We start from the raw sequence: 72,089 nt of genomic DNA, 5'->3' as shown, positions 1-72,089 counted from the left end.
TGTATGCATTTACATTATAATGAATTTTAGAGAAGAGCATTTAGCATAAATCACATACATTGTTATTTTGGTCTAAAAAATAAATCATTCTCATTTCATAGCATCTAATATTAGTTTTTGTTCACATTTGCATATCATTTTGAGAACAATCATCTTTCATCTTGAATCTCCATAAGGCATCCATAGAGCAAAAGCTGCTGAGAGCTACACTAATTTGGAACTTGGAGAGGAGAGGAACAAGGGAGGAGGGACTACGAGCATGGTAGAAGACATTAGATGTCTTCTTGCATTTATATTCATAGTTAAATGATTTACTTTGTTTTTAGTGTCTCTCTTGGTATGTCTGCTTAGACTAGTTTTTGGTGATTAACACTAACTCTTCTTTGTTTCTTGTGTTTCTTATGTGTTATACGACCACAGGTTTTAGTCTAAACATTAACCCCTTTTTGCAGAGATCAATAATAATATGGAAAATTGAATTATTTTTCTAGATGAAGTCACTCCCCTTCTACGAGTAAATGTGAATATTGACCAAGATATTTTTTATTTAATTGTTATTACCATAGTGAGTGATTTTTACTTATTATATAATTTATTCCATCAATCACTTCAGATTTAATTTTTTAGTGTGTGTAGTTTACAAGTAGGAGTCAAGGTATATTAGTTTTAGTAATTACTAGTAATCACACTTTGGTGTGCAATGGGTACATTGGAGTGGCGTGGAAGGTCAATTAGGAAAATTGTTGGTCTATTAGTTGTAAACATTTGTGCAGTACATGATATTTGACAAATGATGTTGTTTATACAATTAAGGTCTCAATGGAGAAGTGATAGCTTCAAATCAACCATGCATCCTTTCAAACATGAAAAAAAAACCTTTGAATGAAGAAGACAAATCCATGTACTATGTTAGATAGGGGTGTCCATGAGGCAAGGAATCATATTGAGAGTCTACATCTCCAAATTTTTCTTAATGACCAATGACACTATAATATGATGTAAAATTTTGTGCTACTAGTGTTTGTTAATGGTATTCTACCTAATGTTTTCCCACTCTATATCGAGCAATGTCTCTAAATCTACCCTAAAACTTGTTCGTGTCAAAATATTAAAATTTTTGTTAAGGATAAAATCATAATTATTTTTTCTCAAAAAACATAATGGTACATCATGGTTTTTATAAGGAGGTTGATCAAAGACCATCCATGACTTTTTGCAAAAAGACATTATATCATTATAATTGTTCCAACTGACATAGAATAATATTGAAATTTTAACAATTGGTGTATTGGTTTTGGGATTAGTAAAAGGAACACATATTTGACTTTTTGTTACCTCTTTTTGTTTCACTTCATTGCAGGATATATTTCTCTCATAAAATTTATGACATGAATCTCTATGAGTATTTCATTGATGAATTTGAGTCATCAGTGAGCCAATTTTCATCATAATTTATTTCAATGATGAGGTAAGTGATCGATGGTGGTGATTTGCTATGAATGTCTTCTTTGTAAATAATTTTGTAATTTATTTTTTTAATTTTAAATGCCATAATATTTTTTTTCGCTTTGTCTTAGGTTTTTCAAAAATGTTAAAGGAGATTTGGGTGATGTGGGGTTATCGTTAGGTTTTGGTCAATTTTCATTGGTTAGTCACAATGTATTGGTTATTGATTTCTTCTCCTTTTTTGACTTTATGGAACAAAAATATTAAAAAGTATTCTTACATGCATGCAACTTATATAATATGTGCATATTATAAAATATGAGCACATTATATAACACAATATTTATCGAGCTAGAATGTGAGCGTTACATTTATTTCAACATAATGTGGTAGTGCTCCTTTTACAAAAAACTAAAGAATGTTATATATTAAAATATCTAATTATAAATTTATAAAATATTTTATATTGGTCTTTACATAATAAATGTTCTAGATAATCTTCTTCTTATGTTATGAGAGTGAGGGTAACTTTTCTTGTCTATGTCATTATATACTAGTTTTCCACATGTGTTTTTCATAAATTGCTTTTCTTGATGACTCAAGTAACAAAATAGGTTGCTAAATTATATAATGTCAATCCATATGAGTCCCTTTTGACATGTGTTTACATTTTTGTTTCAAGTGTTTTTTCCCTTTTTAGTTCATTTTACACTAGTGCCTCACGTGCAACTTTCTTGTGTGTGTGTGTGCGTGCGCGCGTGTGTGTTTAATAGTTATCTTGGCAAGATTTCTAGATTTGACGATGTAAAAAATTATCATCAACATTTTGGATCATACTCTATGATCCAATATACTAGTAAGATAGCTAGTGACGAGTAATGAAAGGATGTTAGTAGACCAAGATAAACAAATAAATTAGGGGAAAGACAAAACAAAACTAAAGAAATATTATCTTAGTCTCTACCATTCTTCCATTCTCTTTTGTAACTATATCATCTCAATGACACATTACGAGGATAACTTGAAAAACTTTGATAATAAAAAATTTACATAGTCAAAATCAAAAATCTTGTCAAACTAAATTTTGGATGTTAATTTAATTGTTACAAGTTATCCTGGTTCACTACCATCCTTAAATTTGTTTTGGCTAGCTATCTCATTCTAATGATGGATCATGGAGTAAGATTTAAAACATTGATAGTAAAAAAAATAAAAATCACAGTCAAACCCAAAAATCTTGTCAAGCTGACTTTTGGTTGTTAATTGAATTGTTATAAGTTATCTTGGTTTGCAATCATAATTTCATTCTTCTACATATCTCATTCAGATGATGGATCATGGAGTGTGATTCAAAACATTGATAATAAAAAAATACATAATCAAATCCAAAATCTTACCAAAATAACTTTTTGAATTTATTAATCTTTCTTACTTTTATTAGATTTGTTGTAGACAACATGTTCAATTGTGTCTAAACTAGCAATTGCACCTTGGTGTGCAATGGTTACGCCGAAGAGATTTTGGAAGGACAATTAGGAATTTTTTTGTTTTATTATTTACATACAATTGCACAACACATGAGATTAGTGGAGAAGTGATAACTTAAAATCAATTGTTTTTCCATTACACAGAGAGAGAGAGAGAGAGAGAGAGAGAGAGAGAGAGAGAGAGAGAGAGAGAGAGAGAGAGAGAGAGAGAGAGAGAGAGAGAGAGAGAGAGAGAGAGAGAGAGAGAGAGAGAGAGAGAGAGAGAGAGAGAGATGGGGATAGATAGAGATGAAAGAGATAAATATATAGAGGGGGAGAGATGGAGGTGGATGAATAGAGCGAGGGAGATATGTCCATAAAGAGATAAAGATAGAGAGGAAGAGATAGAGAGATATGAAGGAAGAGGGAGAGATGGAGAGAGATATAGATGGTGAGATAGAGTGATAAAGAGATAGAGATATAAGGAGATATAAATATAGGAGGAGGGGGAGATCAATAACGATAGAGAGATAGAGAGAGATACAAACAAAGAGAGATAGATATTGACAAACAAAGATGAAGAGAGGGAGAAATATCTCAATATACATGAAGTGGTAGAGGGAGAGGGAGAGAGGGAGAGACATAGTGATATAGGGAGGTAGAAAAAAATATGGATAGAGAGAGGAGTGAGAGAAAGGTACATAGAAATAGAGAGATAGAGATGTAGATTAGGAGAGATGGAGTTAATATGAGAGAGAGGAGGGGGAGAGGAGAAGATATCTCAATATATATAGTGGATTAGGGAGAGAGATATGGATAGAGAGAGCAACAAGAGGTAGGAGAGAAATAGAGAGAGATACACCTAGAGTAGGAGAGATGGAGTGAATAATGAGATATAAATAGAGAGAAGAAATAAGGAGTGTGTATATGTGAATGAGAGAGAGGAGAGAATATAGAGAATTAGAGAGATATAAAACATGGAGTGATGAGGAGAGAGGGAGGAAAAAATGAGAGACACATGTAACACAAGAAACATAGAAGGGATGAGAGAAATAAATATAGAGAGAGGGAGAGATGGAAGGAGAGAAGAAGAGGGAGAGGGAGAAATAAAGATTGAAAGAAGGAGATAATGGTAGAGGGGGAGATAGAGAAATAGATAGGAAATGATACATAAAGAGAGGTAGAGAGAGAAATATATAAAGAAAGATTAGGAGAGATAGAAGAAGAGATAGGGTGAATAAGGGAGAGATAGATAGTGATAATAAGATAAGATAAAGAGGGAGAGGGAGATATGGGAAGAAATAGATAAAGGGGTCAGGAGTGAGAGATAAGTGAGGTGATAGATACAAGTAATAGAGAGAGATAGAAAGGAAGGGAGAAACATGGTGTGTGTGTGTGTGTGTGCGTGTGTGTGTGTGTGTGGTGTGTGTGTGGAGAGAGAGAGAGAGAGAGAGAGAGGAGAGAGAGAGGAGAGAGAGAGAGAGAGAGAGAGGAGAGAGAGAGAGAGAGAGAGAGAGAGAGAGAGAGAGAGAGAGAGAGAGAGAGAGAGGAATAGATAAGGATAGAAAGAGGGAGAGATGAAGAGATAGATATATTAGGAATGATAGAGGGGAAGAGAGAGTGATGCGGGAAGAGGTAAGAAGATAGAGATAAGGAGAGAAATATAGAGGGAGATAGAGGTAAGACTGTTAGATTTGTACATATTGATTTAATTTACAATATATAGTATATTATGTTATATTTATAATATTTGAAAGAGGTGAAATGGTTACGCCGATAGTAATATATGGTTTGAGTAATATATTGAAAGGCACACAAAAGTTGGAAGAAATAAACACTCTTTTTTAGGAGTATTTATTTAGAATACCATTGAGTTGATCTTGAAATGTGGAAAAAAGTTGAACATTCAAACAAATGCAACTTATAATTTAAATCGACAAGCTATGCAAAATGCTTTTGTAATACAAATTATTTTTACGATGTATGAAGACAAATAACTTAGGATATTGATTGTACATTGAGTAAATTTGTTGTTGGTTGTTGAGACATATTATATACAATTGTTACAATTCAGAAAATATATAGAATTTTGTTAATTACTTCAAGGATATGTAAGTTTATTCATCCATTGGTTTGTCCCCCAAAATCTTATTTTTCTTTTTCAGAGCAAGGTGTCAAACAAATGTTGGATTGTAGTATAAGTACAACAGAATATGATCTTTGTGTAATAGTCTTGCAAATAGTAGATTGACCTTAATATTTATAATTTTATTTGTGAATTATGAGTCACTTTACAAGTCTGGTGTCATATTTGTAGATTGTATGTCTTTATCTATAAGATAAGTATAGTACTTGCAAATGACAAGACAAGATGTATACATAAATAAAATATCCATACCAACTACCAATTGATAATAATATTAGGTCACAAAACTTATGAGGAGGATCCCCATCATCACCAACCTCTCCTGGTAAGTGAGATGAGAACGAGAATGCAAGACAACTATTATTATTGCTATTGGTTGTTAATGTTTAACAGTGCCATGTAATGCCCAATGTGTCAAGGGTTCAAAAATGTTTTAAATTTTTTTTTTTACTTTTTATTATTGGTTTTATTTTGCACTTTGCACTTTTATTGGAAGCACCAAATTTAATTATTCTATGCTTGAGTATTTTGAAAACTGCTTAAAAATCTCTCCCAAATGGTTATGTTTTTTATTGTCTTCTATTAAAATATTTCTTTCTAATGTGATTTACTTTCAAAATATGACATATTACAATATATCTCATGTGTATAGTTGAACAACTAACCCAAAACAAAGAATTACAAGTGACATTTCAAGGTTCTATTCAAAATTGTGTGATTTTATTTGTCTTGGCTCCAAACCTCTAGATGTTCCACTTACATTGTAGCAAAGATCAATAATACAATGGGCCATCATGAAATCAAAATGACCCAGAAACTATACCTATAATACTATGTTGCAAGGTACTCATAAGTTAATACCATTGTCAATAGTATGGGCAATCACTACACACAAATCACAATGTTTAACACTACAAAAAGCAACAACCGATATTAGTAAAATTGAAAGACAAGGACTAATATTTACAACTATGTCCAAGGTAAAATTACTATGTGGACTTCGCATTCAACCAACAATCTCCTTTGAGGGCTATTCTAAAAGGCAGAACAATCCATACACAATTATACAGAAAGGAGAGGAAGCTCAACTATAGCTACTATCACTATAGAAATTAAAGGTACATATTTCTCAATCCAATCCTTTTGCAACACTAACTTTAACTCTTCACAATACATGTGAATCTCACTTTCCATATTTTTATTTTGTAGGAGTCCACTCCAATGCATGACAAACTCATCTACAACAAGTCAACATCAAGGAAAGATAAATATATTTACTTCAACCAATTTCCATTACATAATGCAAATTATATATATTTACCTCAGTCAACTTATTCTCTCAAAATTTTATTTTGTAGAAATCACCTTTAATTCATTTTAATTCATGATGATGCCATCTTCAAAAGGCCAACATCATTTTGCAAGAATCAATGCCAAATCATTAGAAGATCACCTTCAAAAGGTCAACATCAACAACAAAGAAGATATATCAATGATTAAAATTAATCTTAATACTAACCATAACCCTAACCCTGATCCTAACCTAAGCTTTATCTTAGAATGGAAACCTTATTTTTTTCAACTCTTAATCTTGACCTTAAGCTAACCTTAACCCTAACCCTACCTATAATTAATAAATGGTACATATTATTAATCTTGGTATATATTATTTAATATTCACATTAGATTGAGGATTGTAATTCAATTCATGAAAAATTGTGTTGTACATATTGTAATAAATTTTTTATACAAATTTTCTCATCATTTTTTATGGCAAATAATTTTTAAATTATTTAAATTTTCAATATTTTTTCAAATTGAAACAATTCTTTTTTAAATTTATATAATATTATTGGATATAACTTATATGTGCATAATTTTTTAAAATGACAACAAATAATATATCAATAGAAAGGTTTCCTTACAATATAATCGAAACTATTTGTAATGGTTATCTTTTTTACTTAATTTCATCAAGGTTGGGTTTTTTAAATTGGGATAATGGCGAAGTTTGTGTTAGATGGGTAAAAAACAAATCTATTTAAAAAAATAATTTAATTTGAATTTATAATCAACTGTGGTCACCCATTTGTTATTTTTTTTTTAATTTAAAACTAGTGCCATTTCAATGTTAACCTAATTGATTTCATTTCAATAATTTATGAATAGCGTCATTTTAATTTTATTTATATTTATTTCATAAATAAGCTCACATAATTTGTTTTAAGTATGAAAACTATGAAGTTAGGTTAAATCAATAACAAAATAAGATTAATGATGTAATATAAAATTATTAATTTTTCCAATTTCAAAATTATTCAAAGAAATTTTGAAATAAAAAATATGTTTGTCCAAAAATTAAAAAAAATATATAAAGAAAAAAGTCATAAATTAAGATTACTTTTGTTTAAAGTTGCTTAAAAAGCTATAAATAATGTTCAAATCCAAAGATTTAAAAGTCACTCAAGAATAATAAAAATTAATCGTTAAGTAAAGCGAGACAAGAATAATAAAATCTCTTTGTGAATGAAAGGGATAGCAAAAAAGAGTAAGGGAGAGAAAGAAAGGGAATGAAAAAGAGAGAGTAAATTTAAAATTTAGTTATTATATAAATAAAAATAAAAAATAAAAAATATAATTTTTTTACAATAATATTTTTTTTAATAAGATAAATAATTATTAATTATATCATTTCTAATAACTCTTAATTATTATTTTGTAGTTTAAATTTAAAACTTAATTTTTTTAATCTATATATTTTATTACTATCTATTTTAATATTAAAATTGTTATACATTTAAATTGTTGTTTTGTATTTTAATACTTAAAATTATTATACAATCAACTTTTAAAACACATTTATTCAACCATAATTTTTATTTTTTAATATATATATTTCTATATAAATTAAAATGAAAGTTTAATAAATAATTTTCTACAATAAATAAGGTTTCAATAAAAATAATTTCAAGCTTAAATTTAAATTTTACAATTTAAATAATATTTTCATAAAATTAAACTGCTATACAATTAAATTTAAAAATGTTTTTATTTAAACTAAATTTTATAAAAAACATACAACAAAATTAAAAAAATATATATTATTTATCACTTTAAATAATTTTAATAAATTTTCAATGTAAAAAATTAATAAAATTATTATTAATATTTTATTATGTAATTATATATGATAATTGAAAATAATTTTAAAATAATTTTTATAAATTATAAAATATAATTTTATATCTTAGTTTTAATTATAAATTATAATGAAAATAAAACTAAGAATATTAGTTAATTTAATTACATTATCATTTGACATAAAATATAAGTGAATTTATTTTTAAATATATTTTTCACTAATAAAAATATCATATAGAATTTAAAAAACATGACATATTTTTCAAATACAAAATATAAATCATGATCAAATAAAACAAAAAGAATACACCCTTAGCTCATAGAATAGCCTCCATGTGAGAAGGTTGGTACTTTTTTTCTTTAAATTAAAAGTAATAAGATGATTATTTTTTTTATATTGTGTACAAGGAAAATGAAATGTAAGTAATGGAAGGGTACCCCTAGTACTAGATTGCAAAGGAGCCTAACAAATTGATAATGGAAAGTTCATTGATGAATATCACATGTACCAATAGTGGATAATTTTGCACAAATGTCCCAGTAGTAGTGCACAAATGGGCTAGTAGTGGTGCACAAATGGGCTAATTATAGTAAAAAAATGTCAAAAAAGCTGATCTACTACTGGGGCATTTGTCCACTACTACTGCAAATTTTGAGTTATCTACTTTTGGTGCAAAGGAGTTCATGTATGGGTAGACACTTTGAAATGCCACTTTTTGACCTTTTGACACATAATGATTTCCACAACGTGCATTGTCACTACCCAGAAGCTAGATCCTTAGTCATAAGCAGTTAAGTCGTATACAAAGACAACAACAAAAAATTTGAAATCCAATGTATGGTTTGAGAGTTCTATGTGCGTGAAGTTAGCTATGTCCACTATTGGTACTCTTCCCCTATGTATTATTTCTTCAAATTGAAAAAAATGAAGCATTTTATTTGTCCGTATTAAGACTTCCTAGGGCATGCTATATTCTTTTTTGGGTGCCTTCCCATGGTATCATGGCAAGTGGCACTATAATTGCGAGGCAGAGAAAAATGGTACCCTCCACAAGGATTAGGTGTGTTTACTTCACATCTCAAGATGACATCATATTCGAAACAAATAATTGAAGCTTCTTAGCTTGCTTTCCACATTTTGAAAATGCAATATGGTTTTGCACATAAGGAAGCCACAATACGGTGAGAGAGTAGTTAGTACACAGGTAGGGTGCAATTAATGAAAATATCTAATGGACGAAACCATTCCAATCCTCTTGCATAACTTTTTATAAGTTCTGAGCTATTGGTGAACAAAAGGAGCTTGTCCATCTCATATAGGATACGCCTTCTGTGTAAATTAAACGATACATTGGATTTTGACAAATTTTTTTGCTCTCTTTGTGCGACTTACTGCTTATAGCTATTGTTCTAGCTTTTGGATGGTAACAATGCACGTTGTGCGATCTGTTGTGTCAAAAAAAGTACACATTTGAAACTATTGTCTGGTACTTGTTTAAGTGCACTTAAAATTGCCAATACCTATGCATAAATGCCTCAATAGTGGTGTTATGGATACCAATAAAGATGCACAAACGAACCAATTATGATCCAAAATTGCTAACAAATAAGTAGCTATTGATACATGTAAAATTTATTAATGAACTTATTTTTTGATTTTTTTTAAAATTAATAATTAAAAGATTGAATATAGAATGACTATTATAACTCTAATAGATACCAATATAACTATTTCACCTCCATTTGATGAAACTTTTACCTTTGGGAAATCTACCAATGATGCCCATGCTCGCATGGGTACATCTCACAATCCTCCTACACAGAAAAAAACCCAACCAACAGGAAAATGGAGAGCATTTGGAGTAATGATGAAGAAGCATAGACAATCATAAAAGAAGTAATTATGGACCCTTTTGATTGATTGATAGATAGTTTGCAGTTGGTAAGTTGGCCATACCTATTAAGATTTGACAGACTCCATTTTGAAGGGAATACTTGGGCAAATGTGGAGCATCTTCGTACGACATATATTGGAGAAAATCAAATCTCTCCTACTACATGCATAAAATCACATCCTTATCAGAGCTATCACTCAATCAAAAGGACCAGATTGTGTGCTGGAAGGATTCATTAAATCTGCATGCAGTACGAAAGAATTAGAAAAGTGATTCTCTGAATATCATACCAATTTCTTTCTATATGTTTAATTCCTGATGTCAAACTATAGTCACTATAGTATAAGTATATACTAGCAATTACACCTTGGTGTGCAATGGGTACACCGAATAGGTATCTAGAAATAGAGATAGAGATGGAGATGAAGAGGGATGAAAGAAGAAATATGGAGAGATAGAGTTATAGAGGAAAAGTGACATAGATATAAAGGTCTAGGAAGAGGAAGATAGAGGGATGGATAAAGAGGGAGATATGTAGATAAAGGGAGAGAGGAAGATAGAGGTAGAGATGTAGATAAAGGGAGAGAGGGAGAGGGAGAGAAATAGATAGATAGAGAGAGAGAGAGAGAGAGAGAGAGAGAGAGAGAGAGAGAGAGAGAGAGAGAGAGAGAGAGAGAGAGAGAGAGAGAGAGAGAGAGAGAGAGAGAGAGAGAGAGAGAGAGGAATAGATAAAGAGATATAGAGGATGAAGGAGAGGGAGAGATCTAGAGAGATATGTAGATGGTCAAATAAAGTGATAGAGGGATATTAATATAAGGACATACATATGGAAGGAAAGGGAGATAAAGATAGAGAAGCAATACAAGTAATAGACCGAGAGAGGTATAAAGAGAGAGAGAGAGGGAGAGATAAAGAGGGGGAGATAGAGAGAGATATATAGATGGTGATGGGGAGGGAGAAATCAAGTGTGTGTGTGTGTGTGTGTGTGTGTGTGTGAGAGAGAGAGAGAGAGAGAGAGAGAGAGAGAGAGAGAGAGAGAGAGAGAGAGAGAGAGAGAGAGAGAGAGAGAGAGAGAGATATATATATATATATATATATATATATAAAGAGGGATGGGGAGAGATAGAATGATATACAAAGAGATATATAACTTGGGGGAGAGAAAGGGGGATAGTGACAAATAGAGGAGGTGATAAATACAAGTAATAGAGAGAGGAAGAGAGAGAGGAGGGAGAGATCAAAGTTCAAAATGTAATTATTGTGTAACAAATCAAATTACAAATTGTACTACTTCTAATAACTTTTATTGTCATATATAAAATTGACATACTCTCTTCCTAATTCTTCTAAATTTGCTTAGATGAATTTAAAATAGCATCATAGTTTCATATATATTAGATTAGATTAAATAATATTTTATATTTAATATAAAATAAATATGATTATAATATTAATTATAAATAAATGAAACATAGTTGTAGTATTATTTAGAAAATAAATTTAATAATATACACTATATTAAATATAGTCTGTGATATAATATTTTTAAATATAATGATTCACATTGTTTTGATTAAGTAAAAATAGGTATTTGAAAGGTACCCGAACCTTTTACAAGCCAGGAGAATAGAAAAGCTTTAAAAAGTGCCTGATCACTTCAAAAAGTCAAAATGAACCCACCGGAAGGGCACAACTTAAAACATCATTACATAAAACTCGGAACAGACAACAAAAGGAAAGCAAAAGATAGCAAAGAGACAGAACCAAGGACAACAACTGGAACTAAATACGATTCAGGATCTCCTCAGCGTGAACAACCATTTGTTTCATGTTGTTCGCTGAGGTCTTCATATCCTCCAGCTCACGACCTTCGATGTCGACCTTATTCTTTGTGTTGGCTCTGGTCCTCCTTTCATGACCCTTCTTGTTCACCTGCTCTTTATCACCATCCTTCTCTACATTATTCTCGTAGCTGTTGATAAAGATGTTCATGTTGTCCACCGAAGATTTAAGGATTTGGAAATTTTAATCAGCAAGCTACTTGACATTGTGCTCCAGCTTGTCAATTCTGCTGCCAAAATCTTTCAATTTGTTGTCCATTTCCTTTCTATCTCCCATCTCATTGACCTTTTTCTCCGTGGCTAAGATTTTTCCAACCATACATTCAATAGCTTGTGCATTATGCAGAACGATCACTAACTCTTTAACATGCTCCGCCAAGGGCTTGTCACCAACTGTAATTCTTGCCATGGCTTGTGTATCAGTTTTCAAACTATTAATATCCTTCACCAAAGTAGTAATGGTCTCACAGAAAGCCTTAATGGTATCTTTGTCACCACTATCACTTTGACCCCCTTTTTCCTCGTTATGCAGACTAGTGGTATTCACGGTCTCCATGGTTTCCAAATTATCCTTAACCGGGTTACCCTCCCCTTCTTTGTCCTGACTATCAATCCTCTTATTATCATCATCCTCCTCCTTAGACTCAACCAGAACATAATTGAGATCAGAATTGCTACCCTTTTTAGTGTTCTTTTTCTGAGCCTTCTTTCCAGAGGCTTTCCCTTTCCTCTTTTGAACAGGTTTTTCCTCAAGGGAATCAGTTTCAGAGTCTGACATTTCAGATTCCACAATAATCCTCCTCTTCTTGGCCCTAATCCTCACTTTTTTGCTAGTTTCTTCCAACTCTCCCTTGGTCTCAGAATCAAAGTTGAAACCACTATCCTTACTTTCCGTAGTCTCATCTATGGCATTTTTGCCTTTAATAGGCTTTTCAATGCACTTCCCCTTTATCATTTTATAAACCAGGACCATAAGCCCCTGGTGGAAGGCATGATTGCCTTTAGGGTCCTTCTGGATCTCCTTTATAGTATGATCCATAGAATAGGCCAGGTAATAGGGAAGGCTAACCCTTTCTCCGTGACGGAAATGGTTAAGAAGGACGAAGTGATGCCCATAAGCCCTGGTAAACCTACCATCTAAGGTAATATATTCAATAGAAGCAAATAAGACAAACCTCCATGGCCTGCAAATTCTCTTCGGGGAGTGGTAGGAGTTGTCAATTTTGATCATCTTTTTTCTCTCACCATCCGTAACAGGAAACTTGTCTGCAGCTTTATCTGATATCCCTCTATCCCTGTAAAATTTCATACGCTCGGTAGTCATAATGATTCACATTGTTAAATATAAAATTTATATCAAATATTATACGCAATAATTAATATTATTATAATATATGTGTGAAATTTGTATTAAATAAAAAATATTATATATTGACTATATATTTATATGTAATATTTTTTATTAAATATATTATTTAAAAAGTAAATTAAAATTATGTATAGTATATTTTATATTATATTAAATATTATTAAGATCATAATTAGTTAACACTCAATTAAAATTTGTTCTAATTATTAATTAATTCTTTGAAATTTATATAGATTAGTTTTTTTTATATTAGAGATCGAGAGACCGAAAAAAAGGTTTATACAAAAGAGTTAAGGGGAGGCAGGGCCTCAACCGTCAAGCAATGAAACCGAAAAGATTTAAATGAGTAGCATATACAGTGCTCTACAAAAACTCATAATGAGAAAAGACTGAGAAGTATATAAAGTTATGTTTGTTGTCATAAGGCACTAGTGCAGGATTTCATCCTGGTCCTCCAGCCATGTGGTCTAGCCCTGTGGTCCTTCCATCCAGACCACCTTCTTCCTTTCCATGATCTGTGTACACATCTCAATTCTATTGAAGGGGGGAATTCTGGTATCTTGAAGCTCCTTGATCAATTTATTTACTGCAACCTCAAAGGCGGTTTGGTTCTCTGCGATCTTGGCCCATTCATACCCATCTTGCATTTTGTAGATAAACATGGTGGCTCAGCCTTCTTTGAGGAACCACAACAGTTTTTTTCACTCAACATTCATCAGAAAGCAAACCTGTACAACAATTTTGTAATGTGTGAGTTTTTTTAAAAAAACCAGTAAGTTCCCTAACATTACCTTGGAACTTTTCCTCATTTTTGAGTTTCCAAATAAACCAAAGGATGAAAGAAGACAAAATTTGCCATATTAAGTTAGCATCCTTTTTAAGTCTATGGATGAAACCAGTAACTATATCATAAGTAAAGACATGTTCAGTAATAGATATTCCAAAAATTAACCAGATCTCCCTCACAAAAGGGCAGTCAAGGAAGATGTGTCGAGTGAACTCAGGCTTATTGCAAACAAAGCACAGATCGTATGCAACCAAGTTATTCCTAATAGGCAATCTATCCAGTAAGAGCTGCCATCTGAAACATTTAATCTTAGGGGGGATGGGAGATTTCCAAAGCTTCTCAAAGGTTTTATGCCAGCTGATGAGGTTGTGGTCAACATTCCACAAGGTATTAACATGATCGATCACTGAGGTATCTTGGTTAAGCAAGTTGTAAATAACCTTGGCTTTAATTTTGGGGAGGGGGGAGCCATCCTTCCATAGGAATGAGAGGTACCTGTGGGCGTCGACATGAGTGTTTCTGGGAAGGTTGAGGGCATTACATGCATTTTGAATCATATTGTAGGTCCGCTTATGCGAAGTAGGGAGATCATGCTTACTACTAAGGTCCTCCCATGTGATGAGGTTGTCATTCTCCAGAATATCCATAAGATACTTGACTCCCTTATTATGCCAGTATCTAGCTGAGCAGCCTTGGGTTAAGGCTAGAGGCTTTGAGTTATGGTAGAGGTTCCACCATATCGATCTTTCACCATGAAGAGTGTTATCACACTCAATGCTAGAGTTGACAATAAGTCTACGCACATGCTTCCAAGCTTTCCAAATGGACTTAAACACCCAAGTGCCTTGGACAGACACAAAGAAGCTACCAGTAACTATATCACTGAATGGGAGGGCTTTCCATGATTTGGTAGCCTTGGGGGCACCATTTTGAATGTTATTTTTGACATGAATCTTCCAAGGTTCTTGCCCTTCTAGTGCATGGAATATCCACTTGGCAGCGGGGGAGATTCCTTGCATTATGAGATCCTTAAGGCCCAGGCCACCAATTTTTTTGTCTAAGGGGCACTAGGCCCATTTAACCACATGAGCCTTTCTTTTGCCCTTACCATCAGACCAGAGGAAGTGCTTGATAGCCTTTTGGATTTCAAAAACTTGGTAGTTGCTGAACATCCAAGCCGAGGAGTGGTAGATACTGTATGAGTAGAGGATTTTTTGGCATACTTGAATCCTACCGGCTAGGGAGAGGATCCTATTGTTCCACTTGTTAAGTTTTTTTAGTCTATTTTCCCTTTGACCCAACTCCACATGTCTCGAAGAGAGGGAGATATAGAGAAGGGGATACCAAGATACCTGACTATCGTATTGGGTCCTCCCCATGAGTATTCGAAATGCTGAAGCCAGTTCGGTGGTTCATCTTTCCATCCAAGTAGGATAGATTTGGAACTAGAGATTCGGGCTCCAGAGGCTTTACCAAAGATGTCAAGTTTTAGATTGAGGGAGTCAATATTATGCCTAGAGAGCTCCAAGAAGAGAGAGGTATCATCGACAAACTGGATATTGAGCAATTTAGAATCATTTAGCATCTTAATTCCATGAATTCTAGGAGATAGGGTGTCATCTCTAAGGAGATAGAATAGGGCATCTGAGGAAATAACAAATAGAGTAGGGGTAAGAGGGCAGCCCTGCCTAATGGATCTAGAGAGAGGAATAGGTTGGGACAGAGTTCCATTAACTTCAATCAGGGCAGAAGCGTCTTTGAGGAGAATTCAGACATAGTCACAGAATTCGTTAGGGAAGCCAAAAGCTTGGAGCATCATGAGGATGAAATCCCACTCGACCCTGTCATAGGCTTTTTCAAAGTCAACAAGGAACATGACTGAATCTTGGTTAGAGGTTCTAGCCCATTCCATGGATTCCCAGCTAGTGACAAGGTTTTCCAATATATACTTGCCTTTAATCCAGTTTGGGTAGAGCAAATGAATATTGGAAGAATCTTTTCAAGGCGGGAAGCTAAGGCTTTGGCTAGAATTTTATAGGAGACGTTAAGGAGGGTGATTGGTCTCTAGTTTTTAATGAGTTCTTTGTCCCCTTCTTTAGGTATGAGTTTAACTATACCTTTATTTATGAATTCCTTAGGGAGCCGGTGTCACGAGCTTCATTGTATATGTCATAGAGGTCATGTGTGACCCATTCAAGATTGGCTTTGTAGAATTCTGCAGGGAGTCCATCGGGGCCTAGGGCCTTAATATCCTTGAGAGCCTTAATGGCATCAGGAATTTCTTGTATAGAGATCCTGGCTCTGAGGAGGAGAGCATCATCCTCAGAGATTCTTTTAGGGATAATAGAACTACATTTATGTCGAGCATCTTTCGAGGCTTCATTATCTTCTGAGGTAAAGAGAGTCCTATAGAACATTTCGAAGGCCTCTTTGATCTCATTGAGATCCAGGAGTTTCTTGTTGTCTACAGTTATTCTATTAATTTTTTTTTTGTTTTGCTTCTGCTTCAGGAGATTAAAGAAGATTTTTGAGCCTTTATCTCCAAATTGGAGCCAATGGTTGCAGGCTCTAATGAAGGCTCCCCTGAGTTTGACTTGTTGATGCTTTTTGAGGATATCTCTGGCTTTCGAGACAAGCTTAACCAAGGTAGGGGAAGAGGGTTGAGATTGGACATCTTGTTCTAAGGAGTGGAGGCGATGGGTGAGAGTTTTTTCTAGGGCTCTAGAGTCCTTGGATTTCTTCTAGCCAATAGTTTGGAGAACTTTTTGCCAGGAGGAGACATTCCTTTTCCATCTAAGGGTGCATGATTGGGGAAGCTGAGGTTGAAGGTTGAAGAGCCTGACCAACTTAATGGCACCTAGGACATCTCTATTTTTTAGCAGGGAGGTGTTGAGAATAAATTTCTTATTACAGGAGTAGCTGTTAGGGATGGTGTTTCTAGTGTTAATGACCGCTAGGATAGGAAAGTGGTCAGAAAGGGTAACAGGAAGGACAACAACCACATTCCTCAAGTGATTAGGGGAGAAGGAGAAGAAGTTATTATTAACATAAAACCTGTCTAGTCTGGAGTAAATGCGATTGGGGCCTCGCTGAAAGTTGCACCAAATGTACCACAGGTTAGAGGCAATAGTTTTAGTGCCCTCGAGGGGGTCAAATAACTGTAGTTTTTGTTTAAATTTATCCCAGTGAGGTTTTTGAAAATTCTTCCATTCAAAAGGAAGTCCCCCAATCTTGTCATCTTGATGCTCAGTCATATTGAAGTCTCCAACCACAATCCAGGGGATACTTGGGAGGGATGCCAACCAATTCCAAAGGGACACTCTTTCCTTGTAGTCATTAGGTGCATATACGGAGCATACGCCAAAGCAGGAGCCCCTAATATCTAGGGTAGCCCAGGCTGCTCTATTACATGGGGAGATTCCCTTATCCCTAATGTTACTTGCCCATTTAGGGGCAATAAGAAGGCCAACTCCCCCCTTTCCTTTCGGGTGCTTGGTGCAAATTTCGATTGCGTCTCTCTAGATAAAGTCAAGTGAACTGTCGAGATGGAACCCCACAGATTTAAGTTCTTGCAACATCAAAAAATCTAGGTTCTTATGACAGTTCAGAGAACTTTTGATGACAAACTTCCTATCAGGCGACTCAAGGCCTCTAATATTCCAAGAGATGTATTTCATTAGAGAGGAGGATTAAGAAGGGCAATTAGGGAGACCACATGGATCTCCAGATTTCTTTTTATTCTTGGAGCCTATAGGCCTACCTTTCTTCTTAGCCAAGGAGGATCCTTTCATAAGGTCATCCTCATCTTCATTAACTTCAGATGGTTCAGTCTTAGTATCTGCATTTCCTCCTATGTCAGACCCAGACATTTGGGAGCCTGGAAAGCCAAGGAGCATCATGCTAGACCTAATTTCATCTAAACCCTTATTGGCATAGATCACTTCAATAACATGATTGTCCTCTAATTCTTTGAGCACAGATGCTGTCGAGGTGTTGGAGATGTTAACCTCAGGGGTAAGACCTGCAAGTGATGAGGAGTTTGAGTTCTTGGGAGTTCCAGACCTAAGCATCAATCTTGCAGGGTTATCACTGGTGCTAGCCTTACCATCACCTCAACTATGGTTCTCAAGATTTTTAACCATTTTTTTAACTACAAAGTTAGCTGGGGTTTGAGAGGTAGTGGGTGTGTTATTATTTGCAGGGAGGGGGAAATCGCAATTGCCCGTCAATTGGTTTGTGATTGGGATACTAGGTTGGATTTTATTCGGGGCATTCAAGTGGGGAATTTTCTGCCTTCGCTTTCTAGAGGTGACCAATTAAAAGAAGTCAGAGGGCGATTCTACAGGGCAATTTGGGGATTGGAGGTAGGATCGCGGGGTTCAGAGACAAGGGGCGTGTGATCAACATGCATAGGGTTTAATTCCATTGGATTGGTGATGGGTACAAGAGTTTCTTTGTTAGCAGAGAGTGGGGTGGACGAATCTTGATTAAAATTGGTTCTAGGGTTTGAGGATGTATCGATTAAGTTGATGTTGAGTTTTTGTTTTCAGTGATTAATGATTGGGCAATTTTTGCGAGGATGCCCTTCTTTCTTATAGAGAAAGCATGCATTCAAGGCTCCAAGCATGTCAATAGGGCAGACAAAGGTTTCTATATTGATGTTTAGGGTTAAAGATAGAGGGATATCAATCCCTGGCTTAATCGATACAAGCATTTTGGCATCCAGGTTAGGTACCAAGTGGGTTGTCTCATCAATGCAGATTATTTTTCCAAAAGGCTCCATTAATTGGAGAAGAAAATGCCAAATAAAGGGAGGGAGATCCTTAAGGATGACCCATCTAGGGGAGGATAGTGCGAGAACCTCCTCACTAACCGCCTTCGGAGACCATGCTAGGGCACGGAAGGAAGTATTTCCAACTGTCCAATATTGATGTTTCAGAGCCTCACTTTGAGCCTTATGAGTGTTAAAGAAGATAAGATAGAGACCCTTCTGTATTTGCCTGCAAAATGATATCTTAAGCCCTAGTTTCAAATTCCAGAGATTATGAAACCAATCATCTAAGAATTTTCTAGGCGGACATTTCTCAATATCAACACACGCAAAAAAAAATGACAGTGTTACTTAACCTAGCCTTTTCCGAAGTAATTTCATTCATCATTTCATTATTTGGCGAGATGCAGAAGGAGTCCGAAGTAATGCTAGGGCACTTACCTTCCTCACCAGGTCGTTCGTTGCCAGAAGCCTTAAGAAATCGCGCGCTAGGGTTGATTCCATTTGCAGGCGGGGCGACAGTTTCGACGAAGGATTTTTTCAGAGGAGGGTTAGTTTGAGCAACGGATTTAGGCCCATTAATGGCACCGCCTTCCGATTTTGGCTCCATAGAGAACCAGGGTTAAGTCGCATGAGTGACAGGGTAGGCGACGACGTTTAGGATTAAATGAAGCCCAGAGTAATAAATTTGTAGAGTTAAAGATAACGAAAAACAAAGCAACAGAGAAGGGATTCCAAACCGGGTGGAGGAGATTTAAGCCCTCCACAGAGATGTCGAGGTGTCCACATCACTTAGGTTGCCTCGAACGGTCTGCTTATAGCCAGATTGAGAGTTCGCAAACCCCGAGATTCACAGTCGCCGAGATTCGCAGTCCGATTTCCTGTCCTCCTCATATAGATTAGTTTTAAATAATATATATTATATAATATAAAATAATAAATATAATTATAACATTAAGTAGATATATAAATAAAATTTAAATTATCATTATTTTTTTTTTAATTTAACAAATAAAAATTTGCAAACTTAATTTTTTTTAAAGTTAATAAACAAATTACATAATAGATGGTATTCAAGCTTTATAAAGTCCATGAATAATTGTACAAAAATTTATGGATTAAATCATGTGTACTTTTTTATGATTTTTTTTTTTTAATTAGACTTAGTGATCTATTATCAAGAACAAGAAAAAATGAAATAAAAATGCATACAAATCCTTATAACTTGAAAAAGTAACATTTTAATGTAATTATTTTTAATCAAATGCATTCCACATGAACGAGTCCTAACAAATTAATCACACACTAATATTAAAAACATTAAATTGAAATATACAAATAATTAATTTAAAAAAAAAACTAATAATTTTGAAAATGAAAAATTATAATTGAAATATGTTAGTGTAAAGCAAGAATACCTATAATTTCAATTATTACAAAATTGTAATTGAATACAAAATATAGAAACTAACATTTTAATGTAAAAAAATCTAAAAAAAATACAATCAAACATGAACAAATTCTAATAAATTTAAAACACACTAAACTGAATAAAAACATTAAATTAATATAAAATGTGTTTTTGAGAAAACTTATAATCTCAATAATAAAAAATTATAATTTAATCATCAGTAAATAATAAAAATTCCTTAACATAATCAAGAATAAAATAATTCATTATATGTAATAAAAAAAAAGGACTTATTGAAATAGTTGAAACCAAACAAAGAAAATATAATAAACTAAGACTAGTATATCTATCTTTAAAAATTATATTAAAGACTTCATAAATTTATAATTAAGATATCTTAAATAGTTTGAAAGGGCAAATATCTATTAATAACTAAAACTGTGATACATGAATAAAAAGAAAAGGTCGAAATTATTAACTTATAATAAAACATGATGTTAAAAAGCATGAGGACATTTATAAATTATTAGAAGTAATCTGTAGTAAAATATGATAGAATAGGGAGTGTAACATCATAACACTATGATGTTACTAAAAGATAAGAAAAAATATAGAAAATCTAAAAATCTTTATTTAAACCGATTAAAATCTCTCTTATTAATTTTACACAATCTAACCTACCAATGCACATGTTAAAATAACTTAATTTGATAACAAAGTGAAAGGAACAATAACCAAAAACTATGATACAAACTTAAGTTTAAATAAAAGATTTTTTTTTAGAAATCTAAACATTAAACTAATTTTCTCATTCATGTAAAGGAAACCAAAACTTTTTCAATCAACAATAAAAAATATTAATAATTGTCTATTAAAAACATTAATTTAAAAAATTAAAAAACAAATATCAAAATATATTCAAAGTAACCAATAAATTCCTTACCCATGTCAAACAAAACAACAAGTTAATATAGACATATATAAAAAATTATACATACACTAGCTTATTCTATATATAATAAATCAATAAAAAAATAGGCGTCTCTAGAAGGATACCTCTTGGCTTATTCTATATATATTATTAAATATATATAAGCTAGTTTATAGAGGAAAATAAATATAGAATTTTATAAACAAAAATAGTTCATCAAAGCCAAGATCACATCGATGAAGATTAGCTCTCATTTCTGTTTGAAGGTGAAGATTTGGTGATGAAGATTGGATCTCATTTCTATTTGAAGGTGGAGATTTTGTCAATTCATTTTAGCACAATAATGGGGAATTTGCTTGTAAAATTGATAACAAAATTTCCTTGGTAAGAAATTGGAAGGTCTATCACAGAAAGCACAATAACAAAATTTCCTTGGTACCAAACTGGTATTATTGAGAAATTTTCAAATATTTAAATAAACGGTTCTATTCATTTATGATTTAAATTTTTAATTTCACAGATTTTAAAAAGTTATTGATCTTATGTATTTAAATTTGTAATTTCTGTCACGATTTGTTTTTCAGTGTGTGCTTTGCTTTTGGCTAGAATATTCATCTAGTAAGCAAAAACGCTGGTTCTCCAATAAAAAAACACCATATTGCGAGAACAAGGTTTCAATCACAATCTTAGGGTGTATGTAGATGAGGGTTACATTAAGTTTTTAAATAATATTTTTATAATATTTATATTATTTAAGATAAGTTTCTAAATAAAAAATATTAAAACAAAATTCAAATACAAATACTTAAAACATATTCAAATGATTTTAAAATTACTAATATTTAAAACATTTATTTTATTAATAGAAAAAATAAAATAAATATTATAAATTTTCTTAAAAAAGTTTCTTTAATCTTTTCCTAAACAGTGTGTGGTGGGGTAAAAATGTTTGCAAGCTGATTTGTGCAATTTCGAGATCCAAAACAAATTCCTTTATTGGGCAGCGTATGGGCAGCGTACATGTGCACACATCCCGGAATAGATAAAACCAATCCCTTAAAGAAAAAGCGAGAGCAAAGGGATTGGTTTCAAACAAGCGGTGGGAGAGGTTAGGTCGTCGAGCACTGTTTACAATCAAACGTGTCTGCCTTCACTGTGTACGTCGGAAAAATGTGAGTACAGGAAAAAATTTGGTGAAAAAAGATCCGACAGATTTATATGGCATTCACGTGTAGGCAATGCGAAGTTCAGGTGAACATGAATAAGAAGATGGGCCAGTGGAAACGACGACGAGATATTCTGTCGTGGATAGTACAGTCCGAGTGCAGCAAAGGATTGCATTGAAGTTGTCAGAGGCCAAGACCGGTTATGAAAATGGACAGTGCAGTGACAGCGATAAAATAATTGTTCACGATTTCTTCAAACATATCTTACCTACTTTCTGAATATCATACCAATCTCTTTCTATATGTTTAATTCCTATGCCAAACTATAGTCACTATAATGCAGACAAAAATACCTACTCTATATTTTTTAAAAATAGTGATCTTCAACAATAGTCTTAGGTTATCTTTTCTTTCTTTGATATGGTGCTTGCTTTATAAGATTTATAAGATATATAACATAAGGCATTTCTATAAAATTTGAAATGATTTTTTTGATGTTTCTTTAATTGAATTGATTTTTTTTTCTTAGATATTTTTATAAAATTTGAAATGAATTTAAAAAAAATAAATATAATAGGTAGAAGTTTCTTATCTTAGGTGTGGTAATGAATTTATGAATGTTTCTAATTGACTTAGATATTTCTATAAAATTTGAAATGAATTTTTTCTTCATGTTTTTATAATTAAATTACTTTAATAAATTGAAATTATGTCACAAATCTCTTTCTATATATTTACAAATATCATTATAATAAGGTAATGAATTTAGGAATGTTTTCAATTATGCTAATTGATTTAGCAATGTTTATAATGAAAATGTATTTATTTTGAAAAAAATAATTAAAGTTATAAACTATGATAGCCAATAATAATGGCCAATAATATTTGACTGTGGGAAAAATGACCACCTTAAAACCGCTTTTCATGGCATTCTAAAATGTTTCTATGACATTTTAAAGAAGAATAGCCTATGGAGTCCTGGACTAACTATAATGGATTCCGATATAACTATTGCACCTCCATTTGAATGATGCTTAGAATGTGCGAAGAGTGCAGCTATGATGCCATGCTCGCATGGGTACATTTCACAATCCAACGGGAAAACCGAGAGTATTTGAAATAATGATGAAGAAGCGCAGACAATCAGAGAAGTAAATGGAGCTTTTTGATTGATTGATAGATAGCAGGAGCAGATGGTTTACTGTTGGTAAGCTGGCCATACCTACCTATTAAAATTTGACAGACTCCATTCTGAAGGGAATATTTGGGCGAATGTGGAGCGTCTTCGTACGACATATATTGGAGAAAATCAAATCTCTCCTACTACACGCATAAAATCACAAGAACCGGCTTGTGTGTTGGAAGGATTCATTAAATCTGGAGGTGGTACGAAAGCATGAGAAAAAAGAGACTTTTTCCACACGGAACTGGGGGAATTGAAGATTTTATCGGAGGCAGTGCAGAAAAGTAGTTCTCTGTATATCATACGAATCTCTTTCTATATGTTTAATTCATGCTGTCAACTGTAATCATTGTACTATAAGTATATCTAGAGGGATAAGCACCATTTCTTTACCAAAGTGATCTGATCGGCCATTGAAGGATACCTAGTTTGAAAGCAGACATGGAACACAATAGCAGGGTTCTAATAGTGGGAGGTACAGGATACATAGGCAGAAGGATTGTGAAAGCCAGCATAGCTCTTGGCCATCCTACTTTCATTTTGTTAAGGAAAGAAGTAGTCTCTGATGTGGACAAAGTGGAGATGTTATTGTCCTTCAAAAAGGATGGTGCCAAACTAGTGGAGGTAAATGCAATACAAATCTAGGCAATGCAGTTTACTTGATCGCATCTCTCAACTTTGCTTATTTGTTTGATATGTTTTCATCTAGGTTTTCTTGCTCCTTGCAGGTAATTCCATGCTTATCTTTGGACAGTAAATTGATTGGATCTTTCTTACCATTGTAACAGGCTTCATTTGATGATCACGGAAGCCTTGTAGATGCTGTGAAGCAGGTTGATGTTGTGATAAGTGCAGTTGCCGGAAACCACAAGCGTCACCACATCCTTCAACAGCTCAAATTGGTGGAGGCCATTAAAGAAGCTGGAAATATTAAGGTCTGTGATTCCTCTGACATTCTCTTTCACAGGTTATAGGCACTCTAATTTTCTCTTTGACAGATTTTTAGGCTTGTGATGTTGAATCCATGAAAGTATAGTAGATCTGCTAAGGATATAGTTGATATCTTTGTATATTTCTCAAGAAGCGAGTAGATCAGAAACACAAGGAAAATAAATTTTGATTTTAACATATTAAATTTTTGTCTGCAAATATCTTTATTATAAGTTGTTAAATTTGTCAATCTAAACACGTTACTAATTTATATTTCAAAATATTTATTAAAAAACAAATCAAATAATTGTGAACTCGTTGTTTCTAGAGAACGATGAAAGGGTTCAGCTTTCTGTATATCGTACCAATCTCTGTTTAAAATTGTAAAATTTGAGAAAGTTTTTTATGAGTCTTTTGTTGTAACAAAGAATATTAAATCTCTTGGATCCAAAAGATAGGATCAAATTAGAGCTTACGGCCAGATCTGGAATATGACTGTGTGTGTCAAGTGAAAATACAGTTAAGGTTCAGAGATAGGTCATTTAACAGTTCATTAAGAAAAAAGGAACTTTTAAAATTAAAACTGTAAAAATTTATGAGGTACTTTGAACTGAGAAACTTTTGTGCAAACTCCTGAACAAAGCTTTTCATATCTAGGATCACTTAATTCCGGCGTAAATTGGCTGCCATTAAAAACAGTATTTGTTGTTTCTTAACACAAACTTCTTTTAATTTTCTGTCTACCTATTTTCTCCTTCAAAGAACTAAATTTTGAATCTGAATAGCTTACATCATTATCCTTTTCTGAACATCTGATTTCCCCTTTTTCCTATTACATTTTCTCCTTAAGTAATCCACACTATAATATTCATTTCTGAAGATTATTACATCTTTTCTTTCTGAAGATTTGATTCCCCTTTTTACCTATTACGTCTTTTCTTTTAAGGGTGCGGTCTCATGGAAGGGACTTGAGCTTCTGTTTTTAAGAAAGAGGTCTGAAGGAAACAAAATTTTTAGAATTTCATATATGAGCAGGTGAAAATGGAGGGGGGCTAGAAATTGTCTTATGGGTTTAAAGATGTTACGTGCCACTTGTCAAAAATTTAATGTAGATTTCTATTAAAAAATATATTTTAGAGAGAAAATGAATTTTTTATTTGTTTTATCACTACACATAGTATAGAAGGCAAACAATTTTTGACTATTTGAGTTCTAGATTTTAATCTGTTTGTTGTATTAATGTTTTGGAACAGTCAATCCTCTATTACTAGAATAGGATAAAAAAATAGATTTATCATGGATGTTTTAAAATATAATTAGTGACATAATGAGAATAGAAGAGTAAGATTATAAATTGATTATCAAAATAGATGAGAAAGATAGAAGCACACCAAAAAGAATGGAGGATGTAGAAAGTATAATTTGTTTTTGGATTGGTAGACGTTTTAATGAAGAGAAGAAAATAAATGATTAAAATTTAAAATTGATAATAAAATTGTTTCCTGTGTATATATAAACTGAGAAATAATGAGATGTAAGAATAATGAAAAATGTCAACAGAAGATTGAAGTAGTTAAATTGAGAGAAACCATGTTTTTTTTCTAGATTAAATATTGTTATCTTTATAAGCTAATAAAAAATTAAATAAGAGTTATTCACACAAAATAAAATATTAGTGCTAAGTAAAGAATATAAAGATATAACTATTAATAACATTGATATATATATAATGATAAAAAGTATGAATGGTATAATAGTGAAATAAAAAATGGAGTAATAATATAAGAGATATTACACAAATTAAATGAACTTACAGAAGATAAGAGAAAAAATATAGAGTGAAAGAGATGTAAGTAAATCAAATATTTAGTAACACAATTAATATGACAATTGTAAAATATTGAAAGAAAATAAAAATTGTTAAAAATAAAATAAAATAGACAAATATTTATAATTGACACAACAAAGATAATATTACATTTTCTCCTTAAATATTCCTCATTATAATATTCATTTCTGAACATTTGATTTCCCTTTTCATCTATTATATCTTCTCTTTTAAGGGTCCTGTATGGAGGAGCTTGAACTTCTATTTTTTTTTTGGGAGGTCTCATGAAAGAAAAAAAAAATTGCTACACGACTATTAGCTTAGAAATGTTATGTGTCACTTGTCAAACATTTAGTTTAGATTTCTATTAAAAATATATTTTAGAAAGAAAATATATTTTTTATTTGTTTTATCACTGAACATAGTATAGAAGGCAAAGGTAGCATATTCATGAGACCACCAGCTTAAATTTTTAAGCTGAATTCCACTACAAATTCATAGATCCAGTAGCTTTTAATTTTTTTGAAAAAATCTAACAGTTCCAGCTCTATCTTTTAGGAAGCCCTCCATAAGACCCCAACCTAAGTAATCATTAATTTAATAAAATTAATTGCATCTAAATCTTTCAAATAGTATAATAAATCAATAATAATTATTTTAATTAACTTTTCAAACCATACCGATAATCGTTTATGAAAATTTTAAAAAATAAGAAGAAGCTATTAATGGTGGGAGTTCCCATCGGATTTGTCGACTAGAGATACCGATTTTTTTTCGGGATGCCTTTTTCCGCTGTCTTACGATTTGCCTAGTGATATCAGCCCGCAGTATAATTACGTCTTACTGCCAAAACTTAAAGATTTGAGCGAGAGATTGAGATTTGGTCCAATTATTAATATCTTTAATTACACTACCGCTTCTTGTAGTATCCTTACTCCTTAGTATCTCAAATGTGGAAAAGGATTCGCAGCCCAGGGAAGATTTTGGCAATCTTCCTATGAGCATGTCTCCCAACTAATAGGAACACCATAAGAAAAGGTTGAAAAAGTTTCTGTTTTTTTTGTATTCTCGGATCTCTTCAGCCCATTTTCTTGCTCTTCATAATTTATGAGTACCTCCAACTATTAAAGCTAAATTGATAGGAATCATAAAAGCTGAATTGATAGGAATCATAAAAGCCCTTGCCACAATTTTGAAGTAGTTGGTAGGAAATTTAATAAGGAAATGGCCTCGCTGTTTGCTGTAGTCAATAAGGCATGACTTGACGACCAATTTAATTTGGCATTTGATCATTCAGAGAATTAGACAAGGCAAAGAATTAGCATGCCCCAGAACGTTGAAATTTGCAGAATACAGAGGCTTGCACAAATAACAGTCTAACTTGCACAAATAACCCGTGTTTGGTGAGAGCAGAATATAGGGTTTTGTTGTGTAGTGTAACAAAGATACACTGATTTTGTTATATTATAACATTCTAATTGTCCTTCAATTGTAGAACAAGGAAATTACTTTAAAGTCTTTTCATTTTCTATCTTTGCCAGATTATATATGTAACATGCCAACTATCATCCACCCATCCACCCCGGCCTATTCGACCACCCACAATAACCCCTTATAATTTGTCTTCTTGGTTGCCTGATTGGGATAGGGGCTGGGGGGAAACCAGTGCCAGGGGGTGGTGATCCAGCGCTCCACCCTTCTGGCCGGTACATCCAACTTGTTTTTCCGTCACTATATTGTGTGGAATGTTTTATTTGGTTTTGAGTTACAGAAAATTGCGAATCTAAACATTTTTCAAAAAGGCAATGCTAAATACATTTAGTGCGCGTTATTATGTTTCTCTTGTTAATTTTATTTTTGCAATTTCTGTTGCGATCTTTCTTTGTTTGATGACAAAAATAATGACATTGAAATAGAATTTCACAATAGTCCGTCCCATGAGCATGATGGGTTATGCGGCTTATTCATGGGAGAGAATGATGGTGGTCCTTCATTGACGCACAGATTGAAATGGTGACAATTTTTTTTGAAGAATATGTTAAATTAAGATCTATAAGTAGATACCTAGAACCTCTAAGAATTGTAGAAACCGACCCAAATGTTTGAAACTTATTCCTAGAGGAGAATTTATCAAAGTACAGGGAAAATCTACCATATCTTATCAAGAGCCAAAGCCACTCTATGGTAGTTGTTACGATGTTAATTTAAAGGTTTTTTTTTAATTCATTGAATGGTATAAATTAGGCTATTAAAGTAACTGTAGAACTACGCCTAGGATCCACATTATGTAGCTCATTTTGAGTACATGAAACGATTAGAATCTGTAGCCCCCTTAAATGCGTGTGTTCATTTGATTGGTCTCCTTGTACATATGAGTTATTTGTCAGGGAAATTGTTGTTAATTATGGACACTAGGCTTATTTAATAAATTTCCGTGTTATGATTGTTATGTGATTGTTTGATTAGCTTGGTGGATTAGTTATATTGCTCCTACAAAAGGCACTTCAATTGTCCAGATTAACAATTTCCTTGGACTAACATGAAAACTACATCAACACCTAAATGTGAGAAGTTGATGAAAGAGACTAACTTGTGCATGCCATCAAAGCTACACTCTCTAAATGGAAGAGATACCTCAAAGGAAAATATTGGAGGTAAAGACATAGGACACTATCATGGAAAAATATTGGATAATTTATCTATAATAAACTCCTCAACACCAACTAGTCGACGTAATAGCTAAACTACCACATGCACCTCAATGAGGTGCAATGGTTATTTCGACAACAAGATATACTATGGTAATATATGGAAGGGGAGGGGGCATAAACTACAAAGAATTTAATAGGTATATTATGATAAAGATTCACAACATTATTGTATCATACAATGGAGGGCAATTGAGTTTAGAGGTCAGTGGTTACTGATATTATCTTGTTATAGGATGTGATAATTCAAGAAGAATGTTACAGAAGATTGTTTTCATAGCAAAAAGATTCTCTACGACGCATGAAAAACATTAACCCGTTAGATTGGTTATGTATAATACATTCACATGAAAAAGCATTAACCTATTAGATTGGTTATATATAATACATGTATCGGTGCTTGATGACAAGTTTTTTGTGATATATGTCATTTGTCTTTAAGACCCAAAGAACAAAAGCAATATGTTTCCTTCATATTGTTTAGTGGAGTGCACTTGGTGTCGTTGATTGATATGTATGCTTGGGTTTTGATATTGCCTCCCTATATTTGATTTTGTCATGGACTGAAATAGATTCCTTCAAAAGAGGAGTTTGTAACTATGATATTAACGTTCAAAGAATATATGGGAGAGATGTGAGGGAGAAAGTAGTAGCATGATACAAAAAATGTGCTTGACAATGTATGAGCATAGTTACCTCGAGTTTGATTGTAGTGGTTTGAGGTCAACACCTTATAGTTGATTTTGGCAATTACTTAGAGTAGATCTCTGCAAAAGGGAAATTTTTAAAAGTGGAAGTGATGTGCCCTAAATAGCTAGGAGAAATTTGAGGGAGATACAACTAAGAGTTGCATACCTTGATTTCTCAAAAGGAGAGCTGGTGTAGTTGATCTTCCTCTTTCTTCTTTATAATTGTATATGGATTATTTTGCATTTTGGAGTACCTCTCAAAGGAGAATGTTGGTTGAATACACAGGTCATTTAATGACTTGACTCTAGATATGGCTGTGATTGTTAGCCCCTACCTCTTGAGTTTGCCTATATCAATCGTTGCTTTTTGTAGTGTAAGGCCTTGGGATTTGTTTATGGTTATAGCCCATGCCATTGTGAGGGGTATCTATCATGATTTCTTAGAGATATAGGGACTATCAGTATACTTTTGTGGTCATCTTGATTCCATGGTGGCCTACTATTATTATTGATCTTGACAACAACATACACTGGGATATCAGGTGGTTTGGAGCCAAGGCTATAAACGATTTCAATTACTTCACCAAGAGCTCCATTTACAAGGCTTTCTGGTGTCCATATGTTAGTTGTGAGCATGTGACGTGCAGACCTCTACCAAGTATCTATTTCTCAAGTTGTTCATCACTAATTCCATTTTCTACTGTGCTCCTGGTGCTTGTGGCAATACTAATGCAACTAGACGGTTCAACAATTTTAGCATTCTGTGGTTGTGCACCTTGACCAAATCATTAGTAGCAAATATGTGCATCAAGTCATCAAACTATTCCTTTTCACTTGGGGTAAGTTGTTTGTTTGTTTGCATCATCAAGAGTTGCCAATCTTCTTGCTTTTGTTCTACATCACATATGTTTTGCAATTTATGTTGAAATTGTGCTTATGTTGTAGATTCAACTTGTTGTTGAAAAACAGTTTGTAATGTGACGACTATCGTAAATTGGTCCCACAATGTTTTGGCACTTGAATGTGATGTGTAGATAGGCTTGTCCATGAATGGTGTTAGTTGTGCAAGGTCACCAACTAATATTATGGAGACCCCATCGAAACATAGATGTTTCCTGTGGGGAAATGCCTCATAGATACTATCTATTTTTAGTGCTAGCTTTGGCCCAATGAAGCTCATTTCATTAATGAGGATGTATCTTATGTCTTTCAACTCTTCCTGGAATGTTGTCAATGCTTGTCGTTGCAATGCTTGCATTTCTTCAATAGGAATTCTAAGAGTTGAATGTATAGTTGATGCATGTATGTTGAATGCATCAACTCTTGTAGGAGATAGTATGTGTAGTTGGTTTTTGTTGTTGCGGTGTCTTACTTTTAAGTGCATTTCTTATACAGGCGATTAAGCAGGATTTACCTGTAACCGTTGTTCCTTGAATAATCGTGTGCAACAATTGAGTAGAAGGGCACTTACTATGGTTTGTAATTATCGCGAGTGCTCCTTTTTGCTTTGCTAACAATGTATAGCTTGGAATGTCCAAGTTAGATAACATGTTTTTATCATGATTGCATGCTTTTTTCGTATTTATGAACTGTGTTGCAATTTCATGTAAATGTTGGGGTATTTCAATTTGATCTCATATGTTGTTATCACACTCATGAATTCTAGGCATATTAAGTTCATGAAGGCTAACATTGCTTGATGGGCCCATTTGTGAAAAAAACTGCCATTCGTTTAGATCTATCGTGTCTTGCATGTTTATGGCATTATCACTCTTCTTCTTTGAGGTTGTTTCCTTTTCGGTGGTACGATTGGCATGCCATACATCATATTTGGTTGCATTCATTTGCTTCCAATTTACAATTATTGAATCTTTAGTAAGTCTTATGTCAGTTTCTATATGGTAGAAATGCTTATATTAGAGCAATTCGCTCCACCAAAATATCTCAAATTGATTAGAGTCCTCCTTTGGGATGTTGTAGAACGTTGGGTATACATTCACAATGGCTTTTACCTTTCTCTCTTTCCATTTGCATTGTTTTCAACTTACAGAATAGGTGAAAGATCTTATAGATTCTAGTAGCGTTATTGTCTCAAGCTCTGATGGTCGTTCAATGTAGGTGTGTAAGTAGCTAGATTGGATTTGACTCTCATCTACTCTTCTTGTTATTCTATGGAACACTTTGTGACCAACATTTAGATATGTGAGATCTATTGCAAAATTATTATTAATATATATATTTTGCAAAATTTACAATTTTTACATGTCGGAGTTTCAAAAATTTTAAAGCCAAAATGAGTGAGATTTTGAGGAAATAGGAAAAAAAAAACTACTAAGGGGTTGGGGCTAGGGTATAGACATTGAGCACATTCATGGTTTACTCTAAGAATCTTGCCTTCCCTCTTTGTAAAATGTTTCAGGCATTATATGTTGTGGGAATTTTTCAAGTCAACTGTAGTCTGGAAAGTCATCTTGGAGAAACCATTTCCTGAGAATGTCCCCATCAATCGACACTCATTTCCTATGACGCGTCAACTGCTTCACATTCAAGTTCAAAAGAAACAGGTGCCTCACCATTGTTTGGTCAGGAAGGAGAATCTTGGTTAATTTATTTTTTTAAGGGATCCCCACCCCTACTTCTATAAAAACGACAACAGTAGTGCCATCTGCAAAGAAGTTTTCTTTATACGTCTTTCTTAACAACAACAAAAACATATCCACCTTGTTTCCTTCGAAGTTCAGAAGAGACGCCAAGAACCGAGATGTAACGTTCGTGTTAACATGGTATCTATTTTCATTATGCAGAAATTCTTTGTTCAACACCATCCTCACAGTCTCATTAGTGAACATACCAACTTTTTTACAGACTGATTGGAGGGTTGAGTTTGTAATGAAGACCAAAGAGACCATTTGGTCCTATGCATAAATGCTTTTGAAGTGGATAAGAGTGTCCATTTAAAAAAATCAAAATACCAAATTATACAACTTGGCCCTAGAGACTTAAATCAGAGACATAATTTAACTAGCATAAACTTCGACAATTTATCTACCAAAGACTAATTGAAGATGAAAAAAGAAGAGATCATTTATAAATAGACGAAGCTCTTGATTGTAATAAATCACTCTAACTGTATTAATTTTTAAATTTTTTTTTAAATCTTTCGTATATCTGCAAATTTTTTGCATAATTGCACTAGAGTGCGAAATTGGAAACAACTATAAATCAGTACCAAATATCATATTGGAAGTCATGAGGGAATAATGGATTGTAGTTAGTGATAAGACATATTAAATGACTGACATTAGCGATCGTGACATTTGATTCGTGTCTATTGAATCCAATTCCACTTCGGACACTTTATGGAGAACTACATTTTCTTTAGAAATTTGGACCGAAATAAAAATTTAGCCATTGATCGACGATTATCGAATGATTTAAAATTATTGATGGATTTTAGGTACATGTGATTTGTCAAAAAGGTTTGATTTTAAACTGTTCAATGATATTAGATCAACGACTTAATTTTTATTTCGGCCAAATTTCTTAAAAAGAAAAAGTAGTTCTCTAGAAAGTATTCGGAATGGAATTAGATTCAATAAACAAGTATCAAATGTTACAGTCGATAATGTTGGTCATTTAATATGTCTTGTCACTAACTGCAATCCACTTTGCCTCCACGACTTCCAATATGGTATTTGGTATTGGTTTATAGCTGTTTTCAATTTCGCACATTACTGCAATTATAAGAAAGATTTGTAGAGATACGAAAGATTTTAAATTTTTAAAATAAATTAATATGGTTAGAGAATAAATTATTACAATGAAGAGCTTCAACTATTTAGAGAGAATTTTTTTTTTTCATTTTCAATTAGTTTTTGAGAGATAAATCGTTGGAGTTCACGGTAGTTAAGTTATGTTTTTGGTTGAGGTTTATAGGCATAGGTTGTATAATTAGGTATTCCGATTTTTCAAAATGGACACTCTTATCTACTTGAGAAACATTTTTGTGGAGAATTAGAGGGATGTTTTGGGTTATGTTAGACTCAATCTTTCAATCAGTTTGTAAGGAGGTTGAGACGTTACTAATGAGGCTGTGAAGATGGTGTTGAGCAGAGAGTTTCTGCGTAAGAAAAATATATACCGTGTTAACACAGACGTTACGTCTCAGTTTTTGGCGTCTCTTCTGGACTTCAGAGGAGACAAAGTGGATATGTTGTTAAGAAATATGTTTAAAGAAGAATTTTTTAGAGATGACATTACTGTTGTCATTTTTGCGAAAGTATGAGTGAGAATCCTTTGGGCAAATGAATTAACCAAGCTTCTTCTTCCTGACCAAGCAGTGGCTAGACAATCATTTCTTTTGAACCAAAATGTGAAGTAATTGACATGTCATGGGAAAAGGACGCGAATTGGTAGGGACATTCTCCAGAAATGGTTTCTTTTGAATGACTTTCTAGATTACAATTTTCTTAAATAATTCTCACAGTTGATAATGTTTGAAGAAATCTATATAGAGGGAGGGCAAGATTCTAAAGGTAAACCATGAATGTGCCTTTTTTTGTGCCCTAGCCTCGACCACCTAATAGTTTTGTTTTCTTTGCTATTTCTTTGTAACCTCATTCATTTTGGCTTTAAAGTTTTTGAAAGATTCTGACATGTAAACATTGTAAATTTGCGAAACATATATATTAATGATAATTTTGCAAATTTCAGTTCGTTTTAGTTTGCTTCTAATGGATATAAAAATGGTTTCTATTTCATTTTATTATTTGTTGTTGCTATCATGCCATGGCAAGATATTTAGCATAATCCTTATGTTTTGAAATAACTTAAATAGTTATTAATTTGTGTGGATATAAGACTTAATTTTCACAATAAAAAAATAGCAGGTCTATTTTAATTTCTTTTTTAAAGTTAAAGAACAATCTCATTGTCACTTCTGAGATGACTTTTTCTAAGAGATATTTGAAGTGTTTGACAAATAACTATATCTAAAAACATAATGTCAGGGATTGATTGCAAGTGATAGCATCCAATAAGGATCACAATGTCTTAACTCATACTTTTTTTTGTATGAGTTATGTTATTCCAATATTTTGTTAGACAATAGAAATAAATATAATTCTACGATTTTTTTATGTAATGTTTTTTCCTTTATATTTAATATATAAAAAAAATCGAGTCCGTTTCATTAATTATTTGTGCATTGATTATAAATATATCAAAAGATTTTTATCTCGCAAAAAACAAGTGAATTACGACAATTGACAATTGATATTGTCATTTGTAGGATGAGCATATATCAACGACTTCAGGTGTTTTCGGTCCCAATGTGGAATTTCTAAATTTTTTTGCAAACTTTCACTGAAAACACTTGTCATTAAACATCGACAAAAAAGAAAAGTTATGGCCCATGGGATGATGAAGTGTCAGGTGACATGGTGTTTGGGTGGTAGAAATCCTATATATAATGAGACCCACGACGATTGACAAAGGATACTTTCATCCGTTGGATGAGCATAGATCAACAATATGGGGTTTATTTCAGGAAGAATGTGGAAATGCTAATTTTTTTTGGCAAATTTCTAATGAAAGACTCCCATAAACGATAAATATTTAATTAAGTATAGTTAAATTCTAAATTTGTAATTGTATATTTAATTAATTGTAATAAATCTTATTGAGCAGAACATGAAAATGACTAAAAAATCTTTGTACCCTAGAAAAAAATCACCAATACAAATCAATTTTTTTTCCTACTTTGAAAATTTACCTGCCGCCCCCACCGCCAAAAAAAATAAAAAATAATGCCTGATTCGATAGGGTTTTACATTTTTGCTCGGGGTTGCTTTTTTAAGGTTAGCCTTGTAAACAATTAAGAATCCGGTCACGTACACCATAAAAAAAGAAGAGTACTCTATTATACTATTATGCTAGATACTTGGACCTTCAAACAGGCGTAGGAATTAATACCAAAGGGTCGATTGAGGTGATAATCTACTTCATATACCTAACCAATTAATCTGTCAACAATTAAGAATCCGATCACGTTAAACCATAAAAAATGAAGAGTACTTTGTTATACTGTTCTACCAGATACTTGGACCTTCAAACAGGCGTAGGAATTAATACCAAAGGGTGGATTGAGGTGATAAGCAACCATCACCAAAATCATAACTCTATATTGAGTTGCCCTGGCATTCTTAGTCCAAAAATATTATATCCAAGAAATCCAGTTAACCAAAATTTCATATCGGATTAGATTATTAGATTGAGTTGTCATCAATGACAACTCTTAAGAGTCTACTAGCATCACGAACCATCAATCTTCATCGGAGCATCACCAGAATACCAAAGGCAACCAATTGCTTGCCTTTTTTGTTGTTGTATAGAGGTATGTTGATCTTGGAGCATTTGGCTTGTTGAATTTGGGACAAGCTTTTTTGAATTTGTTGCCTCCTTATAGTGAGAACAATAAGCTTGGCCTCCTTTACGATTTTGTAGTTGTAACAATTCTATTTGTTGGGGAGAAGTTTGAGTTTACTATAATTTTTTATCATGCCTAATGATAGCTGTTTCCGCTTTATGTCGAGCATAGTATGCTCGATTTCTTTTTCATATTTGTAGTTTGTCAAGTTCTATTACTCAAGGATCAATTTGATCTTGTTGAGTGAAATTATCCATGTTATGTATTTTGCAATGTGTAACTAAATTACTAATTACGACAAGAAATATAAAATAGAGGAAATGTACATGGAAGCAATTCAATATAAGTATCAAATGCATTGTTGAGAGAAATGAAGTGTCCATATACATATTAAAAAAACCATTTACATATTGTTACAATTGTTTGTATAAATTCTATTTGACATAGATTCAATATAAGAAAAAGATGCCAAATAATTCGCTTGGATCAAACACTCATTAATTTTTCATACTTCTTTTTATAAACAAATGTTTACATATTGTATGTCATACAAAGAAACATGACACACACATATTGTAAATTGTATAAACAATATTTGAACAAGTAAATATTACATTTATATTGCAATACATATATGCAACATTTGTTTTGAGATTTATACATAATTAATTATATATGTATATTTTCTATCGTGTACATATTGGTACTCATATCAAAACATCTATTATATTGCAATCCGTAAGATTTGACACTCAAGTTAGCATTGGTCATTTTTGTCACTGCACATTTCTTTAATTTTTTCAAGCAATAAATTAATCTCTGCAATGTTGTCTCTATCTCTTCAACTTTAGTGATAGTTGTCTATAGCCGCACATCGTTATTGTATGTAACATTTCTATAGCTCAATGTGAAGATGAATTCTTTGTTCAATGTGTCTCTTATTATCTCCTCAACACTTTTGTTTGTCTTCTTGTTCAAATTGAATGTTGTACAACTATATGTCAATTAATATCATGCAAATGCTACTCATTCAAGATATTCACTACGACTAGTGAATCTGATTCATAAATAATCACTTTCCAACCAAGATCACAACATCTCTCCATTGTATACAAAATATCAAGGGCCTCCATGAAGTTATTTATATGAAACACTTTATAAATGGGAAATAGAAACAAAACACCAAAAGTGCCTTTGCCAATACCACCTACACCTACATTAACAAGATTCCCCCTTGAAGAGACATCAATATTTATCTTATGAACTCCTTGAGGAGGAGGAAGCCGTCAACTCACCCTATCAATCCTACTCTTAGACTATCTACATCTATTTCTCTTAACCTTCTTACATCCCACCTCGATAGCAATACCAATTACTTGATAAAAAAAAGTCAACCTTTGAAGAATACCCAAGTCACTAGGATTCATGACTCTGAAAAGATAACATTTAGCTAAGAGAGTCTCCTGAAGTGTTCAACACTTTTCCTTCTTGATTGTTGAATAACCAATTTTGCATTGTAAAAAATCCTACGATTTAGGTCTAACCAAAAATGACATATAATGAAAGAAAGTCCAGTAACCTAGGCAAATTGAAAAAAACGGATCTTAACTATAGGTTAAGCGGTCCCAAAACTTCGCTAATGAGGAAACATGCGAATTGACCTAATTTCGAATTTCCCACTAGAGATGCCAAATCTTCCTAGAGAAAGAACACTAAAAGAAAATATGAGAAGTACATTCATTATTATTAAGATAAATCATACAAATAGGTGGTCCCAAGAAGCCATGTTTGCATAAATTATCTCAAGTAAGACATCTATTTTGAACAACCAACCACAACAAAAAATTACACTTAAGAAAATTTATTACACACTTGTTTCCACCATGAAACTTTTGCTCTGCCAAACATCTATCTATCAAGCATCAAGTAACCTAAAGCCACAAAGTACTTACCAAATGGATATTTACACAATGCCAAGATATCCGTCCTTTGAAAGAGAATTGCATTTGCATCTACAAAAAAATTGAGCTTACTCTTGTCGATCTCCCTTTATTCCCGTAGGTGGCCATTCCTATGGTTCTTTCCATTTGCAAACATTTATTGATCCCATATGTTGAACAATTTTATATCAACTACCTTATGCCATCCAAATGCAATAAAACTATCACAAAGAGATTGAAAGTGCATATACATTGAGAGAAGTGGAGGGTGGCCATACTTGGTTTCAAGCCAAAACAAAGCTTTTGTGCCCTTATTATAGATCCAAGAAAGACCTTGTGTAATTATCTTTGCTCGAGTCTTTGTAGTATGCCAAATCATGGATCGCTTCCCCTCAAGGCTATATGGAGGAACATCTAAACGGTCAAGTCTTGTTAGATACTTATTATTCATAATTCTAGCCCAAACCTAATTTTGATTGATGCATCATCACAAAGATAATTTAGCAACTAGAAATTTCCTATTCAGAGCCACTGAACAAAGACCAAGCCCTCCTTTTTGTTTGCTACAAACAATTCACCACTTAAATAAACTTCACTTACAATTAAGCAATGTGCCATTCCAAATGAATTGACGAGAAACTAGAGCATCAAATTCCTTCATAAAATACGAAGGAGCAACTTGAACAAAACCCCTGTAAATAGGGAGAGCTTAGATCAATGATCTCAGAAGTGTCACTCTTCAAGTACTATATAGCCATATTTGAGTATACTAATTAATCCTCATACGTAGCTTATATGATAACTCTTGATAGTACCCCCAAAATTGCCTATTGACAACCAGAGGAATAGTGAGATAAACTAAAGGAAGAGAACAGATTTGAAATCTCAAAATATTAGCAATTTGTATTTGAATAGGTTGAAAATTATTATAAAATAGATGTAATCTTTGTGCTCATTGACTTTTTGTCATGATGAAACTAAAAAAATATCTAAAGTTTGCGTCAAATTTTCTACTTGAATTTGGACTATACCCATTAAAGAAACATCATCCACAAATTGCAAGTGGGAATAACTTGCAAAACATTAAACCAATTCCATCCTTGAATTAAGCCTTGGGATACCCAAGACTTAATGAATCTTATGAGGGCCTCGACCATGATAATAAATGAATAGAGAGATAAAGGGTCTCCTTAGAACGACCTTGAGAAGCCAAAAATAACTCATAAGGCTTATTATTGATAATGATCGAGAAAGAGGTAGCGGTAACACATCTCATAGTCTAGTTCACCCATTCATTACTAAATCCAAAATCTATCTATATTTTTTTGCAAGAATTGTCGTTTAAGCCTACCATAAGCTTTACTCATGTTAAGTTTAATGAACGTGGCCTTTTCCTTAAACTCTTATCATATAGTGAATAACCTTTGCAACAATCACCATCCCATCTAGAATTTATCTTTGAACTATAAAGCCCCCCGCTCTTATGAAATCATTGTAGGTAGCCAAGCATTGATGCTTTCTCCAATCAAATTATTAATAATTTTATACACAAATTACAAAGAGCAATGGGCCTAAAGTAGTTCAAATTGTTAACCCCTTTTTTTGGAATAAGAATTGAAAAAACTAAAATTCAGGGCGCATAGCATTTGTTTGGTACATTGTGACTCTTAAATTACATCCAAAAGACCAGCTTTAACAAAATCCAAAAACTATTGAAAAAATTCTCTCAACAAACCATCGGGATGGGGAGCTTTGCCATTGTTCATGTCATAAACAACCTCTTCCAATTTTGACAAAGTGATTGGCTGAACTAGAGTTGCATTCATCTCGTTTGTGACTAAAGATGGAATGCAATCCATAGTCAGATTCTTCTCATCTTCAATAGCAGGATTTAGGGATGTTAGTTGAATTTATTCATAGTTAACTAGTGAGGATATATAAGTCACATGCCTACAAGCTTCAAAATAATAATGAAAGAAAGTCACATTTCTATTGCCTTCTGAAGCAAATCAACTCGTGCTTTTTGGTTCAAAAATATTTCCTCTCGTAGTTCCCACTCCTTTAATTCTTTTACAATCTAAGACTCAACTCTACTTGATTCCTTTGTTAATGCATGATCGCAAATTTGATGAGAAATATCAACAAGACGCACGTGAATTGCTCTTTTTAGTGACATAAAGGTTTCCAAAGCACTACCTATTCCACCTTTTGAGTTTGTATTTTAAAATTTGTAATTTTGTATCAAACGAGTACATCATTGTATCATAAGCAGGGCTACCTTGTTGCCATCATTCACCCATCAAATCTTTACCCACATGAATTGAAACTTAAATGAAGGTTTCCTACGAGTTCTAAAAGACGTTGAAAGTTTAATTAGCTGGTGGTTAGAGCCTTTCCAATCTAAAATATTGGAATTTTCGGTCCAAGTATGTCAAACGCAAAAGTAGGAAACAAGACATCTAAGCAATCGCTCAAAAGAACATCAACTCAACATCTTCTATTATTTCAAGTTTAGTTACCATTAGATGGTTTGAAATCAATGATGTTCATCACCTCCATGTTTTTCTGTAGAAGTGCAGAAGAGGGTTCCAATTTGGCTATCCCTAGATCCTATTCTTCTCAAAATTTAACATAGTATTAAACTCACTAGCTATAATCAAAGGAAGAAAAGCAGCAAGACATCGAACATACCTTACATGTGTCCAAATCAAAGTTTTTCCAAGGAGATCAATCTGAGCATAAACATTACTGATTGAAATAATTTCCCAAAAATTTAAGCCTAAGGCTACTATGGAAATAGAGGAGCTACTTGAAATCCACCATAGTGGGATGGTCATCCATGTTTCCCAAAAGAAACACATCCCTCTAAAACAACCAAGAGCCTCAACACACTTACATTGATCAAACCTCCTAATATTAGGAGCACGCTAAAGCATGTCGCCCACTAATAACTTAGTTTCTTGAATACAAACAATATACAGAGAATTAGCAACAAACAAATAATAAATAACATTTTGTCTAGGGATGTTATTCAACCCCTTACATTCCTAGAGAATAATCATTGGTGAGATTGGGAGAAATAAGTGTCATTAGTAATCACTGACCTAGACTTCAACAACATCTCTTTGGCTAATTTAACTTTATCTTGATCCTTTTTACATCCAACATTATAATATTTTCCAAGAGGGACTTTTTAAAGCGATGGTGCAGTCATAGTAGGAGAGTCCTCAAGAGAATAGTTCAGACTATGGAACAACAAAAGCAATTCAATGTGATGGAGACAATCTAGAATCAAACTTATATTATATCTTGGAATTTAAATACATATTGGCCGGCAACAAGTGTGCTTTCAGATTTGGCACACATGCCTGATTACAAACATGCTCAAAATATAGTATCCTGGCTGAAACAAGAATACAAACCAACTTCGAATCTCCTTACCTTTTGATAAATCTTCTATATGCTCTGAACTCCTTTCCTATGCTAAGTTATTGTAATGAGGTGAAATGTGAATGATGGAGAGATCAAGAAGAAATCTTTTCTTCCCTCAAAGGAGAGATGAAAGTTTCATTGCGGATTTCCCTTCAATCACCTCACACACATTACATTTAAAAGAGGGGGGATAATTCACTAGATCCAATCTCTGAGGAGAGAGATTGAATACTAAATGAATTGATAATTGTGTGAAATGACAAGTTAATCCTTCTTTTAGAATGAGCAATGCTTGAATTATGTATTTTGGAACTAAGTGTAAAAGTAGCAAAGAACCAATTATAACTTGAGATAGAAGTGTGGGATGAAACTGTGCACTTGGATCTACTTATAATATGTTGAGACGCAGTCGCCTTGCAAATTTGAGGAAAAAATGTCGGTATCGTGTTAGAAGCGCATAGGATCCTTCGGAAATTCTGTAAAACAAAAAGGTTTTTCTGCCTCTGCAAATGAAATACAAATCTGCAAATACAGTTGAAAGTGATGGAAATGTAGGTAGATTTGCTTGTATGGAATTGAATGTTGAAAGTGATCTCCTCTTCAATGATTGAAACCTTGACTTAATGCAACACCTAGCTTTGAAGGGAGACTTGAAAATGCTAAATGTTTGAAAGGAATGCTTGAATGCGCGATCTCATGTATTCGAACTTATGTACTTCTCCCCCCTTAGGCAAATAGGAGGGCAAATGCAACTTATATATTCGTGAATTAGGGTTAATAGGTTGATTTTTTGTCATAGGTCGACATAGGGAAAGTTTTCCCGCTCACAAATTGAAAGGCTTAATGCAAAGATAGAACATAGGGGGCCCAAAATAGGGCAGGGACAGGGGCGCCACACCCCTGTCTTGCCCTTAATTCAGGACATGAAGCAAGTTTAGGCAATGCAGAAGTGCGCAAAAAGTGTAGTTTCGAGGATTGTGCAAGTATTGGGTCTTTGATTAAGTTTGGGGATTCAATTTGCTGATGTGAAGACACTAATGTGGTCGAAAATTGCAAAGGTCGCAATTTTATGACACCACATTTAGCCCCCACTTTAGCGGGAGTATAAGCGTATGCCCATACTGTCAGTAAAGTACACAGAAACAAGATTGAAAGACTTCTACCACGTCAAAGAGGCAAGATACACCAAGCCCCCCCAATGGACTAAGGATCTTACGACTTCGATCGACAAAGTAAAAGGGAAGATCGCAAGTAACAAGGTTCTCCTACTATGAGCCATGAAAAGCAAGGATACAAAAATCACAAAGCAAAGCCAAGTTCACCAAGTAACTTTAAGTATTAAGAAGGAAAATATGAGGAGAGTGTATGCACCCATGTTAAAGGGATCATGTATGCCTTATTGGGAGTGATTGATTTAAGGTAGGATACACCCAAGAGAGAGAAAAGAGAGGGAGCACGTTATCGTAAGTATTTAGCCCCCAATCAAGGAATAAACCCAATGATAAGGAGCACAAATTTTGAGGTAGTTTCACTTTCCTTGGGGTCAATATGCTGTATGATAATTGTTGTATATCAAAATTTATATGTGCATATAATAATCCTCATTCCCCAAAGAAAGGAAACTTCCTTGGAAGAAAGGGAATAGAAGGGTGTCTTTTGAGTCAACATGAAAGAGACCAAAAGAGATCTCAATGCTTTGCATAGCCCTCAAATAGACATTAAGGGAAAAATAGAAAAAATAGGGATACACAGAGAAGAATAGTCACAAGATCAAGAAAGGAGAGAGAGAGATCTAGTATGCTAATGTTGCTAATCTAGCATTGCATCCATCTCTCGATCTTGCTAATCACTATTTGGGGAAGGTGAGAAATACGTTAAAGGAGCGACATCGAGCACAACAAATGGAGCTATCACAAGATCCAAACAAGGACTATGCTCATTTGGTAAGTCACTTTGTTCGACTCTAGGAGCTAGGATTAGGGTTTTTGAAAATTTAGTTGATAAATGCTTGTCAACATCAATATATTCATGGTCACTATCAGAAGCAATAAGAGTTGTATTGCCATCATAAATAACATTTTCACCTATTTCCTCATCAAGATTTATAGAAAGAGGAGCTCTCACATGAATAGAAGTAAAACTGTCACATGTTTTTTGCAATTTACGATTTGGAGATTTAGGTTGAACATCTCGCTTACGAGAAAAAGGAATCATGTCAATTGTTGGAGTTGTAAGAGATTGAATATTTTGAGGAACAACTTCACGAGCTCGAACAGGACGTCTTTGTCGACGTTCTCTCCGACAATGATTTCGTTGAGTTTTAGCGGAAGGTTGAGAAGGAGGAACATTTTTCGAAGGAGGAGTACTCTCCAATTTGATAATTGAACGTTAAGGTTGAGGTATTTTAGGTTGAACAAGAGGAGAGGCAAGCCTCTTCTCTCTATAAGAGGAAGGAGTTGGAACTTCGCCATATAAAGGAGGAATATTTGGTGTAGGAAGGAGACCAAGTCCATCATGAGGAGGTGGTGCAGGTCTAACCTTAAGAGGAATGTTGTTGGTCTTGTTAGGAGAAGTCATAAATACATCGATAGGAATAGGTTGAGGATTTTCCCTTAATCTTCAAGAATGATAGGAATGTCTTGTGTTGGGGATCTAGGTTGACTAAAGGATAATATCATATCTTTCTTCCATTTTTAATAAGATTGAAAGAGAGCATCAGTTCTTGGGGGAAGAGATTGAAATTGTTTAGGCCAAAAGAAATCAATAGGAACACTAGGGCTTTTTTTAGATGGGGGAAATAAGCTATGGTTCATGGTTTTGATTGGGCCATTATGGGAAAATTTCAAACACTTATGAACTGGAGAAGCAATAGCCTTCATGGAAGATAACCAAGGATAGCCTAACTTCACATAGAATTGCTTAGAAGAAGGAGTGATAACAAAATTGACATCCATAGATTTAGTGTGAACTTCAATAGGAAGGATGATAGAACAATGGCTAGGACAAGAGAATCCATCAATTAACTTCACAACCGCATTAGAATCATCATACATTGGTTTTTTCAATCGTAAAGTGAAAAGATACTCCTTAGTGATAATGTTAACCATGCAAGAGGGATCAACAAGTGTATTAGGACAAGGTATATCCTTAACCTTCACAACTATGTATAAAGGGCCATCGGGTGCTCTAATAGTCTCACTAGGGGGTAAGTGCACCAAGCTGGTGAACAAAAGGGGGGGGGGTATAAGTGGTGACTTTTTTATTTTTCTGATAACAAGTAAACCTGAACTTGAAAGAGATATTTGAACGTCATCCATTAAAAACTAAGAGTTGAGAAAATAATAAGAATTATAGTGCTTTGAACCTAGTTTCTAAACTACTAAGTTTTTTAAAAATTGGATAAGATTAAGAGGATCAAATCTCGCGCGCACGAAGATTGTTCCTGAGTTTTTCAAAAAAACATAACATAGCGGTTTTTGAATTTCTAGAACACGCACGAGTTATGAAATTTTTTTTTTTTGGCATGTGGCCATTTTTTTGTTCACCATCTTGGTGCATTTACCCTAGGGTCAAATGTGATAGAAGGATCCTTAGTTGTCACTTATTTCTCTACAATGTTCACAAAATTCAGAGTCATAGAGGTGAAGTCATTAAGAGAAAAAGAGGTAGGTTTAGTCTCAATCACGTTAGAGGTATGAGAAGGCAAAGGATCAGTGAAAATCTTAAGATTTTGATTAGGAGGAGCTGTTGATTTGTTTCCCTTATCATTCACACCTTCCACATATATAGTATTATTACCAATCAAATCTTGAATCTTACTTTTCATTGCAAAACGTTTCTTAGTTTCATGACCAAGTTGACGATGAAATTGAAAAAAAGAATTGTTATCAAAATAAGGGGATGCAAGTTTTAGAAGGATCAATTGGTTTTATAAGAGAAGGTTTGATAACATTTCTTTGTAACAACTTAAACATAATACTATGTAAAGATTCATTCAAAGGAGTAAATTGTCTATCTCTTTTGAAAAATTTAGAAATAGGAGGCACACTTGTTATAGCATTCACTTTGTTGTTGTTGATTATATCATTGAACTTGATGAAGCCTTTTGTTGGTTTGAACTTCGCAAACGGTTGTTGAACACTCTCCCCCCTTATCACTTGGAGCCATATGAGTAGATTTCTCCATGACTCACAACCAGTTGATAATTGTGGAGTGTTGCACACAATTGCAGAAAGGAAGTAAACTCAGAGAAAAGAGGCTTTTCCTTAATATCATTTTGCACATTAGAAATACAAATTCTTTGAATACCATTATTAGGTACATGAAAAAAATTTTGAGGACACAAATGGTTGTATCTACCAATGAAATCAGTCACTTTTTCTTTAACAACTTGTTTACAATGCATTAAATCAATCAAATTAATTTTAGGACCGTTGTTGTTTTGAAAATGATTGTTGAAAAGAAGTGATAGAATAAGAAGGCAAAGAACAATACCATTGTAAAACCTTATCTCTTAGAGTTCTTGTAAACAATTTTGCAAACAATCTTTTGATCATAAGCAAAATCAATACACAAGGTTTGAAATGTTTTGACATGCATTAGAGGATCACCTTTTCCATTATAGAGTTCCAATTGAGGGACCTCAACATGCTTAGGTGGCACAACTTTTACAATATCAAGAGAAAGTGGGCTCACAACATGGAACGTGGGCACACTAAACTTGGATTGACTCATGGAAGCAATTTGTTGTTGCAAGGAAGACACTGTATGTGCAAGATTGTTAATGGTCGCTTCAGTAGAAGAATTGATGTCATACATGGTTGATTGAGAAGGTGATGTGATGTTATTGAAGGAAGGCATTGATTTAGAATAAGGTGGTGGGACATTATGATAAGTAAGCATAGGTGATGATTGAGTAGGAAAAAAGACTTGGAGGAATAAATTTTTTGAAATTATTGCCCCCTTGTGTCACATTGATTGGTTGAGGGATAATAAGAATGCTTATTGAAGACATTGGTAAAGATGGAGGTTTAAATGAAGAAGAGTGATTGCCCCCATGACTAATTGTTGTAGGAATGACATTTTGAGTTGAAGTACCCAAGATGTTTGAAGTAAAAGTAGGAACACTAGTCATAGGAGTGGTCAAAGGAATGGAAGGATTGACTTGTGTAAGAGGTTTTGAATAACCTAGGGTTTTGGCACAACTCTTTATAGGCATGACACTGAAATCAACAATATGAGCAATGCCACACAATATATCAATACTATTCTTATCACTTTGAATCATGTGTTTAAGGCCTTCAATTAATCGAATGACTTCACTATTAGGGTATTCTTGGGACATCCATTGTTGAAAGTTATCAAATTGATTATCCAATTTTGGAAGTTGATATATGGAAACTCTAATCAAAACTTCTTCTTCATCATGGGATTCATTAATAGGATAGATGCTCACATGATTAGGATGGGAAGAATTAATTAATAGGATAGATACTGACATGATTAGGATGGGAAGAATTAACATTATCCTTATTAAACAAGTTACCTAAATTAAGCTCCATCTCCTCCATAATTAAACCTTGGGAAGCCTTAATTCTAATGCTTCGTCTAATAGGTATAGTATAGGTAGGATTAATAATGGTAAAACTCATGCACTAGAGGGAAATTTAGATTTTGAATTTGAATTGCGAATTATGGGAATAAAGTTTACAAAATTGAATAATGCAAAATTTGAGAAATAAATGATTTAGACATAACTTTTTTGAAAGAGGAAAATGTCACAATTTCCAAAAATAATAAATGAAAGGAAATTGAAATTTCAAAATTAGGGCCAAGGGGTTGCCACTTAAACTTAAAATTTGACAAAATTAGAATTTTTAAAATTAGAGCAGATTATAATTCACTTAATTTTAAAGTTTTCATGAAATTTGAAATATTGAATTTTGAAGTTATTTTTGATTTTAAAGAGATCAAAAATCAACAAAATTAGCCAATATTTTGGATTTAAGCTATTAAATTCGGTTATAACAGTCTTTCAAAATTTCGGGAAAAAAACCTAGCATCGTGTTTAAAGTGAACAAGGTCTCACCAACTTTTTTCGAAAATTTTCTGGGATGAAAGCTACTATGATGTGAAAGCTAACCCCCATAAACATGCTTAGAAAATTGAAATTGATAGAAATTTGCACAAAATCCAATTAAATTTGAAAATTAGGGTTTTAGGACCTAACGACTTAATTTTTTAAAATTTTAAATTTTGAAAAAGGTGGGAAATTAAAAATTTGAATATTAAGAAAGAGGATAATTCTTAAAACAATCACAAGTTCGAAAATTGAATGAAAATTCATTTTTTGCACAAGTTCAATATTATTTTTGAAAATTAAGGTTTTGAAAATTAACCACTTAATTTTATTAATTTGATTTGCAAATTGAACAAAACAATGAATAAATTGAATTTGACAAAATATGCAATTTTTAGATCTAAGACAATAACAAGCAATTTTTAAAAAGCACAAGTTCAATTTTTAAAAACTAGGGTTTTGAATGAATTAACGACTAAGTTTGTAGCAAAATTAAACCTGTAAATGAAAAATATGCAATGATTTTTAGTATAAAGCATGCAAAACGTCAAGTTCACGAAAATGAAATGGGGTGAAATGTGAATGATGGACTAGAGATCAAGAGGAAAGGTTTTCTTCCCTCTAAGGAGAGATGAAAGTTTCACTACGGATTTCCCTTCAATCACTTCACACACTTTACATTTAAAAGAGAGGGGGATAATTCACTAGATCCAATCTTTGAGGAGAGAGATTGAATACTAAATCAATTGATAATGGTGTGAAATGACAAATTAACCCCTCTTTTAGAACGAGTGATGGTTGAATTATGTATTTTGGGATTAAGTGTAAAAGTAGCAAAGAACTGATCATAACTCGAGATAGAAGTGTGGGATGAAGCTGTGCACCTAGATTTGGTTACAATATGGCAAGACAAAGTCACCTTGCGAATTTGAGGAAACGTTGTCGGGACCGTTTTGGAAGTGCATACAGTCCTCCAAAAAATCTGCTAAACAAAAAGGGTTTTTACGCCTTTGCAAATGGAGTCCAAATCTGCAAATACAACTATGCACTTGCAACCTACACAGAGAAAAGAGAGGAAAAGGGGTTAGGATTGAGGGTTTTCCTCAGGTCAAACTCTAGTTTGGGAATTAACCAAATGATGAAAGATTGAAATGTAATTCACCTCAAGGGAGGTTGTGATAGAAATATAGACAAATTTGCTTGTATGAAATTGAACGTTGAAAGAGATTTCATCTCGAATGGTTGAATCCTTGACTTGAATGCAACACCTAGCTTTGAAGGGAGACTTGAGAATGCTTAATGTTTGAATGCACGATTCCATGTATTCAAACTTATGCACTTTTCCCTCTTTATGCAAATAGGAGGGAAAATGCAAATTATATATTCATGAATTAGGGATTATAGGTTGATTTTTCGACATACATCGACATAGGGAAAGTTTTCCCGCTCACAAATTGAAAGTCCCAATGCAAAGATGTGACAGAGTGGGTGCAAAATAGGGTAAGGATAATACTGCTCTTGAGATCAACATTGATAGCAGAAACTCTCCTTTAACCATGCTGAATAGTGCGAAGAGTGGGATGATGGATTTTTGCAAGGTTATTGATTGGGTCTATTTAGAGATGGATAGTTTGAAGAACAAGCAGGAGGATTCATCCAGGAAAGTGGATACCTTATAAAGTTGTTGGAACACGTAAGCTCTGTACCCTACCTAACTACTTGAATGAATTGAAAAAAGCTATCGACGATGTCAAGGCTATCACTGGTGCGTGTGATTCTCAATTTTAAGGCTGTGGAGGCTAGATTCAATGACCTGTAGAATTGGGTTCTCAATAATGTGAACACCTCAAAGAAAATTGGAGAACAAAGCCAAAAAATTCTGAAAGCCTCTGCCGACAGCTTCAGTGTGATGATCAACAAACTAGAACATATCCATCAGAAAAAAAAAACACTATTGGTATTATCGAGGATAAGGTTCCGACTCTTGGAGGGGGGACTACTGGTTATGGCAATAGAACTCAAGCTAATAGTTGGAAGATGACCCAACATGCCAAGGAATTGGAGGAACTGAAGAAAGTTGCTGCCTCTATGGTCCAGCTGGAGCAAGAAGTGACAAAGCTTATCATAAACCTTTCTTAGGTTCTATTGCTCGTTGTTGTCCCTTAGTTGTTTCTGTGTGTCCCTCTGCTTCTTTTGGCTTCTTGTTGACTTTTTGTCTTTGCTAGTTGTCTCTTTTTTGTGTTTTGCTCTGTCTAATTAGAATTTAATGTCTTATCTTTTGATTACCTTTTTGTAAAAGAGTTTTGAGGCCCCTTCAAAACCTGCTTTTCACTTAATCAAAAACAATTTTAGGCTCAAATTTAGTTACCAAGCATAAATGTTCAACAATTTGAGCTTTTTCTTCAAGTTTGGTTTTTCTTTTGGTTAATATGCTTGCATTTTTATCCCCAATAATCAGATTTTGAGGACGTCTATTGGTAATAATCTTGGAGGGTGTAGTTAGAGGTGTTACTGCTTTAGAACTTGATGCATTCTCCTATTGAAAGTTATCTGCTCCAGCAGATTCAGGGGATCTATCAAGTGCTAATGTAGGCTCCTCCTCAACATCCTGCACATGATTATCATCTAGACACACCTTCTCATCAAATTTAACATTTATAGATTCAACAATCTTATGCAACCTTATATTGAAGCATTTATAGGCTTTACTATGTGTAGAATAGCCTAAAAAGATACCTTCATTAGACTTGGATTGAAAACTGCCTAAATTTTCATCATCCTTTTTGATAAAACATTTACAACCAAAAATCTTAAAGTATTTGATAGTGGCAAAATGACCATAACATAGCTCATATGGAGTGTAATTAGATTTTACTCTGATTTGCACCCCATTTAAAATATAAACAGTCGTATGAACAACTTCTTTCCAGAGTCAAATAGGTAACTTGGCATCATCTAACATTGTTCTAGCCATTTCTTTTACCAACAACCCCATTCTGCCGGGGTGTCCTAGCAAAAACATATTGCCTTTTTATGCCATGATTTTCACAGTAATCAATGAGCTCTTGATAGGTAAACTCACCACCTTTATCTGATCTCAAACATTTAAGTTTAAAATTTGATTCTTGTTTGCTTCAAGATTGCTCCTATTGCTGGGCCACTTGCATCACAATCAACTTGAAATACCTTATTGAAATCCGATAAAACCAACACAAACTAGTCAGTCACTTTCTGCTTCAATAACTCAAAACTTTTGTTTTCTTCGGTGGTCTATTTGAATTCCTTCTTATCTCCTCTCATGGTCTCGGTCATAGTGTTACAAACTGAACTGAAATTTCTAATGAACTTCTGGTAGAAACTAGCCAACCCATGAAATGATTTTACCTCTCCAGTGCTTTCCGGTGTAGGCCACTCAGCTATTGCTTTCACTTTCTCAGGGTCCATCTTCAATCCATCAACAGATATCAGAAATCCCAAATAGACTAACTCCGCCTTCATTAAAGTACACTTTTTAAGGTTTATCAACAACTTTTCTTCTCTCAACCTTTGCAAAACTTGTCTCAAATGAGACAAATGCTCCTCTTTTGTCTTACTGAAAATCAGAATGTCATCCAAGTAAACAACAACAAACTTACCCAAGAATGTCTTCAATACCTCATTCATCAACCTCATGAATGTACTAGGTGCATTAGTTAACCCAAAAGGCATCACCAACCATTCATACAATCTTTCATTTGTCTTGAATGTTGTCTTCCACTCATCTCCTTCTCTGATCCTGATCTGATGATATCCACTCTTCAAATTTTTTTTTGTAAAATATCTTTCTCCACTCAAATAGTGCATTATGTCATCCATCCTAGGCAAATTAAACTGATATTTCACTTTAATCTTATTTATTGGTCTGGAATCAATACACATTCTCCACTGCATTATTCTTAGGTGCTAGTATTGCTGGTACTACACAAGGACTGAAACTTTCTCTGATTAGACCTTTCTTCAACAGCTTCTGCACTTGTCGATTTAACTCATCATTTTCTGTCGGCGTCAACTGGTGTGCAACTTTGTTAGGCAAACTAGCTCCGGGAATCAGGTCCACGGAATGACTGATACTTTTACAGGTGGTAATCCATCAGGCAACATTATCTGAAATGATATGTTCATACTCTATGAGAAAATATTTTATCTCCCCCAGTTGTTCTTCTAGTTCCAGTCCTTCAGTCTTCTTAGGAACCAAGGCAAAACACACATTCTCATGTCCGATTCCACTGAGTAATTTCCTTCCATCCACCAAATAGATCCTATCATTCGTACACACTTCACTCTTCAAAGGCTGCTCCAAAGGTAACAAGGTTTGCTTCATCCCATTTGCCACAATAGTGTATATGTTCTTCCTCACATCATGTATTTCCTGTCTGTCAAACTACCAAGGTCTACCCAACAAAAGGTGAAAACATCCATAGGCACAATATCACACAAGACTTCATCAGGATAATTCCCAATTTTATATTTCACCAAACATTGCTCACTTACCAACAACTTTTGTTCATCCTAAATCCATGCTATCTGATAAGGCTTAGGCTATTTCAATCTAAATTCCAAATTCAACTTATTCACCATCTCTTCTAAAACAAGATTATCTTAACTACCGCTATCAATAACAACTTTACATCACTTATTGGATACTTTACATCTGGTCTTGAAAAAATTCCTCCTCTGAAAGTTTTCTTCATCTTCTCCGGTATGACACAACACTCTCCTCATCATTAACAGTTCTCCATCTTCCGATTTGTTAGCTGATTCGGTGGGTCTTTCTTCCACCACTGCTGCTCTTCCGGTATGCTCCGTCTTCTTACATTCAAATGCACGATGTCCTCCTTCACTCTTAAAGCAAGTTCCTCTAAACATTCTCTTATCCTTTTTTCAGAATTCTCCGAAGAAGAGGTAATCTTCAAAGAGAGAAAAATAGAGAATAAAAGATCACATACACCACTTAAGAAAAGATTAGTCATAAAAGACATACCAAGAAAGGACATAAAAAATATGAAAAATGCAACCCCTAAAGGAAATAGTGAAACCTTAGATAAAGAGATAGAATGAGATAGAGGCAATAATGAATGATGTTGCTGCCCCAAGTTATTTATAATTAAATAGAGCCCCCAATTAAGTCAACTACTTGTGCCATAGGTTGAGGAGCAACATGAAGGTGAAAAGAGTGCTAAGGCACTGCATTCTCACCAAGAAAGAGAGCAAGATCAGTTGAAAGACATATACAAGCAAGATCATATTGTTCTTGAACAAATTCCTTAAATGCTTTACACTTTCCAAGAGAATGAGAACCACCATGATGAAAAAGACAACAATCATTGTCTTCTTTATGCATATTGCTAAACTTTACAAAAGGAAAAATAACATCATTATCATACTTCAATCTCCAAAAGATTCTAGTTTCTAATTGTTCTTGATCATCAATAGGCGTAGATGTTGCCTTTTGAGATTTAGGACAAGGGTTGTTTGAAGAGGAAGGATTGTGTTTGGTGGTTTTAACAGTACCATTATCAACTAATTTTTGCATACATTTTTGAAAATTCTTATAATCATTAGCTTGATGATCACGAGTTTCATGAAATGAGCAAAAAGGAGTTTTAGATGAACAATGTCTTATGTCTTGCAAGATAATATTTAAAGTCTTGAATCCTAAGGAGGTCATCCATAGGAGAATCATGATAATGTGCTAGAGCTTTGGTACTAGCTTGTGTAGGAGGGTTCATAGGGACTCTAATTCCTTGTTCAAATTTTCCAAGTCCTTGTCCTCTAAAACCTTGTTAAATTATATTATTTTATAGCCACTCCTATAGGAATTTCTTAATTGAGAAGGGGGAGGAACATTATAATGGATTTCTTTGAAATTTGTAGTGCAAGTATGTTTAGAGGGAACACAGGGACAAGTAGGTGAAGAAATAGTATCTTGTGAAAGGAAGTTTTTCCTTTCTATCACCATGCATATCTGCTTTGGTTAATTAGAAAGGAAGATCCTTATCATCTAAGGTCTCATCTTTCCTTAGTGTTATGTGAGGAGGTAGATCATGAATGAAATACATAACATCATCTTCTCTATGAATGTTTTGATGACTAAGATAGGCTCTAGGATAATAGGGAGGATCTAATGAGAATGATCCACCAATATTTTGATTTTGCCTCCTTGCGTTAGGGTATGTGTATGAGAAGAAGATTGTGCCATGTTCCTCTTCAATGCTTTCTCTCCATTAGAGAGATCACTGACAGGAGGATTGGCTTGTTATTCATTCACATTAGACACGCTAGGAGAGGTACAAGTATTAGGTTTTCCATTAACATCTCTAGGATTGGGATCTACAAAAGCTTTTAGGTAATCTACATACGAAATGAATTTCTTAAAAATATCACCATAAAACAACATGCATGATATATGAAAGCTTTGAGCTCTAATTAATTGATTGAAAGCAATTTGGAAACTCTAAAAATGCAATATGCCAAAGTGCTATGAATGAAATGAAGAAATGTGAAATGAAAGAAGACATTATCAAACACATGACTCTAATAAATATAAGTGAAAAACAGAGTAATCATAATGTGAAATAGAAAATAAATCAGATTTTTTAAGTGCCATTACGAATATTTAAAATCAGATGTGAAAATTGATTTGCAAAAATTAAGCAACCCACAAATCAAATTAACCAAAATAAATTAGGGTTTTCATAAATTAAACCTCTAAATTTAGGTAATTTGATTAAAATAAGATCTATGAATGCAAAATTGAATTTTATAATGTTCACAAATTAGATCTGAAACAATTAATCCAATGTAGACAATACACAAGCTCAATTTTAAAATTTAAAATTAGGGTTTTTGTGATTTTAACCTCTAAATTTTTAAAATTTAATTGGAAATTAAAATTATAAATGTAAATTTGAATTTTAAATTGCATAAAACACACAAATATGAGAACATAGAAAGAGTGATATAGAGATATATATAGGTCTAGAGTTTGGGGGAGATAAAGAGAGTGAGATAGAGAAAGTGAGAAAGAGATGATAAGAGCTTGTTGATCACTAAAATTTGACTAATTCTGAAAAATTATACGATCTTCTAAAACCTATAATCTACATTACAACTCTTAGAGATCTGAAATCACTCTCAAACATCCTGCCAATATATATATAACTTAAAGTATAAGTCACATTTCAATATGTCTTTATACTTAAATGTTATAGTTCATGTATATATTCTCTTTGGGGATTGGGTATAACTTGTGTTCAAGCTAGAAAATTTTCCCATTCATGAAATCTACAATTTACTAATGAAGAACATTTGGAGAGCACCAAATTCGCTTGCCAAATTTTTACTTTTCACATTTGGCAAGTGCCAAATTTGGCACTCGCCAAATGTGAAAATTGACCAAATGGTTTGCATTTTAAAACGCCAACCCTTTGGGTTGGATTTGCCTTGGGCATCTAACTTGAAGGTTTGGACGACCATTTCATGCCAATGGCACATTTTTATGAAAAGATAAAAAGTGGCACCTTTTTGACAGCACATCTTGGTGCACTTACCCTATTACACTCCATAGTTGAAACATAATTTGTAAGTGTTGGGAAATTATGGGAGAAGAACTTTGAAGTTGTCTTTGAGAATAAGAAATGCACAATCTATGATAAAAATAAAGGCAATAGGGTGGTCATAGTTGTACCTATGACAAAGAATATGATGTTCCCATTGAAGGTTTGTGAACATAACAATAACTTTTCCACTACGACATTTGAGGATACAAGTTGGTCATGGCATCTCACATATGGACATTTAAATTTTCATATTTTAAAGCTTCTAACCTCACAAGTATTTGTTTCTGGTTTGTCAAAGATTGAAGCGAACAAGAAGGTTTGTGAAGGTTGTACTAAAGGCAAGCATGCAAGGGAAACGTTTTTAAAGGGCAATGCATGGATGGAGCATCACTCACTTCAATTTGTTCATTTAGATATTTGGGGTCCCATGTAAATACAAAGTTTGTGTAAGTATTTTATCACTTTTATTGTTGATTTCTCATAAAAATGTTGGGTGTATTGTTTTGAAGGTCAAAGATGAAGGTCTTGATACTTTCAAGAGGTTTAAATCTCTTATGGAAAATGAGAAAGGGTGCAAAATCAAATGTTTAAGGACAGATCATGGAGGTGAATTTTGTTCAAGAGCCTTTAAAAAATTGTTGTAATATGAATGACATCAACAAGCAATTCACCAAAACGTACACGCCTCAAAAGAATGGGGAAGGCGAAATGAAAATTGTATAGTGGTAGAAATAGCAAGGAGCCTATTACAGACCAAGAGATTGAATTATTCTTATTGGGGAGATGATGTTGCTATCATAATGTACATCCTAAACTAAAACCCATCAGTGCACTCTATAAGACGACTCCTTATCAATTATGGTATAAGAAAAAACCTAATGTTAAGCATTTCAAAGTTTTTGGTTGTTTGGCCTATGTTCATGTACCTGATCAGAATAGACAAAAGTTAGATGCAAAAGGAGAATCATGTATTTTTTTGGGTATAGTGAGCAAAGTAAGTCTTATAGATTGTACAATCCTGTTACTCATAGGCTTATTGTGTTAAGAGAAGTAAATTTTTTTCAAGATAGAGTTTATGGTCATAAAAAAGGCCGTGTTGAGAAGCTAAAATCTATTTTGAATGATGCTACTATTGATGATATTGATCATGAGAAACCCACTAATATTTCTATTTCAAGTGTTGCAAATCCACCTAGCAACTCCTAATCTAGTTCTTCTTTTCTAATTTCTGGTCCAGCTTCAACTACAAATTCAACAAGGAAGGTGAGAAGATTGAGTAATATTTATCAAAGGAGTGCAAATCAAGCACATGAAGAAAGTCCAATAGGTGAGACAATGAATTTTGTTGTGTTTAACAAGAATTATTTTGAACCATCATGATTTGAAAATGCATGTACTCATAATGAGTCGATGCAAGCAATGCAAGAAGAGATGAGTTGCATTCATAGTATGACACTTGGGATCTTATAGAGCTTCCACATGATGAGAAGACTTGATTGACACTAAATGGGTCTACAAAATAAAGTACAATAATGATGGGAGTATTGAAAGGCATAAGGCAAGATTAGTTTCTAAAGGCTTCACACAAAAGTATGGCATTGATCATGTCGAGACATTTTTACTAGTAGAAAGACAAGAGACTATTAGAATGTTGATTTCATTAGAAACTCAAAAGAATTGGAGCATATATCATATGGATGTGAGAAATACCTTCTTCAAAGGGTACTTAGAAGAGGAAGTATATGTGGAACAACTAGAAGGTCTTGAAGTGGAAGGGAAAGAGCATCATGTCTATAGGTTGAATAATAGTTTGTATGGCCTCCAATAAGCAACAACATGGTGGAATGCTAGGGTTGACGGCTACTTTCTAAGAAAAGAAGTAAGACTGAATCTACTCTTTACTACAAACAAGAAGGTAATGATATTTTTATTATAAGTTTGTATGTTGATGATTTGTTGTATATGGGTAGTAATTTTAAAATGAAAGTTGCGTTCAAAATTTCTATGAATAATGAAATTGAGATGAAATATTTATGTGTCATGAAATATTTTTTGGAAAGGAGGTTTATCAGAGCAAGGATGAAATTTCCATTTGTCAAACAAAGTATGCAAATGATATGTAGAACTAATTTTATATGGTTGAATGTAACCCAACCTCCACTCTAAGTGCTCATGGAGTTGTGGTGTGTAGAGATGATGGTGCTAAAATTGTTGATGAGACCACTTACAGAAGTATTGTTGTGAGTTTGTGATTCTAACCCACACAAGGCTTGATATTGCATTTTTAGTTTCACCTATTGCAAGGAACATGACAAATCTGTTTGAAATATGCATGAAGGAAACCAAGAGAATTTGATGTATGTGAACAAAACTCTAAATTTTTGTATTCATTACTATTTTCTAAAAGGTTCAATCTTGTTGGCTTTAGTGACTAATATTGGGGAGGTAGTATGGATGACCAAAAGTTTACAGCTAGAAGTTGTTTCTCTTTTACTCATGGTTTGGTTACTTGGAGCTCTAAAAAGAAAAGAATTGTTGGCTTCTCATCCACATAAGCAGAGTATGTTGTAGTTGCCTTAGTAGGTACATAAGCTCTTTGGCTTAGAAAAGTTTTAGAATAAATTGGAGAGAAAAAATGCAGCCTACAATGATTTTTTGTGATAATGTAAGTGCTATACACTTAGCAATGAATCCAATTTGTCACAGTAGGACAAAGAATTGTGATTTTAAATATCACTTCATCCGTGATTTAGTGAAAAGGAAGGAAGTTGAATTGAAACACATCAACACTCAAGATCAACTAGTAGATATCTTCACCAAGACAATTACAAAAGATAATTTTTTGACACTTTGAGATCAGATTATGAGCCCTCTTAGCAACAATGGGGAGTATGTGGATCATTTATGCTATTGTTCAATATCTTTAAGAGAACATGTAGCTTTAGTTTGGATTCCCACTTCCAGTTCATTACCGTGCTACCCACTTGCCACGCAAATCTATCTTTAGTTAGTTTTGACAAAAAAGAGGGGTAAAAATTTATTCCAACCAAAAAGAGAAGTACATCAAAAGAAGGCAAACAACCTAACGAAGAGAAAACTACAAAGACTTATCTTGAACCACCAGTTGAGCCAAGATGTGAGATAACTTTGGAGAGAGTTGTCCCATATCCTCAATAGCCCAACCCTCCATAAAGACAAAATCCCATTTAGCATTACAATCAACAACCCCATTCCATTCTCTGGGAATATGACTGAAAGTAACCAACTCAAAAGAGTTACAAAACAAGAGAATTTATCGAATAATCAATTGCAATTGCCAATAGACACCATCCAAGTTCTTCTAATTTAACAAAGTTACCACAACCTGGGAATCTGATTCCACAACAATCCATTGCCAATGAAGAGAACAACTACGCATCAATGCAAGCAGAATAGCTAGAGCCTCCATATAATTTTTAGTATGAAAACCTTTGTAGATAGAGGAAAAAAAATTGACTTGCCCAAAGCTATCACGCCCCACTGCGCCAATACTAGCATGCCCAAGATTACCCCTAGCAGACCCATCAATATTGATTTTCAAAACTTCAAGAGGAGGAGGGCTCGAATGACCCACCTAGAAATCCTCTGCAAAGCATGTCGATACTTATTCCTCATAAGCTGTTGAGCCAGCTCTGCTCCCCGATCAGGAATAGAAAAATTAAAGTGATTGCAAATATCAATCTCCCTAGGAGCCACACCCCCAACAAGGTCACACTTTGCTGAAACAGTCTCACAAATAAAGTGCATAATTTTCCACCACACATGTTAAACATCTAATTTGGCATCCTGAAAAATCTGTTGATTCCTCTCAAGCCAAATATGCCAAATAATAAAAGTGGGTCTTAAGGACCAAGTAACTTGAAGAAAAAGAGTGCTAATAGGAGCTTGACCCAAATGGTCCCAAAACTCAGCCAAAGAAGAAACATGCCAACAAGAACAGTTCCAATAGTCCCACCAAGAGTGCCAAATCCTCCTAGTGAAAGAGAATTGAAAGAAAAGGTTAGAGATTGTCTCCTCACTGCTACAACAAAGAAAAGACATAGAATTACCACAAAAGCCACACGTACAAAAGTTATCCCGAGTAAGACAACGATTTTGAACCACTAGCCATACGGAAAAGTTACATTTAGGCCAAGCAAATCTATTCCAAACCTATTTCCACCAGGTTACCTCTTCCTCCCCATTAATCTGATGAAGTAACTTTAAATAGCCATAAATAAGATTAGTTGCGTTTTTTTTTTTTTGTAATTGTTTTTGTTTGTTTGTTTTTTTTTTTGTCTGTGGTGTGAAGCGAATGTGTTGTCAAAATAAGAGATATTCTTGGTGAAATTTTTTATTATCGAAAATACTTGAAGGAGCTTATTTTTTTAAATGAAGATTCGAACCTATCCAAGTTTTTGAAGATTGAAGCGGTTCAATTAGATAGAATGTGCAAATAGACAAATGTCAAAATTTGTGTGCAGTTGAACCTGACCACCATGTCTTTTGCGAATTCTAAAACTGAGGTTTTTTTTACGACGTCTTCTGACTTGAAGATATTAGTGAACCTGACGATGAATTGGTAGTGTTTTCGAATGAAATTAGGTGTACTGTGAACTGTCTTAAAGTTTCAAAAAATATTATGTGAAATTGTGCTAAAACGAAAGAAGACTTTTTGACTGAAAAGAAGGGGAGTTAAAGTGTGTGGAATTTAGATGGAGCGATCCATGATATGTGATCGAGTTTGCTTTGTTCATTGGATCAAAATCTTTCAAAAGATAGTGATGTGGATTTGACAAGGGATATGCTGCTGAGATTTTCTAGTTCTAAAAGTGGTTTCTCTATGTGCTCTTTAATTAGTATAGAATCATGATATAATTTTTACAGTATATGCTGTCAAACTGATAATAGTTTCTGAGTTGAAGCTCAAATAGAGGTTGCAGCCTCTAAGTTTATGTTGGTTTTCTTATTTGAGTTGGTGATCACATTTGAGTTGGTGTTTTGTTATAAGCGTGGGTTGGAGCCCATTTTTTGTGAAATCTTCTATGTCATGGCTTTTTATCTTGTTGGGTTTTCCACGAGGGAAAAAATTTGTCTTTGTCCTCTTTTCAAGATTTCAATTGTTGTTACAGTTTGTTAAATGTGTTAAAACACTGATTCACCCCCTCTCATTGTTTTCTATTTATGTTTCACTAAGTTCATGCAAATTTTATTGTTTAAAACTCAAAATCCTACTAGTGATATTTCTATTTTAATCCTATAAGGGAAATGAAAGTGCACGTTTAAGAAATTAGATTAAATGGTTATGACAAAATGCAACAAGATAATCGAGTGATAATGATGTTGTAACTGTGATTGCCCAAGGAAAGAAATAGGAATGATTGTGGCAACTAAGAATCTCAAGAGGCTTTGCAATTTTAAAAGAAAGAAAAAAAAAACCAATGAAGGGGCATGAGATTCTTGGGATTTCTATCTACAATCAAATGGAAAGATAAGATATTAAAATTTTAAAACTTCAAGTGACTTTTTAAAACTTTGTAATTTGCCTTGAAGTCCATGTAATATATTTCAAATATCATCCGAGGTACTTTTAGTTTCATAAGACATCTTCTTAATTCCATCTGAGGTTTTTTAAACTCCTTGTATTTTACTTAGCTCAAATTGAATGATGACATACAAGAGTTGTATCAAAATCTTACTTTCTGAATTCACTAACTAAATCGTCATTTCACTGACAAAAAATGTTTATAAGAACGAATAATTAGAACAGACAAAATCACCACAATTACCTTTGGATGGAGATAACATAATTTTCATCTCCAATATTAATTTACTAAATGATGTCTTTGATCCCACCTAGCAACTTTATCTGCACCTGAAATTCAAGCAAATTTCACTCCTTAAAATCTAAATTGTATGAAGATATCACAATTTTAATGTTATAATTGGGAGGGCATGGTTGTACCTCTAAATAATTGAAAATGAGAGATTTGAATAGGCATTAAAGTGTAAGTTGGTGGTTCTATTTGGGTCATTTTCTTTCTAATTGAGATAGCATGGTTGTACCACTAAATAATTAAAAATCAGAGGTTCAAATAAACATCAAAACATAAGTGATAGAGAAATTTTTGGCTAAGAACAAAAGAAAGTAACAAATGAAGAGGAAGTTTATGGCCCTTTTGGGGATCAATTTTGTTCTAATTGGGATAGCATGGTTGTACCTATGCTCAAGGGGGAGAGGAAGAAGGAAAAGGGCGGCATCACATTAGGAGAGGAACCAAAGACTGTGCAATTATCTTCCAAAGAATTGCTGCACAAATAGAGGATAAATTGTGGGTTCAAGAAATACAGAGCACCATAAATAGACAGTGAAATTGCTACACAAGTTTGAGAGATTAATGAGAAAACATTTGTATGACAGGAGAATTGACATTGAGAAATATTGAATTCTATTGTTTGTAATTAAGTAAATGGCAATTTCCATTCAAATTTGAAGACCTCTAATTTTCTCTTTGTATCGAATATATTTGTTAATTTTGGCTATTTATTAATTTTGAAAAGCCTTGTAGTATTGGTCTCCATTATAAATTGTTTGATACGATAGATTTTTTTTAGATGTTATTGTAGACACCTAAAATTGTCCAGTCTAATTAAATAAATATTTTATTTATTTAATTATTTTAGCCTAATTCTTCTATTAATTAAATAAATCTTTATTTATTTAATTAATTCATTTATCCTCTTCTAGCCTTATTTCTCATTTAAATAAATACATTTATTTATTTAAATAATCATTTTCCTTAATTAAATAAATATCTTATTTATTTAATCGATCCCACTTCTTCTATTAATTAAATAAATCTTTATTTATTTAATTAATTCATTAACCTTTTCTACCTATGACACATGTCATTCATCTTTTAATTCTTACACTACCTACCCTCTCATTATTTTCTTATTTCCTCTACCTACCTTCTAATCGTAGCCGACCATTTATCTTTTACACTTCTCAATCTTATCGTTCCATTTCTTACAGTGTCTTTTATATAGGGACATGCTTCTTTCATTATCAACCCTAATCAACCTATGCATCCTAATCAAGTCTTCTAGCATTCAAACTTACATATGTGATCAAGCTTGCTTGCAACCACATTTCCATTCTTTGTTGAACTCTTGTGCACATATAAAATCTGAGAGCAAATATATCAAACAAGATCAATGGAGATAGGAAGAATGGAGATCCAAACCCTATTGGACATGTGATGGTATAATTTTTACAGAGCCTGTCTCCCTATGTGGTCATTAGGACTAGTAGTAAGGAGAGAATGATCCACGTGGTAGCGAGGAAAACCCACTTCTTCCGAACCACTATAAACAACTGTATCCATGGTAAAAACTATGGATAACGTGTACTGATTAGTTCATACTGACACTATGTCTTTCCATAAACCCGTTTGATCAAATTTATTTGATCAATTGTAGGGCGTAACCCTTATCGGCTGGGAGTCTTTTGTATTTATAGAGCTGAAAGTGTCGCATGTATAGTCACACGAGCGGATGCCCTTACTAGCATCTCTTTGTTTTAGAAGCCAAAATCCTTCAATTTATTGGGTCAGGAGGTAGGACCTCTGGAGTGACCCACACACATACGGTTCTTATTAAAGATACAAAGTTCACAATTGAGAGTTTTCGTGGGGACTAATGCTTGGCTGCCCCGAGAAGTGAGTGCTGAAGGTGGAGCCAGTGGGGTCAAACATCTTAGTATCCACTCTAAATAGCGTAGTCTCGGGGGAAACCCCATGTGGGATTAACAACTATTGTCGTGGTCAGCCATAAGAATTGTGCTTGTCTTATTTTGAACAATCAAACATTCAAGACCAAACACCAAAAACATTGTGTCTTTTGTGTATGCAAAACATTTTTACATCAAACAACACACTTTTCTTTGAGTCATTTTGAGTTTACACACTTGCAAACATTGAGTTCTTATCAACACTGTGTCCTCTTGTCATGAAAAACATTTGAAACATTCAGATTTGGTCACAACAAAACAACTTTACAGATTGGAAAAATTGCACTTAGTTTTCAGAAACGCTTCTGTGTTTGACAAAGTGGCATCTATGTCATATAACTGCGTCTGTGAAGGGCAGAAATGTGTCTGTGTTCTATTGAGCAACATTGTATTTACAAAATCTCAGAAACGCGTCCGTGTTTGACAAAACCACGTCTGTGTCAGGAAATCGCGTCTGTGAAGTATACATGCACGTCTGTGTTCAGAATTGAAAAACTTCTACAGTCCAGCAAACAAGAACGATCAATTTAAAAATTCTTGAGCTTCCTAGGTTATTTCTCCAAGATTTCATCTAGCATTCAACTTGTCTTTGGGTCTCACAAAGTCTATCATTGCTTTACACTTTACATTACATTCACATTTGTCTAAACTTGAGTCAAAAGGTCACTTGCTTGACTTCATCTTACTTTGTCAACACACCACATATAACAACATCTTGCTAAATGGTCCCTCATCAAGGTCTATCACCTTTGAGTCCCATTTGGTTTTACTTAGAGTCAAGGTCAACTTACCTCATCAAGAGAAACTATCATCTCTTTAGAAGCCACACTTACTCTACTACATATATACTTGGTCTTACATTTTGGACTTTGCAAGTACACTTATATTCATTTACATTACATCCAACTCATGGTCTTTCATACTCTTTTCCATTTTCCTCCAGTCTCCCATATTTTGGTCAATACCTAGTTCATGGTTGAAAGCCGTTCCCAAAAATCAAGGAAAGAAATTAAAGAGGCTCAAGAGTCCGCAAACATGAGTACTTATGAGTATGACAATGATATCTTCTTCAATTCTGATCATACTACATTACCTGACATGGATGCCTATAGAAACTGTATGCAGGAAAAGCAGGTCGATAGAACTCAAAATGTGAAAAATAGAGCACTAGGGAGCCTTGCTCACACACCCACATGACTTCTTGGTGCAAGCTATGGAGTCATGAAGTATGGCTCAGCTTCCCAAGGTTGGTTGCATGGTTCTCTATCTTACAGAGTCCTTCAAACCAATGTTTTTGCTCTCAGATCACTGAGCAAAATGGTTTAGGGATGATAAATGCAAGAACGATGGATGCTTTTGTTGATTTTAAGATGAAATGCATCCTAAGCTATGCATGATTCTATAAATGCAATAAACTAGTTATAAGATGACAAGATTAGTAAACAAGACTATCCTAGCATGTTATATTAGTCTATGATTAAGCTAAATGATAATGAACATACTCTAAATTTGCATATTTAGATTAATTTCTATATAAAAGAGAGGCTAAATGATGAGCATAAATGATATATGAAAGCTTGAGTGGATTTTAGTATAAGTGTGATGCTAAAGATTTGGATGATGAAAATGGAGGAATGAGAGCTCTATTTATAGCAAAAATAAGGCAACAGATGGTTAGGATTGAAAGGTTTAATCAAGGGCTAAGTTTGAAAGTTGTCAATCCATGTTCACAATTGACACCAATGAAATGGTGACAATTGTCAACATAAGGTTGGTTGAGAGGAGATGTAAGAAGGATTAAATTCTTGAGAAGACCTCATGGTTACCCTAGGGGTTAAGGGTTAAGGTTAAGTTAAGGTTATCCATTGGATAAAGCTTTTACCCAAAGGATAAACTCTTGTGCAAAGGTTTAAGGATAACCATCGTCAAAGCAATAAATGCTTGATGAGACTCCTGGGTTACATGGAGGTTGAGTTTAGGGAAATTCCTTAACCATGCTAGAGGGTTGAGTTAACCATTAATTGTTATGAAGACTTTGGGGACAAATTTGTAAGAGTCCTTCCAAATTTGGGGGTACTAAACAAGTTAGCTTGTTGAATGGATAAAGGCTTTAATGTTTTTAGAAGACTTTACTCCAAATTTGAGAAGTGACCTCCTCAAATTTAGGGAAAAGGGATAATGAATGGGTTTGGGTTAATTGAATAGGATTAGATGGATTCTAGAAGAAATTAGGAAGAGGGTTAGGATGCAAGTGGGAGATGTAGGATTTTGCAAGTGGATGAAGGGATAATGAGTTTTAATTGAATTGAATTTAATTTGGTTGCAATTAAAATAAATTAGATTTAATTAAAAAGTGGATATGGGCTTTAATTGAATAAAATGAATTTATTCTATTAAATGGATATAATGAATTTAATTGAGTAATTTACTTAATTAAATAGAGGAATATGGGTAATTTAATTAAATTGTATTTAATTAAATAGAGAAATCAACATAAAATATTCATTTAGGAATATGGTAATTTTTATACGTCTACATTTTGCTCCTCTTTGAAGTGACGTGTGTGCACATGTTATTTCAAAGAAAATGATGTGTCGTTGCGATTTTATGATCAGTGTTTTTATAGATTTTCATGTCGTGGCTCAGATTTGATGTGTGATGCCTCATATTTGATAAACGATGGTGATAATGCCCCCTTGGGAGATGAATCAAAATTTTTGGAAAAGTTGATTTGATTTGATAATTGCGTTTGTGGTGCAAAATTTTGGCTAGGTGAAATGTTTAAATCGATTCATCTCCCGATAATTAATTGCGTGAGGGCATGAGGTAGACCGCGAACAAATTACATGCATATTTCTCTAACCCTAATTCCATTTTACCCTATAAAAGGGAAAAATGCATTGGTTTGTCTCATTTATACTTGTTGACTTTGGAGAAAGAGACTTTTGGAGAGAAGACAAAATGCCTATTCTCTATTCTATGCATCGATTCCAGCGCGTTCGGAGGCATTAGAGGCTTGCCACGTATGGACCGACGGTGAGTCAACCCTTTTGACCCCTTTTGAATTTTTAATTTGATCATTTTTGGTGAGTTTTTGATTTTGGAAATTCGTTTTTTACGTTTCAGCGCATAGAAGTCGTAGTTTAGCGCATACAAAAAATTCAGTAGCGCATAGGATTGCAATTTAGGGTAGCGTTCGAAAATTTATAGGTTAGCGCATGGCCTTAGGTTAGCGCTTGATGGACATAGGGTAGCGCTTCGGGTCAAAAGGGTAGTGCATAGGCTGAACCTAGCGCACAGGGTCCATAGGGGGTCGCATGGGCAGGGAGATGTAGCGCGTAGGTTAGACCTAGTGCATAGGGTTAAATAGGTAGCGCATGGGTCGGTTTTAACGCTTAGGGTAGATAGGATAGCGTGTGGAGAAAACAGGGTAGCGAGTAGAGTTAGTCTAGTGCATAGGGTAGATAGGATAGCGTGTGGAGAAAACAAGGTAGCGCATAGAGTTAGTTTAGCGCATAGCCAAATTTAATTAGCGCATGGATCGGGTTCCGTAAGTTTTGACGATTTTTGAATGTAGAAAATTACATAAGAAAATGCTAGTTTTGCTTGGGGAGGTGGATTTTTGTCATTTGCTATGTCTGTTGTCATGTTTGGAATAATTTGTCCAATATGAATATTTGATATAACTTGGTTTAATTTGCGATTGTTCAAGTTATTGATGTAGATATTACTGTGTTTTTGATCGAACCATGATTTCATTTGCACCGTTTCAAGTTTATGTGTGGAGCCTAATTTGTGTTACAAACTGATGTGTGTGGAACTTGAGTTGTGTTCTAAGTTGATATGGGTTGGAAACTTGAGTTGTTTTACAAGCTGATATAGGGTAGATAGGATAGCGTGTGGAGAAAACAAGGTAGCGCACAAATAGTGCATGGATCGGGTTCCGCAAGTTTTGACTATTTTTGAATGTAGAAAATTACATAGGAAAATGCTAGTTTTGCTTGGGGAGGTGGATTTTTGTCATTTGCTATGTCTGTTGTCATGTTTGGAATAATTTGTCCAATATGAATATTTGATATAACTTGGTTTAATTTGCGATTGTTCAAGTTATTGATGTAGATATTACTGTGTTTTTGATCGAACCATGATTTCATTTGCACCGTTTCAAGTTTATGTGTGGAGCCTGATTTGTGTTACAAACTGATGTGTGTGGAACTTGAGTTGTGTTCTAAGTTGATATGGGTTGGAAATTTGAGTTGTTTTACAAGCTGATATAGGGTAGATAGGATAGCGTGTGGAGAAAACAAGGTAGCGCATAGAGTTAGTTTAGCGCATAGCCAAATTTAATTAGCGCATGGATCGGGTTCCGCAAGTTTTGACGATTTTTGAATGTAGAAAATTACATAGGAAAATGCTAGTTTTGCTTGGGGAGGTGGATTTTTGTCATTTGCTATGTCTGTTGTCATGTTTGGAATAATTTGTCCAATATGAATATTTGATATAACTTGGTTTAATTTGCGATTGTTCAAGTTATTGATGTAGATATTACTGTGTTTTTGATCGAACCATGATTTCATTTGCACCGTTTCAAGTTTATGTGTGGAGCCTGATTTGTGTTACAAATTGATGTGTGTGGAACTTAAGTTGTGTTCTAAGTTGATATGGGTTGGAAACTTGAGTTGTTTTACAAGCTGATATGGGTGGGAAACTTGAATTGTTTTACAAGTTTATGTGATGTGGAGACTTGAGTTGTTTTACAAGTTTTGATATGGCTTTTTGAAAACTTGAGTTGTATTACAAGTTGATATGGAATGATATGATGTGGAACTTAATTAGATTTGCAAATTGTTTCACTTTTTTGATGTGATTTTGATTTTGATATCTTTGTTTTTATGTGGAAACTGATATTAGATTTGTTTTGCTTTTTGACATGAGCGATTGATAGTAGTTCAGTCACGCGAGCGGTTCCCTAGACCATGGGCATTGATACCACGGTTGGCACAGGCTGACCTAGATGTCATTGAGAGATGCGGCTTGTCATCTTTATTGGATATGCCTCGGTTCACTATGAATCGAGGTTTACTTACGACGCTCGCCGAGAGATGTCATAGTGATACAAACATCTTTCACTTTGCTACCGGTGAGATGACGGTTACTTGAGAGGACTGTTACAGGATATTGTGGATTCCCATAGCAGGTGCATTATTGCCATATGAGCCGACCAAGGAGAGTGGGACAGAGGCACTGCGACACATTTCACGATGAGATAGTGTGGGTATGAGATCCCTTGGTAGAAGTTCTTGGATCTGGACTATGCACCTCTTCCGTGCGTACTAGCAGGTTTCATAAGTGGATTCCTTTGTCGCGACCGTAGGTCGAAGGGATTTTCTGTGGGTTGGGGATTGGTGCTCGAAGAAATGGTGACCTAGGGCCGTTGGTTTGCTTGGGGATTGGCCATGTTAGCTCACTTATATAGGGATTTACATGAGGTTGTGTATCTGGGTTATGGGAGTTTGTCAGTTGGCCTGAGACTCTTACAGGTATGGTGCTGGGAGCACATTCGAACAACTAAGCCACTGGTGGATAGAGATAGGCTTGCTGGAGGAGGGTGTCGGATGATATCGATACGGTCGTCTGGAGATCGTATACAGATTGCGAGGTCTGGGCGGAGGATGGGCTGGAGATGCCTTATGTTTTCATGACTCGGTTTTTTATTGGGCGGATGCCCTTTGTGATTGAGAGATTCCAAGTTGGCAGGGTTTTGCGGCAGTATGGTTGGCAACAGGGGATACCACAGGGGACCTGCTTGTATGCGTGCCAGAGATAGGATATACTAGATTGGGGCCCTACGATTGATAGTGGAGCGACTGTAGAGGAGTTCTCCAGCTTAGTGGGTTAGATATGGGACTACGCTCCCGAGATACTAGATGCAGGGATGACACATGAGTTCACTGGTTTGTTTGCAGCTCGTGCTGTGGCCAGGATATCAGATCTTGAGGAGATGCAGCCTCCCTTTGATGATGATGAGGATGAGGTAGGGGGAGATGGTGATGATGGAGGTGGAGGAGGACGACGGGGGAGAGGATATTGGGGGGGGAGAGGAGACAGAGGTAGAGATGGGGGGGGGGGATGGTTGGAGAGAGCAGTTCGACGAGCTGTGATGGACAGAGGGAGAGGAGGGTTGGCGATCGAAGCAAGGGAGGAGGGGAGAGAGGGAGGGGTGATAGCAGCGGTGGTAGGGACTGAAGAGTGGAGAGGGCCAGCGTAGAGGAGGGCTGATGAGTTACCTCCACCAACACTTAAGATAGGCAGAGGAATAGGGGGTACCCCTTCACAGGTGCCCCTACGGGTCAAGATCCCGACACATGTGGAGGATGCCCAGATTAGGACTCTGCAGTTGATAGTACAGCAGCTGCAGGCACCACTATTCACGCAACAACATCAGATTACCTAGCTGACCCTAGAGCATGATACTGAAATAGAGTGGCATGGTCGAGTGGAGGAGCTGCAGGGAGTATGTAGAGAGCGGAAGCAGGTAGTCCGATGAGGGACAACATGAGAGCTATCCTTGAGAGTGAGGGAGGCAAAGTGCTATCGACGCTATTATGAGGATGCGGTGTCGAGGGAGCGCAGAGTGCAGAGCTTCATGCAGGTGCGATCGAGTCGATCGCGAGAGACTAGGTCACAGTCAGAGAGCAGAGGCGTGACGGGGCCCTCGATATAGGATCCTCTTGGAGATCTAGGAGTTGGGACATCAGCGACGAGACCATCCCCCTCAAGAGATAGTCATAATTGAGAGACTGTCTCTATTGTATTTTGTTTTGTTTCTTTGTTGTACGGGGCACATACATGACAGATTTTTGTACATTTTGATCATTCTTTTATATATATATATATGACACCATTTTCTTTAATCATGGGATGTGTTACGGATGCATGATCTATATGTTCCTTCTTTACTTTATGATGATGCAATGCTTAGATAGATGATATGATGCATGATGTAAATGTATAATGGATGATTTGATATGCTGTGATATGTATCTTGAAAATGAGATGTATGATTTGATATGCTGTGGGATGTATCTTGAAAATGAGATGTATGATTATGATAATGATGTGAGATGTATCTTTAAAATGAGATGGATGATTATGATAATGATGTGCAACTATTTGTTTTTGGAGCATCTTCAGTCTGCATTTGTCATCCTGATATAACCATATGTTATTTGCTTTCGATATAGGTATCATCATTGAGCATTGATTTGTTTGGGATATGTTGAAAATTTATACAAGCATAATGGTATAATTGATCCATAATAACCTGAGAAAAATTTACATGATGTTTGATTTTGCAAGATAGCATAAGCGTCAAGGTATAATTGAACCAAGATGACCAGAGTGCGGATTGCGTATAAACAGACAAGATTAAACCATTTGTATGCGTAAAGTGGAATTATGTCTTCAGTGATATTTGTTGTATCACGTCTCGAGACAAGTATTTTCACAATACAAGTGGTCGCTTGTGAGACAGAAGACTAAGAAAATATTGGAGTTTTCCCATGATCTCTTGCTTTGAAGCATTTGTTGAGAAAATGCAGAGAATCCAATAATTTAAAAGGTTCAAATGCAAAAAATAGTCAAGACTTTATGCAATAATGCAACATTTAGTACTTCAGAAAGACATCCATTGTAGTGTTTTTGTGATTCTTGTTTTAGCGATCCAATGTTTTGTTCTGCGATCCAATTTTTTTTTTATTTTGATTTTTTCCGTGCATTAGACTACTCAAGTGTAGTATTTCTTCAGATGAATGCTGTTAGTTGGTTCATCGAGCACATCTCCTTCTGAAGTTGTAAGTTGATAAACACCTGATCCATAGACTGATATGATGACAAAAGGATCCAACCAGTTAGATTCAAATTTCCCTTTCTTTTCTCGATTTTATTGATTTCATGGATTTTCTTTGAGGACTAGGTCACCAATTTTGAAGTTGTGAGGGATGACCTTGTGATTGTAGCTTCTGCACATGCATTGCTGATATGATTTGAGATGTGTGTAAGCATGTTGACGTCTTTCATCTAATAGTTCCAGTTCTTGCAATCGGTTGAATCGATACTCTTCATCTGGAATTAAGCCTTTTAGGGAGACTCTGAGAGATGAAATTTCTACCTCCAGTGGTAAAATAGCTTCGGATCTATAGACCAATGAGAAAGGTGTGGCTCCTGTAGGTGTACAGATGTTAGTTTTGTATGCCCAAAGTGTTGGATTGAGTTTTATATGCCAATCTTTGCCTGCATCAATTACTGTTTTGTTGAAGATTTTCAGTATTGTTTTGTTGGATGCTCCTGCTTGACCATTCCCCTGGGGTAGTATGACGAAGAGAACCGATGTTGTATTTTGAATTGTTCACATAGTTCTCGGACATCTTGGTTTTTGAACGATCGTCCATTATCAGTGATGATGGAACTTGGAATACCATATTTGCAGATTAAATAGTTCAAGATAAAAGACGCAATTTGTTTTCCAGTTACTGTGGTCATGGGGATTGCTTCTATCCACTTGGTAAAGTATTCTGTTGCAGTTATAATGAACTTATGTCCATTTGAAGATGAAGGATGAATTTTGCCGACCAAGTCTAGTCCTTTCTTACAAAAGGGCCGGGATGTTGTAAATGGCTGCAGTTCCTATGCTGGTGCATGTATCAGATTGCCATGGATCTGACACTTAGGACACTTCTTGGCGAAGTGGTAAGAATCTTTTTCCTTTGTAGGCCAGTAGTATCCCATCCTTAGAAGCTTTTTAGCAAGAGTAGTCCCACTTGAATGTGTGCCACAAATACCTTTGTGAAGTTCATGTAAAGCGGAATCAGATTCATTCTGATCAAGGCAACGAAGAAGAGTACCATCTAGACCTCGACGATACAAAGTATCAGCGGTAAGGGTATAATGGGCAGCTTGTCGGATAAAATTATGTTTCTGGTTTCAGGATAAGTCACTCGGTAGGATGTTGTTCTTTAGATAATCATATATCGGTCCATACAAAGGAGAATCCACACCGCTTAAGGCATAGGTAACATGGGATTCAGAGTGGCCAT

The 72,089-nt window shown here is 34.2% G+C and overlaps 1 protein-coding gene across 1 annotated transcript; it reads left to right on the top strand.

Annotated features, from left to right (window-relative positions):
• Positions 1-23,865: 23,865 nt before the first annotated feature.
• On the top strand, positions 23,866-68,696 carry LOC131858038 (bifunctional pinoresinol-lariciresinol reductase 2-like). Its single transcript, XM_059210899.1, has 3 exons — positions 23,866-24,177; positions 24,342-24,488; positions 68,535-68,696. The coding sequence occupies exons 1-3, from the start codon at positions 23,995-23,997 to the stop codon at positions 68,694-68,696; spliced, it is 492 nt and encodes a 163-aa protein (XP_059066882.1). The 5' UTR covers positions 23,866-23,994.
• Positions 68,697-72,089: the final 3,393 nt, after the last annotated feature.

This window comes from Cryptomeria japonica, chromosome 1 (genome assembly GCF_030272615.1).
Source record: "Cryptomeria japonica chromosome 1, Sugi_1.0, whole genome shotgun sequence".
NCBI lineage: Eukaryota > Viridiplantae > Streptophyta > Pinopsida > Cupressales > Cupressaceae > Cryptomeria > Cryptomeria japonica.
The sequence above is the reverse complement of the archived record's forward strand: the minus strand, read 5'-3'. Positions and strand labels throughout refer to the sequence as shown.

Coding starts and splice junctions, on each gene's coding strand:
- LOC131858038 (XM_059210899.1), top strand. CDS start 23,995: ATGGAACACAATAGCAGGGTTCTAATAGTGGGAGGTACAGGATACATA. Junction 24,178..24,341: donor ATGGTGCCAAACTAGTGGAG/GTAAATGCAATA, acceptor CCATTGTAACAG/GCTTCATTTGATGATCACGG. Junction 24,489..68,534: donor AAGAAGCTGGAAATATTAAG/GTCTGTGATTCC, acceptor AGACTCTTACAG/GTATGGTGCTGGGAGCACAT.